The 71,548-nt window shown below is 42.5% G+C and overlaps 3 protein-coding genes across 3 annotated transcripts in view; 2 read left to right on the forward strand and 1 right to left on the reverse strand.

The window, feature by feature from the left end:
- The first annotated feature begins 3,729 nt into the window (after window positions 1-3,729).
- On the forward strand, window positions 3,730-46,611 carry LOC137915938 (dynein axonemal heavy chain 2-like). Its single transcript, XM_068759060.1, has 87 exons — window positions 3,730-3,768; window positions 3,887-4,069; window positions 4,210-4,429; window positions 4,611-4,721; window positions 5,452-5,690; window positions 5,944-6,138; window positions 6,473-6,630; window positions 7,116-7,203; window positions 7,584-7,789; window positions 8,526-8,655; window positions 9,711-9,890; window positions 9,994-10,208; window positions 10,659-10,805; window positions 11,070-11,226; window positions 11,478-11,587; window positions 12,325-12,454; window positions 12,890-13,078; window positions 13,767-13,911; window positions 14,043-14,238; window positions 14,679-14,879; window positions 15,364-15,520; window positions 15,732-15,906; window positions 16,117-16,280; window positions 16,590-16,742; window positions 17,215-17,318; window positions 17,769-17,925; window positions 18,289-18,371; window positions 18,549-18,729; window positions 19,214-19,352; window positions 19,755-19,973; window positions 20,259-20,350; window positions 20,441-20,563; window positions 20,850-20,960; window positions 21,516-21,704; window positions 22,641-22,744; window positions 22,991-23,180; window positions 23,275-23,455; window positions 23,569-23,696; window positions 24,350-24,502; window positions 24,801-24,926; window positions 25,159-25,377; window positions 25,562-25,679; window positions 26,121-26,257; window positions 26,876-27,013; window positions 27,160-27,318; window positions 27,468-27,617; window positions 28,357-28,448; window positions 28,593-28,788; window positions 30,094-30,318; window positions 30,470-30,574; window positions 30,830-31,018; window positions 31,232-31,317; window positions 31,512-31,642; window positions 31,799-31,948; window positions 32,059-32,226; window positions 32,429-32,589; window positions 32,942-33,081; window positions 33,387-33,519; window positions 34,009-34,148; window positions 35,473-35,683; window positions 36,216-36,332; window positions 36,459-36,600; window positions 36,911-37,080; window positions 37,280-37,396; window positions 37,487-37,651; window positions 37,742-37,864; window positions 37,972-38,120; window positions 38,242-38,308; window positions 39,015-39,165; window positions 39,247-39,395; window positions 39,524-39,657; window positions 40,139-40,283; window positions 40,396-40,595; window positions 40,682-40,808; window positions 41,293-41,479; window positions 42,177-42,322; window positions 42,474-42,657; window positions 42,842-43,032; window positions 43,185-43,376; window positions 43,498-43,682; window positions 43,771-44,002; window positions 44,668-44,819; window positions 44,940-45,054; window positions 45,193-45,369; window positions 45,489-45,563; window positions 46,180-46,330; window positions 46,457-46,611. Exons 1-87 carry the CDS (start codon window positions 3,730-3,732, stop codon window positions 46,609-46,611), a joined length of 13,314 nt encoding a protein of 4,437 aa, XP_068615161.1.
- A 2,678-nt stretch (window positions 46,612-49,289) lies between these two features.
- Window positions 49,290-59,127, reverse strand: LOC137915937 (vesicle-associated membrane protein 5-like). The gene is made up of 3 exons (XM_068759059.1): window positions 58,879-59,127; window positions 53,755-53,898; window positions 49,290-49,514 (listed from the first exon to the last, which is right to left on the reverse strand). The coding sequence occupies exons 1-3, from the start codon at window positions 58,879-58,881 to the stop codon at window positions 49,371-49,373; spliced, it is 291 nt and encodes a 96-aa protein (XP_068615160.1). The 5' UTR covers window positions 58,882-59,127; the 3' UTR covers window positions 49,290-49,370.
- The window catches only part of LOC137915940 (AT-rich interactive domain-containing protein 3A-like), a 20,188-nt gene continuing 7,720 nt past the window's right edge, over window positions 59,081-71,548 (forward strand). Inside the window, exons 1-4 of the mRNA XM_068759061.1 lie at window positions 59,081-59,254; window positions 62,947-63,576; window positions 64,361-64,433; window positions 71,501-71,548. The exon at window positions 71,501-71,548 is cut by the window's right edge and continues 136 nt beyond it. Of these exons, the coding sequence (XP_068615162.1) occupies window positions 59,081-59,254; window positions 62,947-63,576; window positions 64,361-64,433; window positions 71,501-71,548 (925 nt within the window). The remainder of the gene's footprint in view (window positions 59,255-62,946; window positions 63,577-64,360; window positions 64,434-71,500) is intronic.

Genomic DNA, 71,548 nt, shown 5'->3' on the forward strand with positions numbered 1-71,548 from the left:
CTGCCTGAGCCCCAAGCGCACGTTTATTCAACGCGATCACCAGACGCCAAAAGCATCTCACTCTGCATGGCGTTCTCTGGGCTGCGGAGCATCGTCTTTTGCAGCGTAGGGAGGAGCAGCTCCTTGAAATCTGAGTGGGAAACATGGCGCAGCAAGGAGCCACTTTTGTCCAGAATGTGTTGCTGTGGTTTCGTTTTGCTCATAAGGACTGATTTTATGTAGAGATCCAATAGAGCGATCTGAAAAGAAACAGCGGTTAGGGGGTTGCTCACAGCAGCCCCAGTGATTCTAAATACGCCTCAAAAAGCTGAAAGTTCGGTCGTAAATGTTCAGGCTCACCCGGTGCTTCTCTATTGTCGTTTTGTCCTTTTGAGCAGCGCAGAGGTCTAAACACATCCCCAGCATGACCAGAGTAGAAGGGGCCTGGTCCAGACTCAAAAGGGTGCTGATGTACTGATCCACTAGTCCAGGGCTCTGTTAGAGACAACACAGCGTCAGACCAATGCAGCGCGCCTGTATGGACGAGGACTCGAGTTTCTAGGTGTTGCTAACTGGTCAGGTTATTGGATTTCACAGCACTTCTGGTGTCTGATCCAAGCTGACCGTGCAGACTGGCGTCTACACGAGCAGACAGGTGTGTTTGTGAGACTGCTGGAGTGTTGACTGAATGTTATTCACCGTTTAGGGAGAGGAACTGCTGCGTTTTGTGAAATGTTGGGATAATACAGAAGGACAATTAATGATAATGAGGTAGAGTTCTGTACAGGCATTACAGCAGCTCCTCACTCAACGACGTACTCGGAGTTACAACGGGCTTTCCGAAATTTAAAAGCACAGTGGAAACTCGGTTCTCGAACATAATTCGTTCCGTTATATTGTTTGAAAATCGATTTGTTCGAAAACAGAAAATATATTTCCCATAAGAAATAATGGAATCCAGATGTTATTGCAACGTATTGCTGTCTGCACCGAGAGGCCCTTGTTGCTCAGACATTACCAGCAGACCCAGCTCCTGCACTGATAAACTTTGTGAAGGTGAGACCTGGAAACATCTGCAGCCTCTGGACGTTATTTCCCTTCACATTCCACTGATTGGCTTGACTGGGGTAGGAACCCAGACAGCTCAGTTGGAAAAGACATGACTTTGCAGGAGCAGGAGGAGACAACTGAACCGAGACAAAACCGTGGCTTCGAGCTGAGCTTTGCTGATCTACCGTTGGACAGTTCCCCATTCTGGCAAAGAGAGCTATTTCAGCTCTGCTCCCTTTCTCCACAACACACCTATGTGAGCTGGGCTTTTCAAGCATGACTGAAGTAAAGACTAAAAATAGAGAGAGACTCAGAGCAGTTGAAGGAGGTCCTCTAGCTCCATTTCATATCTCATGTCTGATTTGTTTTGTTTTTTGTTTATTCAGAAAATAAATGAATAAAGTGAAAGTGAATGGCATTTCAGTCTGATCAGGTTACAACCTGCAAACAAAACATCAGCCTGTGCCTTTCACTGCTAGCGCACTGCACTCACCTCGTTGCAGAGGCGACGGAGACCATTGAGGCTTGATTTCTGAGCCACAGTCTTCGCTCCACCAGCCACCTCAGCCACGAGGAGGCTCTGAACTGCCACCTACCAGAGAGGATGACAGACCGAATGAGACGCCAGCATCCAAAACAAAGCACTGACCTCGGTCGGGCGAGAGGTTCGTCAGCTCTATTCAGCCGGAGACGAAGAAGGAAACACCTGATGATCAGGTGAAATCAAGGTCAGATTCCTCATGAAAAACAACTCTTACTGACCAATTTCTTCCAGATGACTCCTCCTCTCTTCTCTGGGGCAGAAAACACACTGGAGACTAAAAGGCAGGTCCATGAGAAGCCAACAAAGGCTGCAGAGCCGGAGCTTTTACTGAACAATCAATGAAGAAAAAGAAATACAAGGTGATCATTTTCAACCCAAGAAGTTCCCTCACAGACCCCTTCTGACATTTATTGCATGACCCCATTTCTGATTTTTAAACCGGTGCAAACCTTGTTATGCTGTATTACTCTATTACAGCATGTTTCTGCTCTCGCATCATTATACTTCTATAAACTATATATTTCCAATATATGCTGCTAAATCTTTTATGATGCATGCACTCTCTTATAATAAAAGAGCAGGATTTTGCGACTGTAAATTGCAGGATTAAGTTCGTAGCAGTACCTGGGCAGTCCATTTCTGTTCAGGATTCCACCGTTCAGCAGGCAGAGAAGGAGGTTTGTCGCCAGGATGTCAGGGTGACTCTTAGCCAGCTGCGCTATGACAGACAGGACTTCTCTGCGTGATGCAGCATCCCTGAGAAGCAAACGCATCATGCAATCACACAGGATATCAGTGACGATGGGCTACGACACAGGAATACTGTCAGGGAAAACGTAAACAATGAGAATTTTCCACGTTGTAAAGTTTGCATGACTTGTGGCTGAGGGTTTACACCTACTGATATCTGTGCAGGGTGAGACAGAAGAGCTTGCATAGACCTTTGATGGCAGGCTCTGGTAACTCTGAAACACATTTTGAAAGAGAAGCATGAGGCTACTTTAATTATAATACAAATCAATACATGTAAAAGTCACCCACCTTTTTGCTTTAGACATTGTTTCAGCTCTCCAAATATCTCCTTGCGCTCTTTGACACTGGCCGTAGTCACATTTACAGAAAATCTCTTCAGTGTATCTGAAACCTGGTAGAATCATCACAATTAACAAAGAAAAGTAAATAACTCAAAAAATCCATTCAGAATTTTTAGCACATTATATATTACTGTTCCTTAGTGCCTTATTTTTTATATACTTACTACTTGTGCGTTTAAAAATATACTACTTTTAGAGGGTGTGGCTGAACTCATCACAAAAGATTATTGTCCAAGTTGGAAATCAGAACAAAGTTTGTAATAACAAGACATTTAAAACCCAGAATAGATAGTCTGCAAGATGGTGTTTTTAAAAGCTACAGGTTTCCCCTCAATGACGATGTGAGCCATTCCACCGTTAGCACATCGTTAGCTGCAGCGGCTCATTCTAGTGACGTCACACAGGCTACGTAGCACAGCGCTTACAGCCTGACAGGCGCTGCGTTCTCTGCCGCCTTATCTCGTTGAAGGCTGCTCAACACCGAAATGATTGATTAGAAATCAATTTTCCGTATGCCACAAATCGAGCTTTTATTAAACATGAATATTGCTCATTAAGCGAGGAAGCCACTAAGAAAACAGCCACACAAACCTGCGTGTCCGCCGCCATCTTGCCGGTCCATGCAGGAAAGACTTGTCGATATCACTTCCGGGTGAAAATTGCTACTGGTTACCAAGACAACCAAACGCAGGTAATTTCTTTCTTAATAGTCGTATTCTAAGTTAAATGTGTTACATACACACATGATTTAATGTACTAATCACGTAGAACATTTCGAACGAGTAACTTTTTTATGGTCTGTGTGAATACTTGAACTGTATTACTGTTTAGCGCATTTCACGTCACTAGCCGTCCCTACAGATGCTCAAAGGTTTAGCTAAATGTCATATCTCAAGAATGCCTTTTATTCGAATACAGATGTTGGAATGGTTTGAAGTAGACTTTAATGCATTATTATGATTATTATTATTATTAGTAGTAGTACTGTATGTATTTTTGTATACTGATGTGCATCATTAACCAAAGACCAATGAAACTTTTGAGGTGGGATCTCTGAAAGAAATGGAGGAAGACTCCAGGAACCTCAAGACTGTTTGTGAGGTAAAGCTGTTTATTAACTGTTACATTTTCTTTCAATGACACATCAATGACAAAAAATAATGTCTTTCTTCCCTAATTCCTTTTTTTCATTGGGCTTCCCTTCATCCACTGGAATTAGTTTATCCATCGTGTGTGCGCTCCTCGTGTAACTAAAGAGTCCTGGACAGAGGAGAATGAGACAACATTGGACAAGTTTATTGTGAACACCACTATCACAACCTTGGTGGTTTACCTGGATGCTGACGCCACCCTGCGGGTGGAAAATTCCTTTCCATCATCAGTACGGCACATCTTCCTCCTTGTACCCAATTGATTAATTTGATATGCAATTCTTTGAATCTCTTTTCCTTCTTTACAGTGTGTTTTTCAATGCCTCTTCCTCTCTGCATTTTTTTTTAATCTCTTCCCCACCACATCTATAACTGTCTTCAGGAAGTAGAGCACCTGTTCTATTTCTCTCGAAAGCCTGGAAGCATAATCACATCAGAGACATTTAATAGGTCGATGCAGTATGGCAGAATACGTGGCAACCCTTCTAAGAGCCTTCACCCTTACATGACTGATGCACATGGCCCTGCTGTTGCATTGAGCACCTTCAGGGGCACGAGCATGAAGGACAACTATAGCCTGGAAATGCACTCGTTCCTTGCCTTCCTCACAGGTGTGTGTACCTCAGAGGAAACAGCCGTTATCAGCAGCTCCACATGGTACTTCTTCTTGACGTCTGTAGCGGCATGGCTTTAACTTCCACATGATGAACTGATACTGAGAGTTCTGAGTCATGAGAGAGAAATCTTACAATACATAACTGTATGTAACTAATAAATGTAATTTTTATACAGATCACGTGTATAAAAAAGAAGAAAAAACAGTTCTCTATATCCCCACACAAGCCTTAAGTTTCAGCGCGGTGGAGTCCAGCAAGGACAAAAAGCTGGTACAAAGAATGGAAAGTAAGTGTGGATGTGTGGATGGATGGGTACACTGTGGGTTCTCTCACTCATACATGCACACGTTGCACAATCTATAATGATTGTGTGCCACATTAACTTGTCGCTTGCATCATTCCATTTTAATCGTGTTCTGTACTTTATTCTCTCCCATCATCATGGGGTGGACTTTGCACGTGCGGCGGGCTTCACCCTTGATAAGTCACCAGTTCATCATGGAATCACGCATAGAAAGACAAACAGCAATTCACACCGACATGTTTTTGGTAGCGGGAGGAAGCCAGACAACCTGGAGGGAACCCACAAGGGGAGAACATGGAAACTCCACACAGAAAAGTCCTCGGGGAATTTGGAACCAGGGTCTTTTTCAGTCTTTAACTTCTTCTTCCTCCTTCAACATTGTAACATTAATGTGTATGATAGTTATTTAATATAATATTATTATAGTGCAGAATGGAAATGTTGTTAATGCTGTTAAAATATGGCAAGAAGGCTGATTTTAAATCCTTCCGAGGACCTGGGGCCAAATGTATAGTTAAATGCATACGGTAAGTGAAAATATGTGTTTAGCTATTTTTTAAATGTATATTCATTGAGCTGACCAAATTCTTTAGTTTAATATTTTATAAGCCAAAAGTGATCTTCTTGGATCCCTGCAGTCTTGCTGTTCATTTTTTTTGACTGATTTCTTTTCCTGTTTGCCTTTTCTTACACTCATTCTTCCTGTGTTTAGCTGTCATGATCTGCTGGACCGATCAGCTCAAGGATCTACTGAATGACCAAGATGTCATGAAGATGAAGAACAAATGTGGCCCGCTGGAAGAGTTAGCTTTTTGGAAGAGCCGCTCCGAAAAGCTTTTGGACATCAGTCGACAGCTGCAAAATCGAGCCGTCAGCCACATCCGGAACATCTTGCAGCTCACCAAGTCTCTTTACGAACCCCGCTTCAGCAAATTCGCCAAGGAAACACAGGTACAGCAAGAAAAATCCTCTTTACAAAAGTAGAAAACCATTAATGCCACCCTTTTGAATAAAGAATACTACAGTGTTGCTGTAAAATGTTGTCATGCCTCCATCTCGGAAGAGCTGCTGGTACTGCTGATCATTGTAATCATACTGCGTCTGTGCTGCCCACTGGCTTACTGAACATTTAGAAAATGTTGATATCATATCTTTAGAAAAATTACTGTCATATTTCTCTTGTGCGTGTGTGTGTGTTTCCCAGGATTGCTCGCAGCAGGCCCAGTTAAACCTAAAGTTCCTGTCAATATTGGAGAAGCCGTGTGCAGAGCTTGCAAAGCTCAAGCCTTGCCAAGTTACCCCTGAAAAGCTGAAACACATTATTGGTCTCATTCGCATCATCTGGGACAACAATGTCCCCTACAGCACCACGGAGAAGATCACTGATCTATTCCGCATGGTACCTGTATTTTGTTTCATTCGTTACATGCTGACGTTCACCTCTCGTATTTCTGAATACCGGTAGTTTATTGACAGTTTGTAGATGCGCTGCTTCAAGTTCCTTCACACGAGTCATGTATCCCATAAATCACAGAATTGGGCAGAAAAGTATTCCTCCTCATTTTGTGTTCACATACATTGCTAGATACATCATCAGAATCCAAACTGTGGCGAGACTTGAAGAGTTTACACATAGTAGTGTCAATCTTGTGCAATTGTTGTGTGTCTAAATATACTTCATGATTTTAGTATGTCTTTGTTTATATCTGTATCTATTTTCCGTTGTGTCGCAGGTGACTAATGAGATCATCCGCCTGTGCTTAGAAAGCATCTCTCTGGATCGGGTTTTTGAGGGCTATGTGATATCCAGCAAGCAACAACTGAATGAATGTATCCAGTGCTGTGTGTCCTGGATGGAGACGTACACGCACGTCTCAAAGGTCCACCGCAAGTAGGAGAAGTCATACGCATGTATCGACTCAAAATGTATTCAGGGCACGCAAGGGAAAAAGTTAACTCTAAAATGATCAAAGCTGAACATGTTTGATGTCAAATCGTGTAACGAGATGTTTTAGTTTGTGTACTTTAGGGTAAATTAAGTTGTTATATAATTTTAGCAAAAAGTCATTGTGCAAAAATAAATAGACCCTGATGGAGCATTGACAAAAAGAACAGTCTTTGAGTCTTTAAGTAATTAAATTTGTTCCACCCTGGAATGGTAAGATGGCAGACTCAGAAAGCAGATCAGAGATGTTGTGTGTGATACGGGCTTAGCCTGACTGGATTACAAATCTGTTTTGCTTTTGAGCACTTTTTAATGGCTGTCACTGAGGTGTTCATGTGACAACATTCCTGTTTTTAAATTCCCACCCGCTCGCCTTTCTCTCTGTCTTTTCTCTTTTCTTGTGCTCTCACCCTCCTCTGTTTTTGCCTCAGGTGTTCTCCAAAAGGGTGGGTCTTGGATGAAAGAAATTTTTTCGTGTTGGTTGATGCTTCTATTCAGAGGTTCAGAGATCTGCTTGAGGTGAGGAGAGAGGTGGAGAGAGTGCAGTCAATTTAGAGTCACCAGTTCACCTCCAATGCATGTTTTTGGTGGTGGGAAGAAAGACACATGGAAAACATAAACAGACACACAGAAATGGCCACTTGCTCTTGTAACAGAAGCAAATATTGATCACCCATAATCAGGGGCAATAATACAGCTTTCATTTTCTCATTACCATCATTAAAACAACAGTGCTTTCAGGATACTGTATATGCGTCAAATACAATATAAAGATTAGTTTTTGGTGTTCTCTCCTGTGTATTTATATGTCTTAGTCCTCATACTGTGGACATTTCACTAGATATGTGTCTCATGTGTCTGTTTGATCTATAATGTTATTTGGGATGGTTTCTGCTCAGGTATGTGACTGCCAGTATCAGTTCGCTCGTTGGGAGAACGGTCAGCAGGGGAATCTGCCATGTTTCAGTGGAAGCCAGGGACCAGAGTTTATGTTCCGCCTCCTGGAGATCGAGCAATACTTCCAGCATGGCCTACAGAAACTGCACTCTGTTGACAAGGGCATCCTTGATGTAGAGAACGCCACATGGAGCAATGAATTCAACACGTAGGTCTATTTCCCCTTTGCACATTCAAACAACGAATAAAAAGTATTTGACTTGGTTTAAAAACGCAGGCACGATTAAATGAAATTATTATTATTGTCTTTACATTACTAAAGACATGATATAATGAAAGATTCCATCAATATTTGAAAATGAATCAAGTGCTGTGATTGTGTGAATCATGCAGGCCTTGTCTTCATTCACTTTATATATGATATACGAGATATTTTAGCGTTCAATAATGTTTCTCTTCTTCTATAGATATTATTATAGCGTATGCAGACTGGGAGTACATTCCCAATGTAAGGTTGAATATGATATTGAGAATAGGAACATAGAATGAGAAGGGGATCACCTCATCTAGCTGCATGCGCACAAACTGTAAATAAATGTAAGCACATCAACAACAACAACAATAAAATGTACTATATCATGCAGCTGACAGGGGATGGGGGACGGACACACACACACAATATTGGCATGACAGGAGAGGGGAGTCCAATACCGTAACTTTAATGTCCAAAAACAGAATTCACAAAACCAGGTCGTCAGTCCGAACACGTAGACAAATCCGTCTCGGGGCAGGCAAACAGGTAGGATCCAGAATATTCACTTTGGATATACCATGGACAAGTCTCCAGTTCAAATCGAAATAGAAATGAAAAGGAAAAGATTTGCATCAAATTAAAAGAGGTAAAAATGTGATAAATTCATTATTGCACTTGTGTGTGTGTACAGGTTCCGTGTATTGGTAAAGGATCTAGAAATGAGGATGAAGAACCTGATCAGTTTGGTGTTTCAGACGGTGCACAGCGTGCAGGAAGGAGTTCGAGTTCTGGACATTTTCAGGCCTGTGTCGACTCGAGAGGTGTTTCTGTGATAAGCGCTCACTCCCACACTCACACCCATTTACAGAAAAGTTTTTTCTTTTTCACCTACCAAATGTTCAACTAAACTATATATTGAACTATATTACACAGAGTTGGATAAATTCATAAAAGTGCTCCCATATTAGGTAGGTAGGTAGATAGATAGATAGATATTATTAATTAATTAAGATGCCATGGACTCACAACATTCATCACACAATACAAAAAGCATCATCATTCATAGTACGGACTCTCCTAGCCCACTGGAGCATCAGTGCAACAGCTCAATACCAATAAAAAAAATATTCATTATAAAAACTGAGCAGGAACAAATACAACAACTTTAAAAAAAATTGTCATTGTAAAACCGTACAACAGCATGAACAAAAGAGTTCCTGAGACGCTCAGTCGAACATCATCATTCGCACATTAAGGATGCTATGGAGTGGATGGCCCTTAAAAGACAGAACACTTGAACGTTTTTAGTCCTCATCCTTTTGTCCATAGTCATGTCCACTGAGTCCAGGCTCAGACTAACCACTGAGCCAGTCCTCCACAGTGACGCTCCTGCCCCAACATGACACAGCATAAAATAAAACACTGCTCATGTTAAAAGATCTGAGCTTTCTTAAGAAGAATAGTCTGGACTGAGCCTTTTTGAGGACTGCATCAGTGTTCCTTTTTCAGTTCAGTTTACTGCCCAGATGTACTCCGAGGTATTATATGTGTAATTTCAATGGGCTTACCCTTGATGACCACTGGCATGACTGTTTGTTTTTTCTTTCTAAAATCAATGATTAGCTCCTGTGTTTTGTCCACATTCACCTGTAAAAAAAAAAAAGAGAGACTCACACCAGTTTACAAAAGAGCCAGTCTCCTCTCTGTAAGCCCGATCATCACCCACCCAGGAGGGCAGTGTCATCCGAGAGCTTTTGTAGACGACAAGATGATGATAGACTTAGACTTGCTATTTTGTCCTTGTACTGTTGTGTCATACTACACCTGACCGCATACAGGTTACTCATTCTCCTTCATCCAATCCCTTCCATCCCAGGCCATTAAGCACACCACAGATAGCATGGCAGAAGAAGTGTACAACATCTTACACAAGGAGCTCAAACAGGCTACTAAGCAAATGGACCAGAACAGATCTCTTCCTGACCATATGCCCAGGCTGGCAGGCCGGGCTCACTGGGTTAGGGCCATCAAACATCGCTTAATGAGCCTCATGGAGGTGAGTTAATCAGATTTCACTAATTAGTACTCATCGTTATAAGTGAGTCCTCCATCTGAAGGTCATTTAATTCCATCTGTATCTCCTTTTCCTTCTCCTCCAGGTACTCCAAAAGGCCCACTTCATGCCTGAGTCAGCCACCAGCAAGCAAATAATCTCCAACTATGACCAGATCATCCAGCTATTAGATGAGACTGAGAGGAAGAACTTCAACCAATGGAGTCAGAGCCTGGATGTGCAATACCTCAGGAGGCTGGAGAAGCCTCTCATTGTGAGGTGCAAGGACCAGCCTGCCAAGCTGGACATCAATATTGACAAGTGGGTTTTACAAACTTGACTTACAGGAGACGCGTGGCGCTCAACTTTGTGAGCACACGCTGTCTTACTCTGTATATCGTATCTGTGTTTATAGTATAAAATACTCCTAAAGTACACCTATTCTTCCATGTATTTTAAATCTGTTTTGATACCTGCAAAATAGATGCACATTAACTCCAGTAGCTCTAAACACTAAACTTTTACACAGTATATTTATGTAGAAATGTAACAACTTGACTCAAACACAAACAATTATCTATCGATTCCATTATGCATTCTTAATATATTTTGTAAGCGACTGTACAGAAGAAAAAAGGTGCAGAATAATATTTTTTTCTTTAAATACCACCACAAGACCTGGAGCCCTTACAAATGCACTAATATATGCTTACAAAACAATAACTTATTCATATACATAATGTTGTGTTTTATATGCATTTTCCTTTCCAGCAAACTCTTCGACCTGTTCTTAGAGACAAAGTACTGGCATAAATTGAAGTATGAGATTCCCCAGCACGTGCACGACATTTACCAGCTCTCGGATGACCTCAGCGACCTGAGGGAGGGAACACTGCTGCTGATCAGGAACTATAACAGGTGTGACAATGACACACAGGGATCCATCCATCCATTCGTCCTGTCCGTCCATCCGTCCATCCATCCATCCATCCACCTTCTGCTTACTTGGGGCTTGGTCAATTAGGGAGTTCCAGAAATCCATCTCCCAAGCAATAGTTTCTAATTCTGGGCATTCCAAGGTGTTTGTAGGCTAGTATATATCAACTGGTAAATCAAGAGCTGTGTGTTTGTGTGTATGTGTGCGTGTGTGTGTGTGTGTGTGTGTGTGTGTGTGTGTTTTAGGGTCATTGGAATGCTGTCTCCTGAGGAGTTGAGTTTGTTTTGGGAGCGAATTTGTTTCATGGATAAGAAAATTCAGCCTGGGCTGACCAGAGTCCTGTGGTCATCTAAAGGTGCTTCCAATGTCTTCATCCAGGACTGTCTTCTGCATGTTGACAAGGTTGGGACACGCAATTCACCACTTAATGTTTTGGGTTCGCGCACAAACGTATGTTGACTGTATTGACTTTCGAGCTTGTGTGCATCAGCAATAAAAATTCACCAGGGAGAACAGTGACTAGAGATGTGGTTGCCAAGATTCATTTCATTGCACAATATGTTCTGTCATCAGTTTTCACTTTGGATTACAGTCATGTGTGTCATCCTTGGATTGTGCTCCTTTTCTCTTTGCTCTTTCTTCTTCTTCTCCAGGTCCAGCTCATAGTTGATGAATACAAAGCGTCCAATTTATCCATCTCTAAGCTCTGTGGTCACATGAGTGAAACATTGTTGATCAAACTGGATGGACAGGTTGTGTACAGGTAATTCTTTTGAAAATATCCATCCTTTTTCTGGGGGAAAAGACGACCTCAATCGTCTTGCCGCTTACAGCCGCTTTATCAGCCTTGTGGGTCACGGTGTTGCTGGAGTTTATTCCAGCTGACTATGAGTGAGAGGAGGGGTACACCCCGGACGTGTCGCCAGTGCATTGCGTTGTTTTTTTTAAAACACTCAAAAATTCTATATTATAAAGCAAATGTAAAGAAACATCAACGTGGACATTATGTCAAATATGCTTGTACATGATAGCTACCGTGGTTATTGTAAAGAAAATATTCTTAAACCTATAGCCTTACTAAACGGGAAAATGTAACTGTACTCTGAATGAATTCAAGTCACTGGCTTTACTGAACTAAGCCGAGCTCAGTTTTAGTTACTTTAATTCGTCATAGAACACATTCTACTCAATCAAGGAATTAACAAAATGCAAACATCTTTCCACATTCACCTCTGATAGTTGAAACAAATCCTCAATTCATTATTATTATTTCAGTATTTCAGACCTAGCCAACATCTTCATTTCTTCATTCATATATTCTTGTACAGTACTCAGTGGATACATGTCCAGTCATTCAAAGTTGCTTTCCTTCATTTAAGACATAGATGTAATCAACTACCCGACCAACATATATTTCAATGGTAAGCGGCTCTTTGTCATTGTCAGAGGCGATGAACCTTGACTGTAAATCTTGGGTGTTTGCTTCTTTAAAATTTTTAGGAACCTGGAGTTTCAGGATGCGCAAAAGGCTCACCAGCAGAAACAGCTCCGGATACTGCTCTCAGCACACCAGGATATCGTTCAACTCATGACCCGTACTTACAAAACCTTCTCTAATGATGGACCTCAGGTGAGCTCTGTTTTTTCCTCATCATTCATTCAGTATCGTTCAGAAGAAATGTGTCTGCACCTTTAGAAAGGTGTTTCTGGCATGGAGCTTAGAATTGAAACTTGGAAATGGTAAGGGATCATTTGTTCATTTGTTTCATTAGAAATTAAGTTTAAAGGAGCACAAATATTTGTGACCTAGACCAGTTAATTCACCAATGATTTAACTGATAAGATATAAAAATCTATAACAAATTCAGTAGAACTGAAAATGTCTGGTTTGAAACTTTCTCAGCTGCTGCTTGCGAAAACTTAACAGCAAGCATTTTTTACTGTATGTAATATCTAAGATCTCTTCCTTTTTTAATTGAGATTCAGTTTTACTCAGCTCAAAAGCTACAGTTCTAATTTGCAATGCTGCAATGTCTATATAATTTCTTTTATTTTGGTATTTCAGGTCCAGGATCACTGGGCGACTTACACCGAGAAGGTCGATGGCATGGTAGAAAAAGCTCTGAGGATCAACGTCCAGCACTGCATGAAGAAGCTAGCCAAAGACATCACTGAAGAAGATGAGACATTAGCCAATCCCTTGTTCAGAGTCCTCGTAACCCTGAATGAGGCGACTGCCAACACCAAACCAAAGGTACTGGCAATCCACTTACCGGTAGAACATGTTATAATTCGGTCACGTTAGAGCAGGGGTGGGAAATAATTTTTTCCATAGGGCCACATGAGAAACAGAAAATATTCCGGAGGGCCAGGCCAAAAGGCTGAACTCAATTCTGCATAATATTAATTGTATTTCTTTATAGAAAAGCAGTAAATAGCATTGTTTTGACAAGCTTGTAAGAATGTTATAATTAAGCAATGAAAAATTGAGGTTGCCTTACAACATTTTTTATTTATTCAATTAAATTTCTCAAACAATGGTAAAATAAATGTGAACGTTTTACTATTTGTGACTCATATTAGTGAACATTTTCACTCACATTCATTTTGAAACACATTTTGATTTCAATATGCTTTTGGAAAGTTGTGTGAAGGTTCTTAGCATCCTGAAGACATCACAGATACATCATATTGAACTATCACTGAATGCAGTTTTAGTCCATTCATGAGGTAAAATTAGAAAATGGGTTTATTTTGTAATTTCCTATTAACTTTACTCGGGCTGGTCAGAGTCATCGAAAGGGCCATATGCGGCCCCGGGGCCGCACAATTCCCAGGTCTGCGTCAGAGTGATTTGTTTCCTCTAATATATCCTCATGTGCAGGACATTTCACTCATCCTAGTCAAACCCAGTACCCGCATGTGTGTCTCTGTTTTGATAGGTTGACTTCTCCCCTACACTCAATAAGCTTGCTCAGATTGTGGACATTATGCCTCAACTCATCAACGCCCTGTCTGAGTTTAAGCGCCTCCCTGAAATTCTTTCTTGCAAGAAGTCGCAGAAGAACCCCATACACATCTGCATAGGTTAGCATCTATATAATCACAGACTCCTGGTACAGTTTCAATTACAGACAGTGTGCACTTATATGTTAACATGTGTAATTGTTCTTCTCGTCTAGCCTTTGTTGTCATTCTGGTCCTCTTTTGCCCTTCAGAACAAGATGAGGAGATAAGGAAGACTCAAGCTTCAGTTGGTGCCGGGATGAAAGCCCATAATATACGACTACAAGCCTATCTGAAGACCTGGGACAACAAATACAGGGATATCTGGGAGGTCAACAAGGATTCCTTCGTACAGCGCTATCAGAGACTGAATCCCTCAGTCACTTCTTTTGCTGCTGATATTGACAGGCATGATTCAATAAGACTTAAAGATTCAAGATTCAAGATTCAAGATACTTTATTATCATTATGTGAACATAATAAAATCATTCTAACTCAATTCTAACTCTTTAAATACTTGTTGCTCGGAATCGTTTGAACATTTTTGGTCTGGGAGTATTGAAGTGGCTTCGAAGTGGCAGAAAATAATGCTTATCTCAGCTGCAGTTACTATGAGGAGGAAAGTACAGTTTGTAATGGCCATCTTGACAGACAATTGTCCACATTTGAGACATTTTAATTAGGTTTTAATTATTTTTATTCCCCATGTAACCCTGACCCTAACCCTTTTTTAAGTCCCGTCTTAAGACATTTATCAAAATGCGTTGCTTTGCATAATGAAGCATGTGGCCACATTAATATCCCTATTCTGCATTCTGTCTTATTACTGTTCTTTGTTTACTCTTCAGGTATACAGAAAAAGCAAAAGATGTGGAACATGAAGAGGCGGTACTGAAGTTCTGGTTTGTCATGCTGGACTGTTCACCACTCAAGTCCTCCGTGGTGCAGCACTGCCGTGAGTGGCAGACCAAGCTCACTCAGCTGCTCAGCCATGTGGCCAGCACCCGCTTGAAAGACCTTTACTCTTCTCTGCATGACAATGCCAACAGGTGGGGGAGTCACATGAAAGGATATAATTGACATGCTTGTACCACCAACATCCCCAGCAAAATAAAATAGAAATGGTTCTAATTGTCTCCTGTCCTCAGCCATTGAGGTGTGATAAGAAAGGACATGCATATATAAGTGGGTTGCTGTTAAATGGCCCAAAGTCCAGGCTCAAAACTAGAGGGGATGGAGCTATCGCGGTGGCTGCCCCTAAACTCTGGAACAGCTTACCCTTAAATATTAGATCTTGCCAGACTCCTGGGGTGTTTAAATCATTGCTGAAAACTCATCTCTTCTCGCTGGCGTTTTAAACAAGTTGAGCAGTTTTGAGTTTGTGCTTATTGTACGTTTTATTTTGTTGTATCGTGTTAGAGGGTAATGTTTTATGTATTATGTGTTTTAATACATTACTATCTATTCTATAGTTACATTATACTGCTACAGGTGGTGTGGCTCATTTCTGTCTTTGTCTGTATGACTGTTTAGGTTGAAACAACACCCCCAGACACTTGTGGAGCTTAAGAAGAGTTTGGAACTTCTGCAGTCTCTGCAGGGTGAAATGGCGAAGACGGAGGCTCAGTTTCCTCTTATCCATGATCCTTTTGCTATCCTGGACAAATACGAGTTCCCCGTGGAACAGGCTGTAAGAACCTCAGAAATTAATAACGTAAAAACACATACAGGGATAAACGGTATGATAAATATTCTCTATGATTGTACTATACATATACATGCACTTGTGGATAAACAGCGTATTGTACTTAGTAATTACTAGTATCTGTTCTGAGTAAATATAATGTAAATCTTCTCATAAATAAACATTCCCTCCTCAGCATCGTTTGATTTATCCACAGGTGCAGGATATGCGAGACGGGCTGAATCGGGAGTGGGTGTGGTACCAGCAGGTGTTGATCGACTGCGACACAATGCTGCAGGAGAATAAGGAGAAATTTAAAAAGAGTCTCATTATCTCCTCTGAAGAGTTCAAGACAAAAATTCAGACCAGTTTGCAGGAGTTCAAAGAAAAAGGTGAAGCAAGCTGTCAAATGGCCTTTCATGGTTAAGATAAGGATTTTGAAATTCCTACTAACCTGCGTGCCTTCTTACCCACAGCAAAGCAATTAGTTACTATGTGTTCCCATTGTTATGATGATATGAATTGTATTCCTATGTTTGTGTTTTTGTTAGCTTTCACCTGTTTGTATGTCCCCTGTTATTTCTTTTCATGTGCATCTACAGGCCCATTTGACAGAACGTTGGACACTGAAACTGCATTGAGCCAAATAGCAGAGCAGCGCAGGCAAATGGAGGAGCTGAAACGGGAAGAAAACACCATCCTTCATGGGCTGGGCTTCTTCAAAATAGAACAACCCACTTCCAGACACATCCGGATGCTGGAGAAGGTCTGATCAAGTACTTGATAGTTTGCAAATACAGACGTAGCATCATGATAAATTAATCCACAGGAACTTATCATGGGAAGTTTGGTTGAGAAAAGGTCTCAGTCTCCAAACACTTCAAAAAATATTTAAAGCCTTTAAATATTTTTTGAAGTGTTCGGAGACTGATAGGTCATCACATGCTGAATTCAACATGTCACAATTGATTTTATAGTTGTTGCTGCAAATACCAGACTGATTTAAAGAGAGCTTTGAGCTCTTGTTTCTGCATATTTATTTGACCTGCATGTTTTTTTTTTGTTTTTTTTACAGGACATCAATAACCTGCAGCAGGTCTGGGAGCTCACTCAGGACTTGAATACCAACTGGAACATCTGGAAGGTTGGTCAGTTTGCTGAGCTGCAGACTGAGAGCATGGCGAGCACAGTGCGGAACATGTCCAAAAAACTCCACAATGAGCTCAAGGTCAGTTCTGCCTCACAGAATCATTAGTGGCAGATTTTGTTTTGCCCTTCTGTCCAACACAAAGAGATAACAATAACATATGTCCCGCGTCAGTTTAGGCCTGGTTTCTTAAATAACTTTCAATCTCAGAATCAGAATCAGTATCAGAATCAGAAGTAGTTTATTGCTAATGAGGGCTCACAGACTAGGATTTTTTCTCGGTGAATTCGTGCAACATATAACAGTAATGACTAAGTTACAAAAAACATGAGTACAGAGCACATCACAAAAACATCTGTACTCTATGATCCAGGGGCTGTACTAAAAGCACATTTTGGCAGTCTGTATTTATAATTAATATGCAATTTTCAAACATATGCATTTAAAACTCACTGATAGATCTATAGCATTCCACTTAGGATGCACCACAGCTTCTCTGAAATAAACTTCTCTGCAACTCTGGCATTAAGAGGTCATCTGTGTCTGACTGCAGGAAAAGCAGTGGGATATAGTTGAACTGTCCAAGAACAAGATTGAGCAGTTCAAGCGGATCCTTCCTCTCATTGCTGATCTGAGGAACCCAGCCATGAGAGACAGGTAGAGGCTGAAGCCAAATTATCTCACCTGTTACAGCATTACTCATAATACTGTCTAGCATTAGTCTCACTGGAAAAGACACGATTCAGTATTTTGATTAATATTTTCACACATCTGTAAACAAAACCTCTGTTATAAAGCCAGTATCTCTTCTTGTCTTGGTGTCTTGGATTATGGAAGCATAAAAATAACAACTAAAAAAGAGGAGCAGGAAAGTGTTGATTTGTATCTCAGTAATGGCCAATGACTTGAAGATAGAGGCTTCTGTATGTGTGTTTGTAAAGTAAAGTAAAGTGAATTTGTGAGTTCTGTTTTTGGGTTTAATAAATACAATTGAGAAGACCTTTTCATAATGACCTGAAATGTGTTAGCATTCACACTCCACTTATTGCTCCACCTAACTGACTGGGCAATTCCAGACAAACTAGGCTTCTATGCTCTGCTCTTCAGGCACTGGACACAGATCTGTGAAGAGGTTCAGAGCTCTTTTGATCACACCAGCACTGAATTCACCCTGGAGAAGATGATGGACCTGGGCCTTGACACATACGCTGACAAGGTCTGTGAGATCTCTGAAGCGGCGAGCAAGGAAGTCGCCATAGAGCAGGTACGGTTTCCTCCTCTGGTCTAGACTGATGCTCGGTGGGCATTTTTGTAGCTTCTTCTGCTTCTTCTCAACTGTTTAGTAACTGCCCCCGTCAGTCCCGCCCTTTGGTCCCATGTTTTTTTAGAACATGAGAAAAGATTTAGTTGCCGTGAAACGTGGATACCAGTCTGTATCAACTGATGAAAGGAAAAAAACCTAATGTAATTATTTTTAGCCATCCCTGATCTTTGCAAGTTTCTTATAATTAATGATCCAGTTATAACAATGTATGATTTCAAAATTTTGGAAAAGCAGAATTGTGGAAAAGTTTGTCCCTCTCAGATGTGTGTTGTTTGTTAACATTTCTGGTTCTTGATACTGAAGGGTCTTTCGGGAATAATAAAGACATGGAACGAAACAGTCCTGGACATAGCACCTTACAAAGATGAAGGCCACTACTCACTGAGGTGAGGCTGCGTTTTGGTGGAGGGTTATTATTATATAGTAGACAGGGAATAATATAAAATTGATCCCACCTACTTGAGAAAAATGGTAGTGAAATGTGTTTGTTGTTTGGACCTTCGGAATCCATTAAAGCAAATCATCAGCAGCTATACAGAATTCTCAACCCTGTTCTGTCTTAGGGGAACGGAAGAGGTTTTCCAGGCCCTGGAGGATAATCAGGTGATGCTTTCCACGATGAAGGCTTCTCGCTTTGTCAAAGCCTTCGAGCAGGAGGTGGACTGCTGGGAGCGCAAGCTGTCCCTGGTGTTGGAAGTTGTAGAGATGATCCTCACAGCGCAGCGTCAGTGGATTTATCTTGAGGTAACTATGGCAAGCAATCATTATGGTGCAGAGTACACTTCTATTCATTGCTTTATGCATGAGCTGTTAATAATCCTTATGATGGAGGACACATTTATTATCTGTATTGGTCTTTTTTCATAGAGAGTGACTTTATTTAATTGTTAAATTCTGGCATAGTACAAACATAGTATGATTAGGATAACCCAGGTATGGGCAAACCAAGGCCCGGGGGCCATATACATATATATATTTAATCCGGCCCGCCAAACTTGTCCAAATTATATAAGTAAATCACATTTGAGCAGAATTTGGACAAATATGGACAAAGGTGCAGATCCAATAACTGTTTCTCGCATTTTTTAAACTTCCTGGTGGTTTGTTGACATTTTTCCAAATTTTGCAAAAACAACTGAACAGATTTCTACAGAGTGAGATTATCATGGACCAGTCAAACTAGTCCGTTGTTCAGCCACTGTTAAATGTATGTTTGCTGTTGTTCCAGAACATTTTTCAAGGAAAGGACATCCGAGAGCAGCTGCCTCATGAGTGCAAAGAGTTTGAAGATGTTAGTAGTAGGTGGAAGACCAACATGGGCAGACTCCACAAGAATAATAACGCCTTGCAGGGAACACATCACCCTGGTAGGACATCACGCTTTGCTGCTTTAAAGAGCAGGCTCTTTTGAAAACCATACATGGACTCGTGCTATCAGCATTTCCTGTGTCCTCATGGCATACATATTAAAAAGGACATTGATCAAAAGCATTTACTGCATGTAAAAAAGAGTTGTCTCATGCTGAGATGATTAATGACTGTTTCGTGCTAGTATTTTTGATATGTTCCTGTTGAATCCATGTTAATGCAAATTTTTGCTGAAATTTGGAGAACAGAAAATCTATTTTTTTTATTTTAAACAAAGATTTGAATGATTTTATTGTTTTACAAAATGTGATTTAATTTGATGGTATATTTATGTACAAATAAAAATATCAAGAAGAATTTAGTGCGGTCTTCATAGGGTATTTCTCCTCTTGTTCTTTCAGGTTTGCTCGAGAAGCTGTCTGAGTTGAGCGCCAAGCTGGAGGACATCCAGAAGGCCCTGGATATGTACCTGGAGAAAAAGAGACAGATCTTCCCGAGATTCTACTTCCTGTCCAATGATGATGTGCTGGAGATCCTGGGGCAGTCACAGAAACCAGAAGCCATGCAAACTCACCTGAAGAAGTGCTTTGACAATATCAAGAGCTTGCGTATTGAACAGGAACGGAACTTGATGTCACAGGTAGACACTACAAACAGAAAGAGTCATTTAAGTCCATTTACTTTTTAAGTTTTTACTTTTTAAAAATTATAAATGTAGAATTTATCTGTAACAACTGAGCGATATGATACGATTGTGTATACATTTATTGCCCTGGTTTGATCATTTATTTTATAATGAGTCACTTTAAAATCCTTGAATGGAAGGCACCTTTTAAATTCTGCAAATTAGAACTGGGATGGGCCAGTACGTTCTGTACATAGACTGACTCTGTGTCTTCTCTAGATGGGCAGTAAGCCAGTTGCTGCTGGGATGATTTCTGCTGATGGGGAGTTTGTTGCATTCAGCAATCGAGTGGAACTAGACCGACCGGTGGAGGTAAAACAGTGATTTTCATAATAGTGCTATGCTCATCTTGGGATATATGGTGGAGAGTGTCAGAATCATTGTTGTTTTGTGTGTATGTAGGTTTGGCTGTGTGATGTTGAGACGACCATGAGAGTAACATTAAAGGATTGTCTGGTTGCTTGCCTTGGCGCTCTGAAAAAGACTGAGCAGAGAAACAAATGGGTCAAAGAATGGCCCGGCCAGGTACGTTTGGATAAAGTTCCATGTAACTGTCATCTTGATTTTTACTCTCAGTGGTTGTCATGAGAGGAATGCTGCAATGTAAGGCAAGGATTAGAGAAAGATTTGAAAATCAAATCAAATTGCTTTATTTACAAAGATTGCTGCTCAGTTCAGATTTATTTAGTGCACTTAATGTGGAGTTAAAGAATAAACTTGGAGACAGAAGATTAAAATGAAGTTTGCAGGTGCTTTAAGGTTAAGGTTTCAATTTTTCTTTTTCCAGTTTATGTTTTCTTTCTTGTTTTAGATGCTGATCACAGCTAGTCAGATCCAGTGGACCAATAACGTCACAAAAGCGCTTAATATTTGCAAGGAGAGAGGAAACATGTCTGCCCTGAAGTCCATGAAGAAGAAGCAGGTTTGTGACACGTGCACGGAAACAACTTATTACTTCCGCCAAGGAGGTTATGCTTTCGCCTGCGTTAGTTTGTCTGTTAGCAAAATAACTCAAAGATTTCTGGATGGATCTTAATTAAATGTTCAGGAAATGTTGGGAATCTTACGAGGACGGTGATGATCCAGAAGAGATCCTGGATTCTGGATCACTGGATTTTCCCATTTACTTTTAATGGAGGCTTTTAAAAAAAAGATCCTATCTTGTAAAACATAATGCAGCCTCATAAGTAGCACGGGTAGTGTCTCCGTTAAGCCATCCTGATAAACAGTGAATCCAATACAGGTGGATGAAGTTATACAGCGTTAAGGAGGAAGATAAAGTGTATCTCTCTTGTCTGCCATTCACACAGAGGAGACAGCAGCTCATGAAATGTCATTTATGGAGCCTGCAATAAGACTTTTATGTTCAAACAATTGAAACAGAAATTTCAGCAGCTCCATGGATACTCATCAAAATGATTTGAAGCGGCTTCCAATAAACTCATAAACTCTTGTAAAAAATGTGTTTGCTTCTCAGGTGTCCATCCTTCAGGGCTATTCGGAGATGATTCGTGGCAACCTGTCAAAAGTCCTCCGTCTGAAGCTCGTAGCACTGGCCACAGTGGAGGTCCACGCCCGGGACGTCATTGATAAACTGGTTAAAACAGGCTGCAGTGACATCAATGCCTTTGAGTGGCTTTGCCAGCTGCGGTTGTACTGGGACAAGGTATGTCTCAGGGCGTTTTGTCTTTCGGGTGGACCAGCATCTGTCTCAGGGAGTTTTGTCTTTCAGGTGGACCAGCATCTGTCTCAGGGTGTTTTGTCTTTCGGGTGGACCAGCATCTGTCTCAGGGTGTTTTGTCTTTCAGGTGGACCAGCATCTGTCTCAGGGAGTTTTGTCTTTCGGGTGGACCAGCATCTGTCTCAGCGAGTTTTGTCTTTCAGGTGGACCAGCATCTGTCTCAGGGTGTTTTGTCTTTCGGGTGGACCAGCATCTGTCTCAGGGCGTTTTGTCTTTCAGGTGGACCAGCATCTGTCTTTGGGAGTTGCCAGATTTGAAGTGTATGGGAATCTTGTGTTTACTGAAGACTCTCTTGAATTTCTCAGAAACCCCGGTCATGTAGGGGACAACAACGGATTCCCTTTTGTCTTCCCTCTCCTGTTTCTGGCTGTATTTGTTCATAGATTTTCTGGTTTTGACAAATGCCCAGTTCTGATCGCCACTTCTTCAGAACGTTCCGGATGTGTTTCTGCTCTTTGGCCTTTCCTTCCACTCTGGTGGGGATGTGTTGGGCCTGGTGGTTCAGGGTTCTGATGACCTCTAACTTTGTGTTGTGGGTTGTGGGAATCAAAAAGAAGATACTGGTCAGTGTGTGTGTGTGTGTGTGTGGGGGGGGGGGGGGGGGGGGGTTCTCTACAATTCAATGTTGAGGTTTCCATCCATTTCAATGTGTAGCACAGTCCAAGGAAGGCTGGTGGGGGGAACGATGCAAAGGACGGGGTGAAGTGGAGAAGGTTGATTTGCTGTGGCGACCCCTGACGGGACAAGCTGAAAGTTCTGCACTATTGTCACTCTGTGGCACTTTTGTTCCTTAGTTGTGCTGAGATGGAATCAGATCTGCACCAAACATGTTTATTTGCTTGTTTATTTGTTTACAAATAGGATGAACGCGATTGCATAATCCGACAGACCAACACCCGATTCAAGTACGGCTATGAGTACCTGGGAAACTCTGGGCGGCTTGTCATCACTCCACTTACTGACAGGTCAGGGTTAGAAATCAAGCGCACCTATCAACACATTTATCAGTGGCATGTCATTTAGTTCATTAATTAGTGTTTTTAATGACTGAATTACAACTTTTAGAAATATTTAAAATGTTATTCTCTATTTAATATTGATGCTGTTTTCTAAATAATCAATATAACTTCATATTGGTTCATTAAGGTTAGCTTCATATGAACGGAGTCATCATTTTTTCCCACTAATTTTGTGTGGTGGACTTTACTCAGGTGTTACATGACCCTGACCACAGCACTCCATCTCCATCGGGGGGGCTCCCCGAAAGGCCCAGCTGGTACTGGGAAGACTGAGACAGTGAAGGACTTAGGCAAATCTCTAGGCATGTATGTCATCGTAATCAACTGCTCTGAAGGACTAGACTACAAATCCATGGGACGCATGTTCTCTGGCCTGGCACAGGTAGGAGGGCTGATGATGATGATAATTATTTGCATATTTCATTGCGTTTCTCCGTGTGTCTATGTATCGCATTGTGTGTGTGTGTGCTGAACAGACAGGTGCGTGGGGTTGCTTTGATGAGTTCAACCGCATAAACATTGAAGTGTTATCAGTCGTGGCCCAGCAGATCCTCTCCATCCTGTCAGCTCTGTCAGAAGGACAATCCAGGTTCAATTTTGACGGACAGAACATACGTCTGGTCAATTCGTGTGGCATCTTCATCACTATGAATCCGGGTGAGAGGATACACATCCCGCTGGACATTTTCAGTGCATATCGGATAGTTTAAAATGTTCCCTTTCAGCATTTTTAATTGTCATTCTTTCTCTCCATTTGTCTTTTTTGCTAGGATACGCTGGTCGCAGTGAGCTTCCAGACAACCTGAAGTCCATGTTCAGACCTATCTCCATGGTGGTGCCAGACTCTACTCAAATTGCTGAGATCATACTGTTTGCAGAGGGCTTCAGCAACTGCAAGGTACTAGAAAGAAAAAAAAGAAAGAACTCTTTATTTGTCATGTGAAAGCACGTCAGTACACACAAGAAATGACATTTACACCCAACTATGGGCCCAACTATCAGGGGTAGGGGCTCCGCGACATGAGTGGAGAGGTCATAGGGTGAGGGTGTCGGCATGGCCAGCGTATCCAGAGTGGTTGGGGGAGGGGGCCGGTGCCTTGCTCAATTTTCTTTTCATAAAGTCACTTTAGGACATAAAGGACACTCATGACACGGGGTATTTGAAATGTTTTTATAACTTCCTTGTGTTAACAAAACTTAGATGATTTGTTACTGATATTACAATATCTTTCAAACACTGGAAAGCTTTTCACCACCTTTCTAGAAAGTGTATCTTTTATTATTATTTTACTATTTTATTACCTCTAAAATGCACCAAATGGAGCAGCGCTCCCAATCTCACTGTTTAGTTGTTGTACAATAACAATAAATGCTTTATATTTTAGTCACAAGCATCCCTTCCCCTTATGCAGTGCTTGTACAGTATGTAAATTATTTAATAAAAAGATTCACCTTGAATTTGTATCCATTCATAAAGTTAGTATTTCCTGGTTCTCTAGGTGTGAGTGAAAATCTCTGATAAGTTTTATAAATTCCGACTTGTCATCCTAGGTCCTGGCTAAGAAGGTGTTCACCTTGTACTCGCTGGCAGTGCAGCAGCTGTCTAAGCAGGACCACTATGACTTTGGCTTACGTGCTCTCACATCCTTGCTCCGCTATGCCGGAAAGAAGCGCCGCTCTTGCCCCAATAGTCGCGATGAAGAAGTAGGTATTTCCATTTAATTCATGAAGACAGCACTTATTAGACTGTTGGGAGAATAAAAGCTCTTATTTTGTGAAAAAATATAATGAAGATCCATAATTCCACACTGAAAAACAGTTTTGGTGATAACTGTACCTGAATGATATAGCATGTTAGCCCGAGCCGTGCTGTCCAGCTGCAATATTAAATGAAAGAGAGAACCATCATGCATTTGATTGAACTACTATCTGTCCATCCATTCAAGGGAGCCAAAGCTCTCACGTATTGTGAATGGCCCTGTGTTTGCATCTTTACCCTCAGGTCCTGCTCATGGCCATGAAAGACATGAACATTGCGAAGCTAACCACTACTGACCTACCACTGTTCACTGGAATCATCCACGACTTGTTCCCTTCTGTGCAAACACCTGTCATAGACTACGGCAAAGTAAGTCAGCTTCTTTGTTTCCTGCTCCAACAAGAGTATAAGTATCTAAACTCTCTACCAGTCTCTCAGAACTGAAGAAGCCTCTTGGATGAGCGGTGAAACGTCTTTGATCAAACTTGAACAATAACCATTTACTTACCATGACCTGGATGACTGAGAACCTACACAGACATGTTATGTCGATAGTTTCCCCCTTAATTTACTCTGACTATTTGAGGGTGTTTTGCCGCAGTTGAAGGAGGCCATCGAGGTGGAGGTTCGTAAAAGCGGTTTGCAGGTGACTCCTTTCACCGTGACCAAAGTCATCCAACTTTATGAGACTAAAAATTCTCGACACTCATCCATGCTGGTGGGCAAGACAGGCAGTGGCAAGAGCGTTACCTGGAAAACGCTTCAGAAGGCCCTCACTGCCATGCACCACAGGAAGGAGCCTGGCTTTGAGCAAGTCCAGGTGGGTGTGGATGGAATACAATACACTGTATATGTTTGATCTTCCCCTTTTTTCTCACTTGAGCCAAATTTCACCACAGTGCTCAGACACTCTCTAAAGACATAGACAACAGTCTTCAGTAATCAGGACCTCATTATAATGTGTTTTTGTTATCTTTCATTTCTTGTTCCCTCTGGAACTTCAGGTTTATCCTCTGAACCCCAAGGCATTGAGTCTGGGAGAGCTGTATGGAGAAAATGACCTCTCCACCAATGAATGGAGCGATGGAGTGCTGTCTTCTATCATGAGATCAGCTTGTGCAGGTGACGACAACATAAACACTGTGTGGCTGAAGTCCATTTCTAAAACAATGCTTTTAAAGTAGTGAATTAACAGATAATGACATAACGTGAATTGAGAACAACTTTGGCAACCTCATATGGAACAAAGCTTGTTTGGCTATTTACACACAAGGACATCCACAGAAACCCACATATTACGTCTAGCATCATAGAATGTTCATAGCACCAAATCTGTGTACATAACAACTGTAAATATTTTTAACCTGTATATTTCTGTCTCGTAATTGCACTTCTGGTTAGATGCTAAACTGCATTTCGCTACCTTGTACTTGTACGTGTAATGACAATAAACCTACCCTACCCTAACCTAACCTAACCTAACCTACCCCAACCTAACCTAACCTAACCTAACCTAACCTAATCTAACCTAATCTAACCTAACCGTCTGCCCTCTGTTCTTAGACGAGAAACCAGATGAGAAGTGGATTGTGTTTGATGGGCCTGTTGACACGCTGTGGATAGAGAGCATGAACTCTGTCATGGATGACAACAAGGTGCTCACGCTCATCAATGGAGAGAGAATATCCATGCCTGAACAGGTGAGAACTAAAAGCAGACATTGTGACCAAATTGGAGTGACTGTCACTGAGTCCACGCTGACTGCTAGAGAACTGTTGCCTCATTATACTGTAATGTGTGCTCCTGTAAGCAAGAGTGTGGCAGCCAGTGTTACGTAAATCCCTTGAAGCAAAAGCATAAAGACTGCTAAGATTACTGAATTAAACCCGTGAAGAACGCAGCATTTAAGGGATATGATCCATAAGAAATGGATTTGTGAACTATGGCAAATCAAATTTAGTCCACAAATACACGATGAAAATCACTGTGCTCTCCAGAAACACTGAAAATAGTCATCAATTTGTACATTTAAAAGTTTCCTTTTTCTCAGTGCATTAATTTTTCTAATTCTTTGAAACTGATGCCAACATTCTGCTTCTTCAGGAGGAAATACATTGTGATTGAGATGTTATTCTGTTATTTATATTAAAGGATTAAAGGAAGTCTGCGGAATAGACTGTCTCCTATAACCTGTATAAGGTTCTCTATCTGAGCTTGTTACAATAATAACATACTTGGATATTTATTGTTATTCTTACGGAAATGTGGAAAATCCATTCAACATATTACTAAAACAAACTCAATTTCTTTTGCTGTAGGTGTCTCTCCTTTTTGAAGTGGAGAACCTGGCTATGGCCTCTCCTGCTACAGTGTCCCGCTGTGGGATGGTCTACAATGATTACTCAGATCTGGGATGGAAGCCTTTTGTTCAGTCCTGGCTGGACAAGCGACCTAAGGTACAGTTACTCGCTCATAATACTGCATTAATGTTAGCCTTTGTTTTAAAGATGACATTTGTCAGAGGAACATAAGAAAACCATTCGGATTAACTGTGTAACTCGTCGGGACCCTCTCATTTATTGATCCCTCCATTTGTTCACAGGCTGAAGCAGACAATCTAAAGTGTCTGTTTGAGAAATACGTAGAGATAACACTGAACTTTAAGAAGAGCAACTGTAAGGAGCTGATTCCTATCACTGAGCTGAACGGAGTCGCCTCTCTCTGCCGCCTCTATGAATCCCTGGACACATCCAGCAGTGAGGTATGAGAAATAGGCAACACTCTGTGACCTCCATTGACTTACTGGAAACTGGTGACTGTAAAACTACAATATAAACGATTCACCTCTGTTCGTTAGCTGGTAAATCACACGTCTCCCATTCAGCAGTGCAATCTTCTCTCTTTCTCCAGGAGAGTTCTTCAGACGCAAAAAGTAAGAGTAGGATGATCGAGCTCCGGTTCATCTTCAGTCTCATCTGGTCCATCTGTGCTTCAGTTGATGAGAACGGACGCAAGAAGGTCGACCACTTCCTACGGAAGATGGAGCCCTTCCCCATCAAGGTCATCTGACTGTTATACACTTATACAATAGGAACTCTCTCTTCACCAGGCTGCTTGGTGGACGTGGGTTGCAGCTGCTGTAACTACCTGAAATATATAATAAATAACCAGACAGTAAAGACTAATAGAGCTATTTATATGTACATCTATCATCTTATTATTAGTGTGATATGATAATAGAAGCATCCACAGTTCCTTTGCTGATAAAAATTAAACTACAAGAACCTGCGGTTTAAAATTAGCTTGATACCATCAGAGTTTACGATGTGAGTAAGTTATGATTCATTTCTCTGTTACCATTACGGTAACAGAGCAGGAATAATCAACATCATGCTAAAACGTTTTACTGGAGAGGCTTTGTCTGTTGTCTTGAGTGTGACTGATTGTTTATTTACTTTTTTTTTTTTTTTTTTGCTGCCATGAACTGGCGACCAGAATGCAACTGGCCTCTTACCAGTGTCAGTGAATTAGCAGTAACAGTAAGAATACGTCATTAAGCATCCCAGTGAAGGTGACAGTGAACCAGCATGCACAATATAGCAATATAGTTCTTCAGGAGAAAACCACAGCATTCACTATACGCCTGTGAGTTTCCTGTGAGGGCACGCCAAAGTGTCTGTTCTGTAACCAGTCTATTGCAAGCCCTGGTTGGTCAATGTAAACATCTTAAAAGCTTCATGCTGTTAAAAGACACCATGAACAGATTTAATCTGTGCTATCAATCGTTTTACTCTTTCAGGACACAGTTTATGAGTACTATGTGGACATGAAGAGCAGAAACTGGGCTTCTATTGAAGACAAGCTGCCAAAGGACTGGAAATATAATGCCACGTAAGCATCAAAGTGATTTAGTGTCATGATATTGTGTGTTTGATAGTGTCTCATCTGTTTCTCTATCTGCCAGTTCAGTTACGTAATAGCTGATGATATAAAGGTCTGTATTTCATTAATGTCTTCCTCTGGTCTCTCCTGCAGGGCACCATTCTATAAAATAATGGTTCCCACAGTGGACACTGTTCGTTACAACATCCTGGTTAATGCACTGATGTTGGGGAAGCATCCAGTGCTGCTCACTGGCCCAGTGGGCACCGGTAAAACCTCTGTGGCCCAGAGCGTCCTGCAGGGACTGGAAGAGAAGTGGACTGGTCTCACCATCAACATGTCTGCGCAGGTTGGTGCTTTTGCATTTTCTACGTGTGTCTGTGTTTGTCAGATCTGTTCATGCTCTTTTATCCTGACAAAACAAGAATGTAATTAATAATGATGATAAATGGTTTCATTTGGTCATTGATATTTGATTTATCTCTCTCTCTATATATATATACCGGTATATATATATGGACTCTATGGTGTCTCCTTCAAGCTTGGGTCATCTACCAGAGGCGTGGGAGCTTGAGGGTTCTGCGCAGGATATTAGCTGTCTGAATGGAGATGTCAGACATTATTCCTGGAATCTGCACCCAGTTTGGGGGGGGTTACTGCCCCTCATGCCCCGATCACTACTGACATCACTGTTGCCTTCACTCCCCACATCTCCAGCTCTTTCTTCAGTATTTCCTGAGCTTTTTTGTTCTTTCTTCCTGATGTTATCGCTCGGGGTCGCGACATCTATCACTGCTGATGTTTATTCACCACCACTATGTTGTTTTTTTGGACCGTCTTGACTTCCAGTCCGGACTCGGTACAGATGTTCCCGTGCACTATGCCCGCTACCTGGTTATGTTGTTCCATGCCTGCCACCATCTTAGACCCTGCTGTGATGCGCTGCACCGTCTCAGCATCTTCTTTGCATAGCTTGCCCCTGGGGTCCTGCCTGGTGTTGGAGACCCCAGCCTCTATTGCTACAAGCGGCCCCTTGAAATGATTACACACCTTTATAGTATAGGGGCCCCATAACATGCGGAACATATGGAAGGCGCTTCCATAATTGCCACACCTGGAGCAGTTTGGGGTGCGGGGGGTGGGGGGGGGGAAGATTGGCCCCTCTCCAGCCACCAGTGCATATTTTGTCTGGGTCGGGACTTGAACCGGTGGACTCTCCCCTTCCCAAGCCAAGGCCCGAGCCACTGCCGCCCCTACATTGGCTACCCCTTCAATTTCTCGGTAGTACATGCCATGCAGTGTATACCAATCAAAGGTAAGATTCAGAAGCTGAAATTAAAAGTGTCCAGCCTGCTATGTCTGTGTAGATTATCAACTACCTGTTAAACTGATTAAACAGTGCACTGCACAAAGGAAACCCCTATTTTTAAAGCAAATTGTCATTTCTAATTGACACCAACAGATGCTATGACTTAAAAATAATGTCAAACTCTTGACCATCTTAACCTCTGTGTCAGAAATAGTGGTGGGAAGATGGGATAACAGTAACCTTAGTTTTCAAGGTGCTTAATGAGAATGAGCTTGTTGATGTCACTCCATGAGACCGTGACTCTTGTTTGTTTGTCTTTCTGTCTGTGTCTCTCGTCCTCTCCAGACCACCTCGGATAACATCCAGGCCACCGTGGAGAGCCGCTTAGAGAAGAGAACCAAGGGCGAGTTTGTACCCACGGGTGGGAAGCGCCTGCTGCTCTTCCTGGATGACCTCAGCATGCCAGCCTGTGACCTCTTTGGTTCCCAGGCACCGCTTGAACTGCTGCGCCACTGGATTGACTATGGTTTCTGGTATGACCGCCAGAAACAGACCACTAAGTGTGTCAAGGTGAGAGAAGGTTGTTGATGAGGTCAGTGAGGTCTGTGTATGGGTGTGTTTGACAAGCAGGCCATAATAACCACTAAACTACCATTCTTTCCCTAATAACACAATGTGTGATGAAATATGTTCCTTAGATTCCTTTTATATGCTTTTTTAGGACCTGTTCCTGCTGGCGTCCATGGGGCCCCCTGGTGGAGGGAGGACTCACATTTCGGAGCGGTTACAGAGTCGATTCAACCTAATCAATATGACCTTCCCTCATGTATGTCCTGCTGACTCATTTCTCTATATGTTTTGGGAAACTGTGTCAAAATAATAGCTTGTCTTTCTCCACTTTGGTCTGTTGTTCTATTCCTTTTCAACGCTTCTACTCCTTTTTTGTTCACTTGTTTGTTGCCTTTTTCTTGAGTCCCCTCTTCTCCTTCTATACAACAAAATACATTTGTTTTAAAAATGCTTGAGGTCTTATTGAATTCATTTTCTCCATGTAACAAAACTCAAATGTATTTGCATTCAGGACTCGCAGATCAGACGAATCTACAGTACCATGATCAACCAAAAACTTGAGAGTTTTAAGGAGGACTTGAAGCCCATCGGAGAAATTCTAACGAAAGCTACTTTAGAACTTTATGAAGCTGTTTCAGCTCATTTTCTTCCCACTCCAGCAAAGATTCACTACCTCTTCAACCTCAGGGATATGTCCAAGGTACACAATAAAAAACAAAGATACAAATTGTATCTGAAATATGTCTTCAAAAGGATAAAGCTAGTATTTCCTTAAAGGGAGTTCTGTCTAGAATAGATAAAGACGCTCCACTCTCCCATTCAGTTGCTATAGCCAGTCGAACTGGCCCTTGTTTAGCATTAGCATTAGCAAAGGTTTTAGCATTTATGTTTTTTCTTGTGTCCTTCCTGCTAGGTGTTTCAAGGTCTGCTGAGAGCTCACCCAGACTTCCACGACACCAAAACCAACATCACAAGATTATGGATCCATGAGTGCTTCAGGTGACCTTTGACCTCAGAACATTTAAATGCTTAGTTCCATGCTCATTATGACAGTTATTGTGCATCATCAATGCTTAGCTGGTACAGATGATGTACCGGTATTCTGATGTGATTATATTTGAGCTTTTTTTAAAGAGATCATGTACTATTTGTGTACTATTGTTGTGTGTTTATTTTGTATGTGTTGTTTTCAGGGTTTTCTCAGACCGGCTTGTGGATCACGGTGACAGGGAGGTCTTTATTGGCATGCTGGAGAAGACACTGGCCTCACTCTTCGACCTCACATTCCACAACATCTGTCCAAATAAACAGCCACCAGTATTTGGTAATTTCACATTTGTGCACACACAAAATACATACATGCACAGTGTCACACCACTGAATGAACAAACACTGTCTCTGATACGCAAATGGAACTGATGATGTGTATGTGTGTTTATATGTGGTTTATTTCTGATGAGTTGTTTGTTGTGTGTGTCAGGTGATTTCCTGAGTCAGTCTCATGTGTATGAGGACCTACAGGACATGAAGGCTCTGAAGGTCTTCATGGAAACCCAGCTGGAGGACTACAATCAGACACCTGGTGTAGTATCCATGAACCTGGTGCTCTTCCGAGACGCCATCGAGCACAGTGCGTCTGAGAACACAACACACATGCATACATATTTTTTGTCAGCTCCAGTTTCCCAGTATTTCTGTCCAGTCAGGATTTGGGCAACATTTTTTTCATTTCCACCACAGTCATCCGTGCAGTGCGTGTGATCAGTCAGCTTAGGGGCAACATGCTGCTCGTTGGCATTGGCGGCTCTGGCAGACAGAGCCTATCAAAAATGGCAGCATACATCTGTGAGTACCAGGTGTTCCAGGTGGAGGCCACCAAGCAGTACCGCAAACAGGAGTTCAGAGAAGGCGAGTTCAGACTTACTGTTATCTCCACAGATTCTTGAGACATGAAGTGCATGACTGTTCAACGTTCTTTTATTCTGGACTTAAACACGATCTGTAATTTTAAAAGGCAAATGTAAAGATCGAAGTTTTTGATTGATTCACTTTTAGAACAGTTAGTTCCTCTCATGTTTGTAATTATTGTTTTTTCTGACCTGTCTTTCAGACATCAAGATGCTGTACCGTTTGACTGGCGTGGACAATAAGCCGACAGTCTTCTTGTTCAGTGACACGCAGATTGTTGAAGAGTCCTTCCTAGAGGACATCAATAACATCCTGAGCTCTGGAGAGGTGTCTAACCTCTATAAACAAGATGAGTTTGTGGAGGTGTGCATTATCTTCAAATAATCTATTCCTGCTTGAGATGAAAATAATATTGCATTTTGTTTAAGCAGCAATATTACCATATTTCTGACTGTCTCAGTTTCAGTCTAGCATATCAATATTTAAACCCTAAGTTAAATGTTAAGTTCAATTTGATTGGATGATAGTGATTCAGCTGGTAAATATCCATATATAAAATATTTACAAGAATCTTGATGCGGTTATTTCTCTTCACAAAATATCATAGTGATTAAAAGTAACAGATGTTTTCAGATTGTCTCTTCCTGATCTTCAGGATCCTTTAGGATCAGTTAATTCTAAATGTTAATACGTGTTTCTGTTGTTTTATCTTGAGGTATGCAATGCTCTATCAGAGTCTGCCAAGAAGGATGGTGTGAGTCAGAACCCTGATTCCCTGTTCGGCTACTTGATAGAGCGAGTCAGAAACAACCTGCACATAGCTCTGTGTCTGAGCCCAGTTGGAGAGCCATTCAGGTAGGCTCTGATAGTCTTTCTAGATTAGAAGCAAACTGAATATTATAATAAATCCTATCCTGTTCTTCCCTACACTTATTTTTTCTATTTCACCTTTCTCTTTTTTGTAATGTCCTAATAATTACCAACTAATATTGCAAACAGGAACCCTTGGCTTGTCCTACACAATGCCTTTATTATTATTATTTTAGGTTGTTTTTACCACCCCAAATACCAAGTTTCCCACACTAGTTTACAGTGTGTGTGTATACGCTGCTATATGTTATAGCAAAATATACAAATTCATAAATGTTTGTCACAAACAGGAAACACATCTTGCAGTACCCAGCACTGGTCAACTGCACCTCCATTGACTGGTTCTGTGAGTGGCCCAATGATGCTCTGCTGGAGGTAGCTGAGCGATACCTGGAGGGACTGGAGCTCGGATCCTTAGAAGGGGTGACGAACGCAAGCTCACACACACAATTGCATATTTTGCATATGGTTGTACTTGAATTTACACTGTTAAACATGTTGATGCATCCTCACACCTGAAAGATTTAAACTTATGTGACCAAGTAAAAATAGAAAAAACTGAAAGGAGGGGATGTTTGCTTGAATGCAGGCAGAGCAGAGACACATGAAGAACTGTTGTTTTTTGTCTTCTTCATGCTGTACCCGCTGAACACATTTTGAAACCAAACTTACAATGCGAGTTTTAAAACACCTACTTTAAAACTGTTACAGAGCAAAACGTTTAATTATACCATACAGAATATAGAAAAAACAAAAATACCAAACTTCAGTTGTATTTTACACTGAACCCTGGTATGACATGTCAGTCCCCGCATAAATGAACAAAGAGTTGACAATCAAACTCCTGAAGTTGTATTCCCATTGTTTGAATGTCAGATCAAGATTTTTTACATATGTTGCATCATGTTTCAGATTCATACAAAGGTTGCCAGAATCTTTGTGACCACACATCAGTCTGTAGCTCAGATGTCCCAAAGGATGGAATTGGAGCTCCAGAGACACAACTATGTGACACCCACCAACTACCTGGAACTGGTATCTGGCTACAAGAAGTAGGGAACCTAAGGATTCCTGTGTTTTTGATTCCTTTTCACGTGGATGCTTAACACAAACCTTGTCAAGGCCTAGTATTAAAATCCATCCTAACTGATCACATCTAATATTTGGGTCACGTATGACCTCATCCTTTCAGCAGTGTGGACACAAGCAAGACTCGACTTTGCTCCTCTGTGTAATTCTAATAAGAAGCCGTATGTGTAATCCAGAAAAGGATTAATCCTACGATCGCCTACAAAGTTTAGCAGCAAGTTGACCAATACTGGCAGTATTCTCAAAACGTCCCCCCCAAAAAGAAACATTTGCCATTGGTATAGTCTTGAGAAACATAGTCTACTACTACTGTAATTTTGGCTTGTCCCGTGAGAGGTCACCACAGCAAATCAACCTTCACCCTGTCCTTTGCATCGTCCTCCCCAACACCAGCCACTCTCATGTCCTCCCTCACTACGTCCATGTATCTTCTCCTGGGTCGACCTCTAGCCCTGTTCCCTGGCAGGTCCATCCTCAGCATCCTTCTACCGATATAGTCCCTGTCTCTCCTCTGGACATGTCCAAACCATCAAAGTCTGGTCTCTCTGACCTTGTCTCCAAAATGTCTAACCTTCACTGTCCCTCTCATCTCCTCATTTCTAATCCTATCCAACCTGGCCACTCCCAAGGAGAACCTCAGAGAAACATAAAATTAATTAAGACAGCTGCAGAAATGTCTTCTTTTAAACTGTTGATTAAATATATTACCGGGTAAGTCATTTTTATGCATGAATAAGTCTCCGCCATACACAGCTGTTTGAACTGTTTCAGCATCACTATATGAAAAGACAAATTTTATTACGGTAACAATAAATGTTTATATTTATAAAGTGAACAATCAATGCGGCTGCCTAGTAAGACGAAAGCAGTGTAAACCTTTTTAAACACTGTCTGTGACAAACTCTTAATTTGGCAAATGGTCTACTTTAAGTTGTTTATTCCTCATGTTATCATTGTGTCTGATTGCTATGCACATGCTTATATGCATATTTAGCAGGAAAGTGGAATCAACACACAATTAAAATGTACGTGTGTAGCATTAGGCATGTGTGCCTCAGCTACTTTTGGAGTTTTTATTTGTCAGGATAGAGTAAAATAAAAAAGCAGAGACCGAGCACTAACCGGGGTATTTTTTTCATTGGTGTCATCCATCTTCTTCCATTATAAGTTGCACTGATCCTCCTTTGTAGATAATTGTCTCCGTCTGTCTAATCATATCACTCAATGCCTGTCAATCACAATTGTGCCATTGATCATTGGATTATTTTTACCTGTGTGTCCATCCAGGCTGTTAGCAGTGGAACGCACTGAATTGGTTGAACAGGTAAATAAGCTTGGTAACGGCCTTTGCAAGTTCAAGGACGCGCGTGAGAGAGTGGAGGTCATGTCGGTGGACCTGGAGGAGTCCAAGATAGAGGTGGCCGAGTCCCAGCGGCAGTGTGAGAAGTGCCTGCCTGTCATCGCACAGCAGAAGACAGAGGCTGATAAACAGCAGAGAGTAAGCGCTATAAAATATTCATTCATTCATTCATTTTCCAACCGCTTCATCCGGTGCCACGTAGTGGGTCGTGCTGGATGCTGGAACCTATCCCAGAATCTATCTACAGGTGGGAGGTGGGGTACACCGTGGACGAGCCCCAGTTCATCGGCCATATTTAGACAGACAATCATTCACGCACATACGCACACCTACGGACAATTCCGTGCAAACAATTCACCTAAATTACATGGTTTTGGAGGTGAGAGGAAGCTGCAGAACCTGGAGAGAGCCCACGGAGGGCGAACATGCAAACCATTCACAGAAAGGTCCCAGAGTTGGATTTGACCCCGTGACCTGCTTGCTGTGAGGCAACAGTGCAACCCACTGTGCCACCGTGCTGCTGCCACACAAATGGCTCTACACTATAGATTTAATCCATAATCTGAAGAGTTGTAAACTAGTGGTTTATGTTTGAATGGTTGTGTGGCAGTTGGCTTATAGGAAAGAGGTATTTTAGGTAAGTGTGCTCTTATCTTTTTTTTTTGTGAAGTTGGTGACTGAAAATAGTGAAAAGATTGGAGCAGAGGAGGTCGAGTGTAAAGCCATGGCTGACAACGCAAGGAAAGACCTGGATGAGGCCATGCCTGCCTTAGAGAAAGCAATGGAGGTATATCTCTATCCTAGCTGTTGATTGCTTTAATCCTGCCTCTGTGTGTTTCCACCTTTCTACATTTCCATGAATCTTCTCGCATCCACACATTCTCTTCCCCTCCCTTGCTGTTGTTGCACATAGGCGCTACAGACTTTGGATAAGAAGGACATGAGAGAGATCAAATCATACGCTCATCCCCCAGCATTGGTAGAGACGGTGTTGCAGGCTGTCATGACATTACTGGGCAAAGAGCCTACCTGGGCCGAGGCCAAGAAACAGCTGGGTAAGGCACATCAGCGACGCAGAGATCAGAGATAGAAGGAGAGAGTGATTACGGTAGTAAAGAAACAAGAGGAATGGGAACATGGAAAGAAAGGGTGTCAACAAAATGACAACCAAATAGGAGGGAAAAAACATTGTAATAACATGTAATAAGTAAAATGTACTATAACATTTTAGCATGTGGTATCAATGTAACAGGACATCCTTTATTTCCCTTTGAATCAGTGGGTTACCAGAAAACTGTGAAAAAAACCTATTTGATTTTAATTATTTTGAAAAAAATGTGGTAACTTTTAAATATTTTCATGAAGGGGAGTCCACCTTCATAAAAACATTGATCAACTTTGACAAGGACAACATCTCAGACCGTGTGTTGAAGAATATCAGCCAGTACTGCAAGAATGAAAACTTCATGCCAAATATCATAGGCAATGTTTCACTGGCTGCCAAGTCGCTCTGCATGTGGGTCAGAGCCATCGAGGTAAGAAGGAGTCCGTTGGATACCAGCCTGTGGACACAAATGCACATGATAGCAGATATTTCCCAGATCATATGTAGTGCATGCAGCAGTGAGTTCTATAGCCAGGGAGGAATCATAAAACATTGAGACACCGCTTAGTCAAATTAATATATGAAGAGCAAAATAAGAAGCAAAAATAACTGGATGCATCTATCTTCAGGTTTATGGACGCTACTACAGGGTGGTGCAGCCCAAGCGGCTCCAACTGGACACTGCGATGGCCCAGCTTGCAGAGAAACAGGCAGCACTGGCTGAGGCCCAGAACAAGCTGCAAGAGGTACGGAATTTAGCCGCAGGCCCCAGTTAAGGAAAAATGATGTGAACAGCATTGTAGGGAGCCTGTTCATGTTGACGTGTTTGTGAGCAGGTGGGGGAGAAAGTAGACGAGCTGGAGAAGCAGTACAGCGAGAAGCTGGCCAAGAAGGAGAGTAATAGGCAGAAAGCCCAAGACATGGAGGTTAAACTGGACCGAGCTGACAAGCTGATGACTGCACTTGGCGGGGAGAGGGTCACCTGGGAGGAGAAATTAGCTGTAATTCATCATAACCACACACACACACACACAAAAGAATGACCTTCTTTGTGTCATGCGCTCATCATAATTTGGGTGCTTATGCTTCAGAATCTTCAGGAAAACATGGGATTCCTTGTAGGAGACTGTTTGCTCGCAGCGTCTTTCCTCTCCTACATGGGGCCCTTCCCTTCCAGCTATAGAGATGAGCTACTTGCCATCTGGATGAAGGAGGTGACACACACAACTCATACACCATACACATATCCTGCAGTTTAATGAAAAGCTTTCCGCATTCTTATGCCAACATGTCTTCTGCTGTCTGTTTTCTCTGTCCTCAGGTGCAGGACTCAGGGATCCCATGCACACCTGGATTCAGTTTTGCAGCTTTTCTGTCCAAGTCCACTACAGTGAGGGACTGGCAGATTCAGGGCCTCCCCTCTGATGTATTCTCTACTGAGAATGGCGTCATCGTCACCCGAGGAAACCGGTCAGTATCGTAGATGCCATCTTCAGATTAGCTGCAGTTTACAATTTTAAAAGAAGTTTGTTTTATTTATATTGAGATTTGGTTATGTTGGCTTGTTTTGTTGAGTATTTGTTCTTGTCAGATGGCCGCTGATGGTGGATCCTCAAGGTCAAGCTCTGAAGTGGATCAGGAATATGGAGACGAAAAGAGTAAGTCTCATCTCAGCCAGTCTTGCGTGGATTCGTTTGTCAATAGTTATTTCTTTTGGACATTTACATTTCTGGAACAGTCATGGATATTTATGTATTTTCATGGACCAGAGAAACCTTCTTGGGTCGAAGAACCTTCCATTTTAAACGGGACATATTATGAAAAACTCATTTTTCCCATACTTCTACACTACTATCAACCCCAAAACAGCAAAATAAACCATCCAGTCAATCCTTCGTAGTTTTCAAAGGTCTGTAATCACCTCCTGAAACACGTCTGGAAGAAATCACGCCTGCTGTGACGTCACAAGATGTGCACAAGATGTGCACAAGATGTGCACGCGTCCCTGTGTCTGCACTCTCTTCACCATCATGGTGACGAGGAAGCTGAGCCGAAAGGCAAAGCGCTCCATTTACCGGTCGATCTTCGTGGTAGTCCACCAAGTACAGAGTTACTATAAATATAAGAAATAGTTAGAAAATTCTAATAAAATTGACTTTAAAAAAACATTGAATATGCCCATTGGCTGAATTTAACATGATATGTCAACATTTATAGCGATGCCGCATTGTTTGTGATTGTCGAACGTGTGTGTGTTTTAGTGTGTTTTACCTTTGAGCTCATAGTAAGGCTATGTGATGAACAAAAGCTCAATGTGCTGGCTGTCTTTTTCTGGCCTGTGTGATTGTGTGTCTACATCTGCAGGGTCTGAAAGTCATAGATTTTCAAATGCCAGACTACCTTCAGATTCTGGAGCAAGCCATCCAGTTTGGGAATCCTGTTCTGCTGCAGAATGTCCAGGGGCAGTTGGACCCCTCTCTAAATCCAATTCTCAACAAGTCCGTGACAAAGATAGGTTAGACACACACGCAGGAGTTAACAAAAAGATAGTATTGAGTTAAATATGAGAGACTCCTGAATCTGTTTTGTACCCCAGGTGGCAGGCTGCTGCTGAAGCTGGGTGATAAGGAGGTGGAGTTCAATCCAGAGTTCCGTTTCTACATCACCACCAAGCTTTCTAACCCCCACTACACGCCAGAGATTTGTACAAAGACCACCATAGTCAACTTCGCTGTCAAGGAGCAGGTGTGTGTGTGTGTGTGTGTGTGTCAGAATGACTCGGCTAAACATCCCCGATAAATGCATAAGAAATGGAATGTCTGAAATAATCCTATAAAGTGTGTGTGTGTGTGTGTGTGTGTGTTTGTGTGTAGGGTTTGGAAGCCCAGCTACTGGGAATTGTGGTGCGAAAGGAGCGTCCAGAGCTGGAAGAACAGAAGGATGCTTTGGTGATCAGCATCGCCTCTGGGAAGAAAAGCGTGCAGGAGCTGCAGGATGAGATCCTCAGGTTGTTCATCTGGAGCCGTGACCTTTCACCTTATCCATAACAATATCATTATTACATTGTTATTAACGAAAGCTATCAACTTTGATACAGATAAAATGTGTTTGAAGTTATTTAAGTCACTTCTCTTTTCGGGATAGTGTATACTTCTCATGGTTCCGTTTTTTTGGGTGCATAGACTCTGGGTATTTCTCATGTTGGTATCTTTACTGGAACTTCCACGGTACAAGATAACAATAGCAGTTACACCTATTGTCATTTTGGTAGTAGTAAACACATCCTGAGTAGCAGTACTGAACCCCTTTCCCTAAGAAACTTGTCCAAGAGTTATGAGTTATTCTTAAAATACGTACCGTAATTTTGGCCATTAAGATTGTGATGTGTGCTTGTGTTAACAATTGTGTTTGTTGGTCTGTCAGGGTGTCAGGGTGTCACTGGGTTTCATTCTACAGTTGTTGTGTATGATTTGTATCTGCTCGGCCAGGCTGCTGAATGAGTTGACGGGATCTCTGCTGGATGATGAACAGCTGGTGACCACCCTGCAGACCAGCCAAGCGACATCCATTAAGGTTAAAGAGCAGCTGAAGAGCAGCGAGCAGACTGAGATCGAGATCGACTCCGCCAGAGAGGTCAGGTGTATGGATGACAACGAGATGGGACTTTTATTCTACACCTCTAGGAGGATGGGAGTTCCTGATAACTTTGTCTCCTTGCTAATTTAAACTATATATCTCTTACCAGGCTTACCGCCCATGCGCCCAGCGAGCCGCTATTCTCTTCTCGATCCTCAGCCACATGGGCAACATCGACCCCATGTACCAGTTTTCACTTGATGCCTACATTAACCTGTTCAACCTCAGTATAGATAAGAGTAAGCACGGCCACAAGCTGGAGGAAAGGATCATCAACCTAAATGACTACCACACGTACGCAGTATACAGGTGAGTCAAGACGGAAAGAAAGGCCCAGGGCCTTAAAATGTTATTGTTACCGCCGGTAATAATTACATTCAAATTGTCCTCTGCAGATACACCTGCCGTGGTCTATTTGAGGTCCACAAGCTGCTCTTCAGCTTTCAGATGTGTGTCAAAATCTTGGAGGCATCCGGAAATCTCAACATGGAGGAGTATAGCTTTTTCCTCCGAGGAGGACTCGTAAGAAATCACAAATATATTTTTGAAAATAAATGTAATTTAAGAAACTGTAATTGAGCAAAAATTACAGTTGTTGTACAAGCCACAAAACCGACCCCTCAAGCCGATCGAGGCGGTGGCGTCACCCTATGCCTTCTCCGCATGCTATGGGGCTCCTATACATATATGTGTGTGGGCCCCTTGTACTAGTTGTGTTTGTAGTGCTCAAAATTCATTCATTAACAATGAAAATAATAAAGTTTGCTCGCTTTTTTATTTTATTATAAATACTTTAATTTCCAAAGGCTTTGAAGAATCTGATGTGAGTTTGCTCAAATACGTTTAACAACATTTAAATACAAACTTATGGTTCCATTTCAATGTGATTTCCTTGAATGGTATTCAGTAGCCATCAGCAGATTTGTCTACATTTCTTTCCATGATTGATGTGATGGCTGGTGATTGATTGAAGGATGGTTTATTAAATTGATGGCTGTCTTTCTAGGTAATTGATAAGGAGGAACAGATGGATAACCCCTGTACCAGCTGGCTGGCAGACTCCAGTTGGGACAACATCACAGAGCTGGATAAGTTACCCAATTTCCACGGCATCATGGCGTCCTTTGAGCAGAACCCTCGAGACTGGAACCTTTGGTTCACTAGCGCTGAGCCAGAGAATGCCTCACTACCAGGTGTGTGTGTGTGTTTCTTCTGTTTGGAGCTGCTTCAGCAGATTAGTCACACTTGGAACGATGCTGAAGTATGCTGCACTGACAGAGAGGCTTGTTGGTGTGTGCGAATGTGACAGCAGAAGGTGTCGTAACTTTAAAGCAGGGGTCAGCAACCTTTTTCATGACGCGTGCCACTTTACAATATACTCAAACCCAAAGTGCCAACAATTACTTCTTTAATAAAATCATTTGTAAATGATCTGTTTTTACAGTTTTTTGCAGTATTTAAATATGTTCTCTTAACTACCTTAAAGTGCTCATGACACAAATTTCACATTTTTAAACATTATAGATAATCGAGAAGTTACAAACACGCATCGCATAATCCTACTGAGAACAACGAACCGTTCTTGTGACTTCACCATTTTGCCGGACTAGAATTTATCGCACTGAAAGACGATGAACCAGGGAAATGAACGAAGCCGGGATTGTTGACATTCCTGACATAACCCCCTGCATTTTATCGGCCTTGGGAACGGCTCAAGGGAGAAACTGGCAATGCTACGTTAGCTCCTGCTAACCGCACTACCCTTGCTACCCATGAGGCTGCATGTTCACACCCTCAATTTCTTATTTCTTAGTTTTGTTGAGTGGAGCACTGTTGCTAATAGAATTTCCCTCTGGGATCAATAACGTATTCTGATTCTGATTCTTGCAGCTGAGTGGAATGACTGTAATGACCTCCAGAGGATGGTGATAGTGCGCTCCCTACGCCAGGACCGCGTCTCTCTCTGCGTCTCCTCCTTTATCGTTGACAAGATGGGCCCACGCTACGTGGAGCCACCTGTCCTGGACATGAAGTCTGTGAGTGTCAGCTGTTATCCTGTTAAACTGTGTTGTCTCGTCTGTCTTGAGCATTACTTTTGAAGCTTTTGATATGAATGAAGGAAATGTTCACACGTGTGTCACAGCGTTTGTTACACGTCAGTTGTATTTGCTCACCCTTTCTGCCCAGGTTGTGGAGGAGTCCACATGCAGCACTCCCCTCATCTTTGTCCTGTCTCCTGGGGTGGACCCCACAGGAGCCCTGCTGCAGCTGGCCGACACCTCTGGCGTGAGCAAGCAGTTCCATGCCCTATCTCTGGGCCAGGGACAGGCCCCCGTCGCCAGGAGCATGATAGAGCAGGGCGCGAAGAACGGTACGACTACATCTGTGCTCTTCTGTCTCAGGCCTAGTATTAACATTCATCCTCACTGAACTCCGGTAATCACAAGGGTGCAGCTTTAAATATATGTGTGATTTCATCCACATTGAAGTCATAGTTAAGATGTAAACATTCAGAGTTTCTTTGGAAACCGTCAAGCCCCCTTCTTCTTTCCCAGGTCACTGGGTGTTCCTCGCCAACTGCCACCTCTCCCTCTCATGGATGCCTGAACTGGACAAGCTTGTGGAGCAGCTGCAGGTGGACAAACCCCACCCGAACTTCAGACTGTGGCTTAGCTCTTCGCCACACCCTGATTTTCCCATCACAATCCTGCAGGCTGGCATCAAGATGACTACTGAACCACCAAAGGTGCATTTGACTGCAGATATCTACATGCAAGCACACTTAAATAATGAGGGCAACACATGTACAGAAGTTGTTTGCATGTTGACCAACAATATGCATATATCCTTTATGTAACACCCTCCATATGGTTTAACTCTATTTCCTGCCTTCCTCAGGGTGTGAAAGCCAACATGAAGCGTTTGTACCAGCTGGTGACGGAGGATCAGCTCAATTGCTGCTCAAAGCCCATTCTCTACAAGAAGCTGCTCTTCTCCCTCAGCTTCTTTCACAGCATCCTGCTGGAAAGGAAGAAGTTTCTGCAGCTGGGCTGGAACATTGTCTATGGCTTCAATGATTCAGACTTTGAGGTCAGAGTTCAAACAAACGTTTCAAAGACCACTCTCTTGTCCAGTCCACCGAGGATGCTGTCCAGTGAAGAACGTCAGGATGGAAAGGGTTGAATAAGGTTGTTGTCTTGATGCTTTCCAGGTGAGTGAGAGTCTGTTGAGGCTGTACCTGGACGAGTATGAGGAGATTCCCTGGGATGCACTGAAGTATCTCATCGCTGGGGTCAACTACGGAGGCCATGTGACGGACGACTGGGACAGACGTCTTCTAACCACATACATAAATGACTACTTCTGTGATGCTCTAATCAGCCAGCCTTTCTTCAAGTGAGACCCTGTAACACACTCACGTGCATGCTGCACGCATGTACCTCTGGCTTCATATCAGTATTCTGTCACCGTCTTTTTCTGTCAGGTTGTCCTCCCTGACCCCCTATTACGTCCCTCGTGATGGCCCCCTGTCTTCATACAAGGAACAAATCAACATGCTGCCGCCCACAGAGCACCCCGAGGTGTTTGGCCAGCACCCTAATGCCGACATCTCGAGCCAGATCGGAGAGACCAGGTTGCTGTTTGAGACCCTGCTCTCCCTGCAGCCTCAGGTCGCCAGTACCACAGCTGCAGGAGTGACCAGCCGAGAGGATAAGGTGAGGGCGGAGGGGAGATTAGAAATCTTCTTAATTACTTAATTTACTCAGACTTTGGTACATAACATGAGTAATGATGAAACAAGTTGTAAGGGTGCAGAGACTGATACTCACCATTTAGAGATTAAAACAGCAACAAAGACCGATAGTGATGAGTGGGAAAATAGGAGAAAACACAAGCAAGAAAATAGAAATCAATGGAAGGTAGATCAGAAAGGAGATCTTTACAGCAGTCTAGCCTGTGAGATACCGCCGCCAAGGAGGTTACGCAATAGATTCTGAATGTTTGCATATCCTAGAGGTGATGCTGCGGGTCAGGATCTGCATTTTTTAACACTGTTTTCATTCTTTTGGTTTATATCTTTAGAACTATGCAAAACACACACCTACCAGTCACTAGGATGAGCCTCTTCCACAAACCCTGCCTAATGTTGGGGTCTGGAGGTTTAAGCTCTCTGTGAAGTCTTGTTATGACAGTGTCTATTTTTTTGCCCAGGGATAGAATTGACCTCACTTTGGTAACCCCCTTCACATGATAAACTGTTGTTTTGACAACAGGAGGATCAGTTGCAGCTTGTTGGAGTAAGTGTCTGGTTTAGACCTCTTTCAGAAGTCATCGTTTCACGTAGTCGTGGTTTTTTGTACTGTTCCTCTGGTGCTTCCAGGTGTTAGAGTTGCTGCCAGAGGTTTGGGGAATGATCCCGGAAGTGATCGACTATGAAGCCACCAAGTTGCTGCTCCAGGACAGCCCCTCACCACTGAATGTGGTTCTGCTGCAGGAGATCCAGAGATACAACTCTCTGTTGGACACCATCAAGTATGAACTCTGTGTGTGTGTGTGTGTGTGTGTGTGTGTGTGTGAAATCCTTCTAACGTGACTTCTAGGAAACTTCTAAACCGCTGCAGTCGCAATGACAGATCTGCTGCTGTGTTTTAGTTCCTCCCTGGCGGAGCTGGAGAAGGGAATCACAGGTTTAGTGGTGATGTCATCCAGCCTGGAGGATACGTTCCAGTGCCTCCATGACGGCCGTGTGCCTCTACTGTGGGGGAAGGTCCGAAAACACAAATATATTGAACTATGGAATAAATACTTGATTCCAGAGTTACACCCGACAAACAAGCATATTTTTCTCTAAAGTGCAGTTGGATAATTAGACTTAGTCGTCTGTGTCCTCTGCTCTGCCCACCAGGCATACCCCTCGCTTAAGCCTCTGGCGGCGTGGACCAGGGATCTTCGCCAGAGGGTCAGTCAGTTTGCCCAATGGGCGGAGACGCTCCAGCAGCCCCAACTGTTCTGGCTTTCCGGCTTCACCTTTCCCAACGGGTTCCTAACTGCTGTGCTGCAGTCCTATGCTCGACAGCACAATGTGAGAGTCTTTGCACCCACAGGCATCCTCTGTGCTGCCTTGGAAAACCCAAACAGCTCATCAGAGTTAATGCATCGGTGTCCCCCTGCCAATCACCACACTGCAAACTGTTGTTTCAGGTCTCGGTGGACACGCTGTCTTGGAAGTTTCAAGTGTCCACTGTGGATGACAGCAATCTCCCTTACCCTGCACAGGTGACTGCTTGTACACACATTTCTATTTCCACTAAAATTTCATAAATCCCATCATCCCGGCCTTAAATCTGATTTCATCTTCTCTTTTCATATTTTAAAAAAGTTTAAAAAAATGTTCAGATTGTTTGCACTTCAGAATTTTGTTGATTTGTATTATTTCTTGCTCACTGCATCTTATTTTCAATTCAATTCACTTTTATTTCAATAGCGTCAGATCACAACAGAACGTTATCTCAAGGCACTTTACAGGAGTAGCAGGGAAAGACAGAACCCAACTTGACCAACAAGAGCAAGCACTTTGGAGAAGGAGGCGAGGAAAAACTTTCCTTTAACAGGCCGAAACCTTGGACAGAACCTAAGACTCATAGTGGACGACCATCTGTCTGGAGCGGCTGGGTTGAGAAGGAGGGAGGGAGAGAGAGCAGGTGGAGAGTCAAAGACAGGGAGATGGATAATGAAGTGATAGAGAGACAGAGACAGAGAGCAGGCAAAAACAAAATGTCGCATATAGACTGCTGAACAAGATACTGACTAAAGAGCTGCTAACCCGGGGCCTCTCCCTCTGCCTGCTCACCTGCTCTTTATTCCCTCTCCTCCCTTCCTGCCCCCTTATAAGGATGGGGTGTATGTCCGAGGTTTGTTTCTGGAGGGAGCCGGTTGGGACAAGAAGAACTCCAGTCTGGTGGAGGCAGAACCGATGCAGATGGTCTCTCCTATGCCCACCATCCATTTCATACCAGCAGAAAACCGGAAGAAGACAGCCAAGGGTGAGCCCATTTGTTGGACTTCTTTATTCCAACTGTCTATTTGATTAGATTTGTTGATGTTCAGTTTATGGTCTACATGTAGTTTGTGACGTCATGTCCTCGATACTCCTTGTTATATGCTTACAGGTACATACCTGTGTCCCTGTTACTACTACCCGGTACGCTCAGGCGGGGCAGGCCGAGCGTCTTTTGTGATCAGTGTAGAACTCAGATCAAGAGATGTGAGTCCGGATCACTGGGTCAAGAGAGGGACTGCACTTCTCATGAGCCTGGACCACTGAAGGCCTGCACTGAGTGACTGTTCCAGATGTTGCGCTTAAATGTTGACTGAATGTGTTTTCAGAGGTGTGATATATTCATAAAATGACGCTACACTTAACACGCCATGTCACGCAACCATCACTTCCTGTTCCGTGTTGTGAGGCATACCTTCACGAACCTAATAACTGTGACAAGATGTGGTTGTCATAGCTGTGAAGACCATTTATTTTACCCCTCACCTTTATTAAACATCTTTTAAGTTCGTGGATGCTGCTCGTGGTTTTTCCAGGTTGAGGTTTTTCTGTTTTCTTGTCAATTAAAACATCCTTGTAGTGAACCATTCATAAAGGCACGGACAAAGGTGTTTAAAACGGCAACAATTTTCTAATTTATTGAAGCAAAAAAAAAAAAAAAATTTTGGCGACAACCTGCATTAACGTTTAATGATTGTCTTACTCAGAATAAAGTAGACATTCCTAAAACAGTGATAAGATAAGAGTCACTGGAGCATTTTACTCCCTTGTCTCCTTTCACACGGAGCTGCCTCCTATCCCATAAGAATTCAAGACTTTAATAAAGCAGTAAGAGTCGATGGCTGATGATCAAGACACTGAGGTCAGAAGGTAGCACTCGTTTAATTGTTGTTAAACCTCCAGCCAGCAGAGGCCACTGTTTCACCTGATAGTAAAACTGTAGGACTCAATCTTTTACAAGGCAAAATGTAGAGATTATGAACCATCATCGTACTGAATTCTACTTTCAGTGGTAATTAAATGTTATTTTCCTTCCTCTGCCCAACATTTACAAGGAAATAGAGAAGTAGCAGTCTTACAAAGAGCTTTTTATTTATATACAGAAGATTTATGTCCTTTAAAAAGAGAGGCCTGACCTTTGTAACATTACACCTGCAGCAGAGCATCCATCCATCCATTTTGTTCCGCTTTGCGGATCACGGGAGTTGCTGGTGCCGATCCCAGCTTGCTATGGGCGAGAGGCAGGGGACACCCCGAATGCGTCGCCAGCGCATCGGAGACAGACGACCATTCACGCACACACTTACGGACACTACGCACAATTTTGGGTAGCCTTTCCGTGACACGCCCCCTCCCGCCCCCCCATGAGGCGACATCGAGGTCATCAGACAGTATTTGACCAGAATGGATGAATATTGTGGTTAATGGCAAAGCAGACAGAACTTCTCGGTGATTTCTCTGTCAGGTATTTCGTGGATATGGATATTTCTCTGAGGAGCACACAGAGGGGCTTTAAATATTTAAGTGGTGGATTTTTTTCACTCGGTTTTGATGTATTTTAGTCAAAGAACGGTGGAATAAAGCATCGACGTGGTACAGGAGTAAAAAAATAACAGCGTTACTGCATTAACTTCAACTAAATATCAACACCACTAAAGAGTTACGGACTCTGTTCTCACCAACCAGGGTAAGAATACATTTTTATTATTTCAAAGACTAGGTTTTTGGTGGCATTATGGGTAAATTACTCCGTTTGTTCCGGATCAAACGCACAGTTCCATAATTTCATTACATGAACACATTTCTAAATGACTCTTATTGAGGTCTGTGTTTTACGTTTAACACTTGACTGCATTATCTTTTTGTATTTTCACAATTTCCTTTACACCGCTTTTATTTTGAAGTGCTTCCTGCTTGAAGTTTGACGAATGCATGAAAACGAGACGCTACGATGGTTTCTCTCCTTTTTTCTACTTGTTCCAGCAGCTGGCTAGAATTGAGAACAAGCTCTGACGGTATTTCTGCAGATTCACAAGGAAGGAAATGTTCTCTATCGTTCTCAAGGCTTGAGCTTCATCAAAGGCTTCAGAAGACCAGTCATCTTCATCGACGTCTGGCCGAGAACGCGAATTGTCTGTACATCGGGGTGTCTGAGCAATGTCGTTATCCCAACGTAAAGCTTTAATCGACAAAGTTGTCACCACGGAGGTTTGAGTTGGCGTTAAAAGTGGTGTAATTCAGCCTTTAGCTGTAAACACTGATTGATCGGTGACCTCGTTACCCGTCATTGTAGCGTTATCAACATTAAAACCGACACAGTGAATTAAACCCAACACTAATACTGAATACTAAAACACAGAATAATAACTGTACTTTAAACTACCTCTTTATGGGGCACTCCTTACGTAACCCTAAACCTACGGCGGTGACAATCAGGCTCTATTGAACACTATGATCCGCTAGGCTTGTTTGAGGAAGCATCGCCCAGAGATGACATCGAGCGTCATGATTGGTCTACTAAGTCTTCTGTTCAAGACCTTTCCGTAAAACACGCCGTTAAACACAAAGGGTTTCATCCATTCTGGTTAAATACTTTCTGATGGTCTCTCCGTGACCTTAGGGGGGGGGGGGGGGGCGTCACAGAAAGGTCAATTGACCTACATTGCATATATTTTTGGAGGTGGGAGGAAACCGGAGAACCTGGAGAACCATCGCGGGCACGGGGAGAAAATACAAATGGCGCGCACAGGATCTGAACTCGGTACCTTCTTGCTGTGAGGCGACAGCGCTAACCACCGTGCCACCCGCAGAGCAATCAGTGGTACCATATCAACTGAAGACTTTTACTAATTAGCATCGGGACCAATAGTTCCATAAATATCTCTAGAAACACAGGAAAGTCAGTCTGAGCTTTTCAGGCAGGTCCCACCGTTCCCACTGTTCCCACACCTCTCCTCAGGGACCATCGAGCTTTGCCCATGTCACCATCTTCGTTTAGTCAGCTATGGAGCTGCCATCCTGCTGTACTACCCGACAATGGCATAGATGATGAGTCCAACGATGATGAGTCCAGCTACCACTCCGACACCGATGAACAGAAACAACATCTTCTTGTTCTCCCATCTTTTCTTCTGCTTCACCTGGTTGGCGGTCTTTTCAAACGTTTTACTCTGCAGGACAAAAAGACACAAATAGAAGAAGATGCTCCTTCAAACATCTTGAAGACATGGATAAAAAATAACCTTTATACATACTAATCTTTACATATGGACTTACACGTGTATTTTCAATCTACAGACTAAACGTCACAGGTATATTTCTACTTCCTGTGTGTAGAAGCCAAATGCAACTGATGGAGTGCGGTTCCTATTTTGTGCACTGTGTGGCGCTGTGGCCATGTGGGGTATATAAGGCAGGGCCAATCAGGGGGTGAACAGGTGTTGACCCGGAAGGGCACATAGGTTTTGACCGCTCTGGCGGGATCGCTGTACCCAGATGTTCGGGATTATTGAATATTATAAGTTGTTGTATTTTGTAATAAATTAGTGACATTTTATTCTCTTAAACCCGCTTCTGGACTCTCCTTTTCTTTGGATACGGCGAAACCAAGACGTAGCCACAGAGCGCGTCGAACCGAGAACGACCGGCAACACTCCAATAGCCCAGCATTGGGCTGGCTATTATACTGTCAAAACCTGCCCGATTGGAGTAAACGCGGAACCTCAGGAGACCTGTCTTTGGGAGACAGCCAGTGATGATCGTGTGAGCTGCGGCGTGGAGAAGTGGCCCACGAAGATAGATTTGACAGCAGTCAGCTGTTCCGCGGAGCGCTGTGGACCGGAGCTGGATTACGGAGCTGGACTGGAGCGCTGAACACCATCGCGTGGATTTACAATAAAGGCGCCCGACGAGAGGTACGTGTAGCGCTCCACCACCAAAGGCCTATTGTGCGCGCACATTAAATCCAACGCATTGATGAACATTGAGCGCGTTTTACGCATTGAAGCGTTGCGCTTTCGCAGATTGCGCTGGATCACGTGACTCGTTGACCTACTTTCCTTTGCGCTCACTTGAGCTGAATCTCGCGATACGAACTATGGAGGCGTGCGCTTTGGACGTGGACTCAAATGCTGGAAATGAACAACTTGCTAATGGTGTAACTCAGAAACGTGTTGTGAAATTAACAGGAGAGGCTTTAGCTGAGAAGTTTGAGAAGTTACAACATATTAGAAAGTCCAAGTTAAATAAGGCATCTAACATTAGAAGGGAGTTGGATGATTTAATGTCTGATGGTGATAAAACAAAGGTGATAAATGCTTTTGATGAATTGAAATTGATTTGTGATGATGCTAAAGGTGTACATGAGTCATTTATGGGTTTACTGCCGGCTGAAGAGGCTGAAAAGCATGAAATATGGTTTAAGGCAAAAATGATCCCAAACAATGAGTGTTTTGCCAATGTCAGTTTATGGCTTTCTCAAACTGTAACCCAACCTCAGCCAAATATGAATGAAAAGGGTGACAACGATGAACTCTCTCCTGAAGACAGCATCTCAAATATAAGTCGCAGAAGCAGTCAAAGGAGCTACACGTCTAGTGCTTCATCTGCTAGATTACAGGCAGCAGCAGATAGAGCTGCAGTTTTGGCTCGAGTTAAAATATTGAAGGAGCGACATGTTATTGAAGAAGAGGAAGCAAAATTGAGAAGAAGAAAGGAGATGCTTGATTTGGAGGCTGAACTGGCGGCATCGGAAGCAAGGTTGGAAATTTATGATGCCGAAGAAAAGTGTCAGTCACAAGCGTACTCAAATACGAAGGGTATATGCAATAGAAACAGGATGGCAACAAATGATCGATTTACACAAAATGAAACACAACGTCAGTCGCTCACCGCTATGCAGACACCTGGAGACCTTCTAACGATCATGAGCAGACAAACTGAGATTATAGCAGCTTTAATGAACCAGCAGCGGTCAATGACGCTCCCACCAAGAGACATTCCAATCTTTGACGGCGATCCCTTGCATTACAGGACCTTTATAAAAACATTTGAGCAAGGAGTGGAAAGTAAAGCAACCGCAGCAGACTGTTTGTACTATTTGGAGCAATTCACCAGAGGCCCGCCTCTCGAACTGGTGCGGAGTTGTCAACATATGGACCCAGATCGTGGCTACGTGGTGGCCAAGGCTCTACTGCAAGATCGATTTGGAAATCCTTACAAAACAGCTACTGCATACATCAGCAAGGCTTTGTCATGGCAGACTATAAGAGCAGACGACACCAGGGCACTTCAGAGCTATGCACTATTTCTGCGTGGCTGCTGCAACATCATGGAGGAGCTGGAATATGTGCAGGAACTGGACATGCCTGTGAATATGAGGGCAATCCTTGCAAAGCTCCCGTATAGGATGAAAGAACGCTGGCAGAGCAGGGCTCATGACATCATGGAGTCTACTGGCCACAGAGCTAGATTTAATGATCTGGTGGGATTCATGGAGCGTCATGTGAGGATCCGTTCAGATCCCTTTTTTGGAGATCTGCAAGAATACAGTTCTAATACAACATTAAACCAGCCAAAGTCACAACCCAGCCATAGAGAGAAGGGGCATGTGGTCGCCAGCACAGTGACCGCTATGGGCTCTCACAACGAAGTTAAGCCGTCACGCCCAATCAAGGAGAACGAACGCTGTGTTTGCTGCTCTGTGGAACACGCACTGGAAAACTGTCAGCAGTTTAAGGAGAAGAGACACGCAGACAAAGTGTTCATATTGAGGAAAGGGGGAGTGTGTTTTGGATGCCTTCATCGAGGCCATGTCAGCCGTAATTGTGAAGCAAGATTGCAATGTGAGATCTGTAATCAATATCATCCGACTGTGTTGCACATAGATCGACAGATCACTGTTTTAGAAGATGGACTGGAATCACCAGAACCCACCTCAGTCTTTCATACGACTTATGGACATACAGGGGCCGGCAGAGGTCGCACCACGCTGTCAGTGCTTCCTGTTAGGGATGGGAATGATGAGCTGGACACTGGGACGATGTCAGCCAGAGGAGAGACCAATTTCCAAGCTGTGTCTGGTGTATGAGGTCTAGTTATTGTTGTGATGATTCAATATTTGTTGTATTTTATGAAATGTTGAGAATTGCCATGTGTGGTACCACGCCAATTAGGGGCCGGTGTGTAGAAGCCAAATGCAACTGATGGAGTGCGGTTCCTATTTTGTGCACTGTGTGGCGCTGTGGCCATGTGGGGTATATAAGGCAGGGCCAATCAGGGGGTGAACAGGTGTTGACCCGGAAGGGCACATAGGTTTTGACCGCTCTGGCGGGATCGCTGTACCCAGATGTTCGGGATTATTGAATATTATAAGTTGTTGTATTTTGTAATAAATTAGTGACATTTTATTCTCTTAAACCCGCTTCTGGACTCTCCTTTTCTTTGGATACGGCGAAACCAAGACGTAGCCACAGAGCGCGTCGAACCGAGAACGACCGGCAACACTCCAATAGCCCAGCATTGGGCTGGCTATTATACTGTGTGTGGACTAAAGATTCCTGCTGGTTCCACACTTTTTCGTTCTAGAGCTTATATTCAATCTGTGAATGTAAACAACGGATCCATGAAGGTGTCGACTAGCAGTCGCTTTGTTCCCTGTTATATCACAAAGTGATTGTCATGAAGTCGACAGACAGAAACACATCTTGAGTTCAGGTTCAAGCAAGACAGACAGAGCAGCACTCAAAGAGGCCCTGGGTCCCACAATGAAACACAGCTGCACAAACAAACCCAAACCCTAACCGGGTTTCCATAAACAGCAGTCGTGTTCTTAGAGATGTCTGTTGTCATATTTGGAGCTTCATAATGAGCAACTTTATCATTATCAGGTATGGACTGGACTGGAGACGGACCAGTCCAGAACTCAGACTCTTTTATTCTGTTGAAAGGTGACAGGATGTGTCTTCAACGTCTGCAGGAATAATCCGGTATGTCCCTGAAAAAGCATCACAGATCGTTTTAAAGGGGACATATTATGAAAAACTCACTTTTCCCATGTTTCTGCACTATTATGGTGATTTGGGGTCCTTATCAACCCCCTGCTGGTTGACCCCCTGATGGACATTTGCCTTGTGGCATGTCCTGGTCTCGCTCGTCTTAACCTTTGAGACCAGCTTGTTTCATTCATCTTAGTAAACAATAGGAAATACCTTTCTATAAATAGAACCATAAAACACAATCAGGATGTAAATGCACATTTGCTTTCCTCTCTAGTTCCACCTAAGGTGTGTTTATAGACTTCCATATGGCATTTCCTCGTTTTAATCCTGAGAGGCCTGTTGAATGGGAGTCTTTCACCTTATCAGTGCCACCAGACGCTTCCACTGAGAGCTCTAAAATAAACCGGGTTACCTTTGCCAGCAGCTCCTCGGCTCTATCCTCCAGGTCATCCAGTTTTCCAGACCGCTCATCAGCCTTGTTCAGGTTTTCCATCATGATGACCGTTACCTCCTCCACGCCATCCTGGGCCTGCTGCAGGCGGCTCTTCCCATTCTCCTGTCCAATTAAAACACAGAATGGCTTAGGGGTCAGGCAGACTCAGTCGTTTTGGACTTTTTGGAGGATGTTTGCATGCTCACATTGTTTGAACTTTCCTGTCATGAAAGAAAAATTGTTCCTTTCTTGGGTAAAATCTCTCGGCGGTGGAAGGCAGTTAGCACGATGGGTCCGTGAAGTCATATTCTAAAAGTACCCAGGAGCCTATCCCAGATGCCCAACGTGATCTGGGTTAGGCTTGTCCAGGGTGGACAAGTCACCAGTTCATCACAGAGCAAAGCAAACAACAAACCACGCTCACATCTACGGGTAGTTTAAAGACACCAATTCACCTCTACCTCTTTTGTGTGTAGACCTGAAGGGAACCCTCAAAGAGCTCATGACACGAAATTGACATTTTAAAACATAATATATAATCAAGAAATCTGAACACAATGGAATATTTAAAAGTTACAAAACACGCATTGCATGATCCTACTGAGAGCAAAAAACCTTTCTGGTGATTAGCATTTTAGCACACTGGACGAGGATGGACCCGGAAATGACGAGAACCTAATCTAATTTGTTGACAGGATGGACAGCAGCTTTTAACCAGTGACTTTATGGACGTTTTTATATTTTAGACGGAGGAAAGTGCTTGCGATGCCTTCGCATTGTGTTGTGGGATTTTGCTCAAATGCCCACAAGGACGGTGTCACATTATTTACGTTTCCTAAAGATCCGGAGTCGCATTCATAGCGGGTGAATCCGGTCAGACGCACAGGTGAGCCGTGGCTCCCTCCTCCACCTCTCTTCTCTGTTCGGAACATTTTGAGCTGGATTGTTTTGATTCCGTTCCCACGATAAAGGAATCGCTGTTCAGTTCAACATAAACGCGTGTCGTTGCCTGCAGCTGTGCGTGTCGGTTCCCACGGCGTCCGTGGACCGAGCAGCACGAAACCCGCGTCGTCCGTGGACCGAGCAGCACGCAGCAGGCGTCGAGTGTTCGTGAATGTATTCCTACTTCTACAAGCTCAACTTCCATCCCAGTTACATCTTGTGTCCAGAAGATGCTGGTACATATTCAAAGCAATGTTTCTAAAATTATCAATTTATCGGATTTAGTGTCAGATTCCCTAAACGGGTTACACCTGAAACTAATAATTTTTTTTTTTACTAATTTACCTTATTTACATTATAGAATGTTTATTTTTCAGGTTCTTCCATGCGCTATAGCTGAATATGACGACCTTGTTGCTGCTCAGGCTGCAGGGGAACCGACCCAGCCAGGCTGTGAAGGGTCCCATATCACGTTTCACCACAAGCAGATGTTAACATTTATAATACAAAGATGTTTACACACTGCATTGAAGTAGCTACAGACTTGAAACAAGCTTCGCCTGTTGATCATCACCAGGATCAAACCCGATCCAGTTCCTGATCCCTTTCTTTGGACGGAGTTCTCTTCTATTCGCAGCAATGCTGTTACTTCCTGTATCGCTCGCTACGGAAGCTCGCGAGGAGGAATATTGGAACAAAACGCGGATACACTGTGGCCGAGGAAAACTCGAGTTTGCAAAATTAACATTGATTTTAGCAGAAAAAAAACGATCAATTTCATTCCCAGCCCTAATTTGTATATATATATTTATTACAAAACCTGTTGTCGTGCACCGTTCTCATGCCCTGTATTCTGCACTTGTTTTATATGTCCTTTGAATGTGTCCGTCCACAGTATGTATGTCGACTGCTGCAAACCAAATTGCCCTCCGCGGGACAAACGAATAAAGTGAAGTGAGTTAACCGTTTCTTCAATGAGAGATATTCCTACTTCCGTAAACGGAGGCTTTCTGGATCTCGATCCATGCAGCTTGTTGTCCAACAGGTTTCTAGGATGACTAAAAAGACGAATACTTCTGATAGAGACCAGTTAGGCTTGTTGTTGTCTAAACACAGCGACAGTCCTGCTATCAGAACAGAAACCAGGGTACTTTCACTGCTCTTTAGTAATGCAACGAGCTGATGGGGTTGGACGATAGTTTTCATATACCAGTATAAATTCTTCCAATAATAAAGAAAATGACTTGTACTGGTATAAATGATAACTTAAAATGGCAAAAAGCGGAGTTTATGACGTGCTTTTCCTGCAACTGTCGCACTGTATTGACGGATTGTCGCCTCCTGTGTACCGCAGCATGGTCCAGCGGTGGCGACGACAACAAGCATGACAAAGAAATTGTTGCTAATCGGGGAAGTACCTCTATAATACGGAAGTGCTTTGGTTTCATTAAAGCAGATGTAGAGCAAGAGACCACAATATGCTAAATTTGTAAAGCAACGGTGACGGCAAAAGGCGGGAACACGACAAATGTGTTCTACCATCTCAAGGGCAAACACAGTCGAGTATGAAGAGAGTGTCATGAAGCGTGACACTAATGGCTGTAATGTCAGTATCCCTGTCAACATGGGGCGTGAAGCCAACGTGGCTCACGCAGTTCACACCATTCTCCCTCCGAGCTGTCAATCAGAACACCATAGCTCTGAAGACAGGGCGACACGGAACACGCGGGATTTGATTGGGGTTTTAATATATCAATATGTGCAGATGAAAAATGAATACTCTCTGGGGAAACAAAATATCGATATATATTATAATAATAATAATGCATTGGTTTTATAAAGCGCTTTTCTGGACACTCAAAGATGCTTTGCATTGTGCATTATTCATTCACTCCATACTTGGTGGTGGTGAAGCTACTGTTGTAGCCACAGTTACCCTGGGGTAGATACAGCTGCCCTGGGGCGGACTGACAGGAGCGGCTACATTCACACAAGCAATGTGGGTGAAGTGTCTTGCCCAAGGGCACAACGACAGTGTACACATGTGCCGGAGCCGTGATCGCCAACCTCTCGGCCATAGGACGACCCGCTCAACCACCGGCGCCACCGTCGCCCCAGGCAAATCGATTTTTTTCTACACGCCGAGTCACCGAGTACGTCGACACTTAACCAGTCAAAAATACAAACATATATTTGAAAGTTGAGTTGAAGTTTACAGTGTTAGTTCAGACAATATTTAGCTGTATTTCTGTTTCGTAATTTGCATTTGCTACTAAACTGTATACTTAAATTCTGAATACTTTGCACTGATCTAGTTTGGTAAACACTAAATGCACTTTTATTGCACAGTTTGTTACCAATAAATCAATAAATGTGATTTACAATTTGAGACAAATGCATTTAATTGTACGGGTTAAGGTATGTATGCTTTTTATACAAGACTCCGCCCAAATTAATTATATCGTCATATCGCGATGCAGCCCAAAAATATAGCGATACATGCCGAGGTCCATATCGCTCAATCCTATCGATGAGTAATGGAAGGAATTAAACCAAGTAGAAGAAGTGTAGTCAGATCATGACACTCTTGTATGTCCTCTACACATACAAGAGTAGCTGGAGATGGACAGGAAGCCTGCAGCAGGATATTCAAAGCAGTTTCACCTCAAAGCTATCGGTGTTCTCCTTCACCTTTGCACTCTGAGCCACGACAGGAAACCAACAGACAGAACAAATAATCTCGTCTGAGCATGTTGCTTTCAATCACAACCTGCTTTCTGCAGGCCCGCGGTGTGGCCAGCTGGCGTGCGTGGTTCACCGATTCCTAGTTGAACAATATTGTGTTTAAAATTCATCTGGCAGCATCTCGACACAGGAACTGCTGCCCAGTCCAGTTCCCTTGCTTGCTTCCTTCCTTCCTTCCCTCTCTCCTGCCTACATTAATGTACCTGGAATATCTACGGGCCCCCCAAACCCACATCATGTAACAGCATTCTGTGCAGTGTAGCAATCATCCGATTTGATGAATCAATAGATAATTATATTCATCATGTAATGGGACGTCCTTCATATTTAAGGAGAACATTCATGAAGGTTAGTGGGACATAAGTCAAAAGATTATTCCTAATTACAGGTTATGATTTCACCCGTTTTTCTGTTTGCCAGCAGGATTATGCAGAATCTACTGAATGTGGTTCTTTTTCTTGTATTTCTGAGGGAATAAAGCATGAAACTAGATGGACAGATGGACATGGTGTCAAAGAGTGAGGACCATTTGTTGGTATCCAACCAGAGAGAATATCCTTGAATGACAGTTAACAGGTGGAACAGGTTGATGTACGTCAACATGACTTCATTTATAGTAAAAGGATCTGTAATGGAAGACAGATATCTCTTCCATTTTTACATCTCGTTTTATTACCCCTCATCTTTTTGATTCTATGCCGGTAAAACTAGAACTAGATCAGTACATAGTATGTGTCTTTTTAATTTATTGTTATTTTGCATCAATTCAGTAATTTAATATTGGTTTTATTTTTATTTTTATTGGTACTGTTAAATGTCGATGATTTATGTACCAAGGACTTTCAACGGAAACAAGACCGCAAGGATGCAGGACGCAACACAGGATGTTTGACTGTACTTGTACTGTAATACATTCTACTGTGTGACTGTACTTGTACTGTAATACATTCTATTGTTTGACTGTACTTGTACTCTAACATTCTATCTATTAAATATTCATATTCATATTCATCCACGCTTTGCAGTTGTGGTTTTTAAATGTTTGTATATCCTCCTGAGACGCAGCCCGTTGACATGCGTCCCTCCAGAGGACATGTCAAGGGGCTGAGACGCAGCCCGTCGACATGCGTCCCTCCAGAGGACATGTCAAGGGTCTGGCTCTCAGGAGGATGTTTGAATTTATTCTACAATTCAAGAATATTCTCAAAGTATTACACGTTCCTAACTCTGTAAATATATGCTGTTATAACTGGAGCAATAACAAAGATGACTCTCACACTCGTTGAGCTTGAATTTAAAATAGAAGCCTGCTGTTCCCGTGCCCAGCTCGCCTCCCTCCGGGGGGGGGCATTAAGCTCCTCTCCGGGTCTTCTATATCAGCTATCATGATAAGGGGGGGCTTTAATGTTCTCTTACCATGCGTGTCGCGTGTCTCGTCCTGTTTACGTCGAGACTCGAACCAACTCTGCGGGTTGGAACTTGCCTCCGTGTTCCGGTTCGGCTGTTTTCTCTCGTCTGAGGATCCCTTTAGAGAGTTCGGGCTCGCCTCCGGTACTTTCGGTTCTCCGATCGGCGGTCGGCCCTCAAACTAAACGAACGGACTCCGGACAGTGTCGTTATGGTGCGTTCAGGGGCAGTTCGGCCCTCAAACTACTGGACTCCGGACGGTGTTGTTATGGTGCGTTCAGGGGCAGTTCGGCCCTCAAACTACTGGACTCCGGACGGTGTCGTTATGGTGCGTTCAGGGGCAGTTCGGCCCTCAAACTACCGGACTCCGGACGGTGTCGTTATGGTGCGTTCAGGGGCAGTTCCGGAATGCCAAGTATTGCAAAATTGCAGCCACGTGACATCAACGAGTTCGGGCTTGTTGAGTTTCAGCAACTTGGGAGCATATTTCTCTGTTTGCTGTAAAGTGTGAGATAATCGGCAGACCTACTTTAAAAGTGTCCCACCGCTATAAATTAAACCCAGCCTACTGATTAAGAACCTTGTTTTATACCATGATATTTAGGTATCGTTCTAAATATATGCTCAGGCACCCTTGAAGGAGACATATTCTACTCTTTCTCCACAAGTTAACACAGTTCTCGGGCACTTATGTGAAATATCTGTGCCAGTCTTTGGTCAAAATAGCAAGCAGACACACCTGCCGACGCACCTGTTCCTAATTAACAATGTTGTTTAAATAGAGTGCAGCGCCACCTCGAGGTCCCACCCATTACATTTAGCTGACCCAAAATCTCTCAGCCCTGGAATCATGTGGGAGACAAAAGTCATTTTGCTACAGCTAACTGGATGCAGCGGCATAAAATGCATGCATTGACTTGAATTAGTGTGTATTTTCTAGTTTTTAATACATATGATCCAGTGACGTGCGGTGAGGCACAGTCAGATTTACTAATAAATGAACCTACAGCTTGTTCATCATTTGATTGGCAACATTTAACGTGTTTTGTTTAAAAATTCGTACCAGCATTTTTTTACATATTGTCACAAACCTGGCTCATCAGTTTATGACAAAAAGGGGAGACCACACTATACCTGTCGGATTCCGCACACACACCTCCGGTGTGTCTCCGGTCTACCGTGGAGGAGAATGGGGGGGTAACGGCGCAGGTTGATGCTGCTGTCTGAGGGTGGGGCAGAGAGAAAGAGAGAGAGAGAGAGAGAGAGCGCGCAGACCGACAGATATACGAGCAATATCGGAGGAAAAGCTGGGCTTCATTTGACAGCTTATGTTCTCCAGAACATTACAGAACACTCGTTCACATGATGTGATTATCATGTAATTATCATTACCATTAGCATTGATAAAGGGAATGCCAATGCTCCTGCGGAGTCGGATTGCCTTGGTGGTTTCGGTTACTTCATTGTTTCTTTGTTTTCTGCTCCAGCAGTCTCTCAGAACTGAAGAAGTCTCTTGGATGAGAGGTGAAACGTCTGCGATCAAACTTGAACAAGTCCAGTCGATTATTCTTTTCTGCTCTTCGTGATATACCCTGACCTGGATGACTGAGAACCCACACAGACTTTACGCATCTTATTATTCATCGTCATTAATTTATACATAATTTCACATTCATACACGGAGGATGGAATATTTTAGCATTTTTCTGATGGATGCAGCACATTAGTTAGGCCTGAACACAACAAAAGGCTTCTTCTGGGAATTGTTGCACAAAAACAAAGGGAATATTCAGCATGTTGATACCCTCCCATCACATCATTGTCTAACAATGGGTGTGAGACTCACATGATGCAGCAGTCCGAGGTCGGGTCCATTTCCCATCAGTGGCAAACTATCAGCCAGTTTTTGTTTGTGTCTCTCTAAGAGGCTGTTGTTCCAGAAACCCACAGGCCTGAATATTTGAGTCACATAAACAGCACACCCACTCTGGTTGCAGAGTTTCATTGTTGTTGAGTCAACAGGCAGGGACAATCTGTTACGACCTTTTCTGCAGTTGGCATCCATTAAATTCCTCTTGAACTATAATTATTCTGCATATCACAGTCTGCCACGAAAGCGCCATGGAACTTTGTGTGTGTTTGTTGGGTGTATTTGCTTTTACTGTCGGCCTGAAAAAAGAAAAAGATAATTCTCCATCATTTCAACTCATCTGACAGGAGAGAGCAGTTTTAAAAGTAAAAAATATATATAATCAACTGATAAAAGCCCAAGAAGAGCCCAAGAAGAGATACTGAAGTTTTTAAATAGAAGAGATAAGAGTTAATTGCTGGACATTAAAGTTTCATCTATTTCTAACACACGTGTGCACAGAGAAGGCATTCCTGGGACAGGTCTTACCAGCTGGGCCTGATTTATGGTACACCCTATTTATCTGTTGCTACATTCTTCACAGCACTCAAACTAACTTTTGAGTTCAAGCTTGCACAGTTAAAAGTTCTCTTCATTAAGGACTTTCAGTTTCGGACACAGAACAATGGGTTCATATTTTCATGAATGAGTAATCAGTCTGGTTACCACATTCTGAAGGAGCTGCTATTCACTGTTTAGACTTTAGATAATACCGCATGAATGTTTCAGAATCAGAATCAGACAAAACTTTATTATCCCCGTGAGGGGCAATTTGTTGCACAGCCAGCAGAGACACACAGCAATTCAGTCAACACACAATTAAAACATAACAAGTGCACAAGTGGCATAGAAGCTGTTTATAACAGGTTGTTGATAAAACCAATCGATGCAGGAAGAAATGCATTTTGGAATCTATTTGTCCTGCACTTTGGTACCATTTACCGACGACCGGAAGGCAGCAGCCTGTATTCAGAGGACAGCCGGTGAGTCGGGTCAGCCAGGACAGCTTGTGCTTTTTTTTTTTTTTACTTTGACTATCTACAGGACAGAGAGCTCCTTAAAGCAAATTTAAACTGATAAATCTCTGTCCTGGTGATATTATTGATGTAATTATGTAATTATCAAAGAGAGATCTGTATCCAACATCATTTGAAGACTTGCTGACTTGAACATTGTATTTTTTGCCATCATATTTATTATTATGTGAGTGTGTGATTGAGCATAAACTAAAAGTGTGAGAAACGGCATCTTAGTGACCCAAGAAAACGCAGTACGTTATTCATTCCTCTTGTCTCAGGTCAGTTTAACTCTCTGTCGCCATCTGCTGGATGTAAAACAAACAGCATAAATGAAGAAAGTAAATAATGCACCACAATTGCGAGATGCGAGTTACCATTAAAAAAAACATGAATTCTACGAATCAGTCAAAGAAAAGAGAAAAGCATTTAATACAGTGAGAAAGAGTTAAAAGTCTCTCCGTGGAGCAGAAATTAAATTCTGAGAAGACAGACCAGATGAAAATATAGCAGATTTCTTTCTGTGTAAATTGTAATATTAATTTTTCCACTAAACCTCATCTGCTCTTTTGTCAATGGACTTATGCATGAAAATAGAGATGATGCAGATTTCTCCCCTGTGTGTGTGTGTGGGGGGGGGGGGGGGGATACAGTACAAAACTCCAAAAGAGTTGGAAATGATTGAATTTAAAAAAAAAGTTTATTTTATTCATAACAGCAAACTAACTAATTATACGGATTAGAATTACATACCCCCCCCCCCCCCCCCCCCCCCGTGTTTTTTTTTTTTTTTTTTACCGCGCTCTGCCTCCAGGGGTCATTCATTCATTATCAGTACGTTTTCCACTTGTTGCCAAAAGCAGTTCTGGATTCCGCACCTGAAGAATGAACACCTGGAGCATCTTGAGAGCACAAATATAACAACGATGGTAAGAACAAAGACTTTGGAGTTCCTTTATCTGAGAAACGAAGCTTTTTAGATAGTTTAACAAAACTGTTCGAAGTTGTCGGAAGCTGTTCGTGTTCTCTGTTCCGGCAACAATAAATATTATTTGTAGTCTAAAAAAATATAAAAATGAAATAACGTGTACGAAGATGATTTTAATGTGCCGGTGCTAATCGAGACCCGACCATCCTCCCGTCTCGTTGCAGCAGGGCTCCTTCTCCTCCGGCGGCATCCACCCGCACCAGACCCCCTCGGTGGGGGCCCTCACCGTGTTCCCCGTCCCGGGCCCCCACCCGGGCCCCCACCCGCTGATCGGCCGCATGAAGCTCGAGGCTGTGATGGAGAACCTGCAGCGGCAGCAGGCAGCGCGGCTGGCGGTGGAAGAGAAAGTCCGGCAATCGGAGACAGCGAAAGACCTCCGCTCCACGGCGGAGCCCCACGTCCCTCCCCACGCCCCGGCTTTCCGCCACTACCGGGCGGGGGTGCGAGGAGGAGCAGGAGCGGCCGTCCCGTCCGGCAGAGTGACTCTCCCACGCGTAAATGTCCCCAGAGCCGACGGCGACTCATCCAGAGCGGAAAGCGATGATCAGGAAAGAGAAGAAGAGGAAGATGACATTATGAATGAAGAAGAGGAGGGCAAAGAGCGCGTCGCGCCGAAGCGCTCCCAGCACCGGCAGTCTTTGCTTCACAGAAGCTCTCTGGGTCCTCAGAGCGCACCGATGTACCTCATGGCCAGAGTGCCGTCGGCCTGCGCCCCGGCGCGGCGCGCAGAGTCTCCATCCACGCACAGTCAGGCCCTTCATCACGAGTGGACCTACGAGGAGCAATTCAAACAGGTAAGACAGCGCAGATGTTGCACCGCTGGGTTTCTGGTTTGTTTGCGCGCTCCCCACGGTCACTGGAAGTTCCATATTTCACCGAGCGTTTTGGTTTGAGCGCGTTCTTGCGCGGTGGCCCATAAAGTTCTGCTCCAGCATCAACCTGAGCGACTGATCTGTGCCCCAAACCTGCTCTTCTTTTGTGTTACTGATCACACGACTAACACAACTAACACCTTCACAGTCGGGTCGAGATCTCACTCAGACGATTGACCGGATTCTCTTCAATAATAGTTATAATTGTCTTCCTGATAACTATTTTACAACTCAAGATTGATAAGAAAGATTTTTGTGAACACGTCCTGTTTTTTCTGTCGCTCCTGTAGCGCTGCTGCTGATCATAAGGAAAATACTCAGACCTCCAAGCCGATGTTAAATATATAAATTATTATTTATTATTATTATATTAAAAATATTATTAATGTTTTTAATGTTTTCTTTCACACATCTAATTTTGTCATTGCTAATATTATTATATATTCATTTTCAACAAATTGGTGTCTTTTAATGTCACTAATGTTTTTCTTTTTTTGCCTTAATATTGACAGAATGCAATATTATTAGACAGTACGTTTCTAGAATGGGGAGTCAAAAGGGGATTTGTTTTTAACCAGGCGGTCAAATATTTTCCTTTTAATGTATTACAAATAAAAGTTTAAAAGTAATAATTTTGTCACACTAAAAGTTTTGTTGATACTCTTTGACAAAAAATGTAATATTTTTAATGTATTTACTTTTTCAGTTGTATGAATTGGATAACGATGAAAAACGCAAAGACTTCCTTGATGACCTGTTCACTTTCATGCAGAAAAGGGGTAAGTGATTTCCATTCGCTCAAGAGAATGTTTCTGTCTTCATAAATCTTCTTGACCTCTTGATTTTTCCACGATCCTTTAAAATGTCCATCACGCCAGTTCATGTCAAACCAGAATAAAGTTGTGAATGTGTACAGTTTGACTCGGTCCATGTCCTTCACATGTTCTTCTCTTCTTCATTTCTAACTGACTGGTGGAGCATACAGATGTTTAAACGCTTCGGAGGTTGTTGACACACTGACAGATGAAAAGGTCACACCTTAAGAGTTGAGTCAACTATTATGGGATGTTAAATTCACTGAATCAACAAGTGGTTTGTCTAATTGGGCATCATAGGAACCATTAGCATTATGATGAATGAATCTTGGCTTGGTTAGCTGGACATACTGATGACTAAATCTGATTTCTATATAATAGAAATGAGATATAACAGGAATACGACACAACTGAATCAGAATCCCCAGATGTCTCTCACCTTTAGCATAATAGATAGAAAAATGATGATGATTATTATTTTCCAATTTCCATTTCTTGATTATTCAAAGCATATAATATTAAAACGTTTTAGAAATTTTTTTTAGTAGGATTTTGATTTGAATTAATTTTGGGTACCAAGATTATATTTTTCTTTAGCCACAAGTAAATGTAAAATAAAACGTTTCCCAACTGCTTCTACGCCGTGTCAAACCAATTTCATCAGCACATGCGGTCTGCAGGAAAGTGTTTGCTGATGAACTAATTAGGTTGCTGGGTGGTCACTTGAATTTAAAGACATGGATTGTTGTTGGAAAATTCAATTAAAGATTGATTTTAGACTTAGAGTTGGTGGACATTGTCAGTGCAAAGCCGATCAGCAGCATCCTATCTTCAATACTCACCTTTGACAACTGAGATCAGAATGGGCTACTCCAAATATCCCAATCAATGTTTTGTGAAAGCATCGCTGTCATTCTGCAGCCAGGCTGTCATGCTACCCAGACATCCCACTGAAACATGTCAAACAGTGCTACCTTCCACTCTGGAACTCGCAGGAATGAGGACCCCAGAATGCGGAGACAGAGACCTTTCCTGTTCTATGTTCAGTGTCATTCACACTCATTTGCACTTTAATGCTGTTCTTACCTGACAATGTCTGTCTTTTTTTATAGTCGCTGCATCGGAATTTCGTTCATAATGTGCACTGCAAGGTAAATGTTTTAAATGACAAAAGTCTAAACAGTTCAAAGTCTTTTATAATGCAACACTCAAAACACTCGGAAAATGTACTGGGGGGGGGGGGGGGGCTGGATGTCCAGTAACCAAACAAAAAGAATCACAGTCAACAGAAAGCCAAGGTACCCTGGAAATGCAAAAAGCAAAATAAAAACTCAGTCACGATAATAATAAAAAAATACAAACTTAACCTTGGCAGAGAACTGGCAAATTGAAATGTTCATGAAACAGAGATTTGTGATGATCCGACCATCCATGGTTCAATGGTCACAAACTTCATATGATGAATTCCAGTTGATTGTGGATCAAATGTGATGGTCCCTGCATGCCAACAGCATGCTACCAGCAGTGCTGCGAAAAAGCTAAGATACCTCAAGTAACTCAGCCGCTCAGGACGACTATTCACAGTAAATAATCATTAACCTTCATGTCTTAATGACATTTTATCACGTAGGTTATATGAGAACGTCAACCAGTCGTTTGTACCCATTTTTACAGCAGAGCTGCACGGAACTCATCGTTATGAAAGTTTTACTCCACTGTTTATGTATGTTAGAATAGAAGCACAAGCACTTTGTCATTACACATAAACATGGAATGAAATGAAATCAATTAAAACATGTAACAACAGTTACATGTGTTTACTGTTGTTAATTCTCTTTCCACATTATCCTAAGATAAGAGGAGATGAAATGTATTTGCCAGCTCTTGGATTTGTCCCTCTTTAACAGTCAATAGACTGCCTCCAGGCAGCACAATAGCATGGCCTCTTTCAGAAGCTAAAGTATGGCTAAATTATGTTACTTAATACATTCATTCATGTGCATGCAGGTTCCTTGATGAGAAAACCATTTTCATGGTGCAGATGTCATCAGACGAAAGACTGGACACTCAATAAATCCATAATATATTGGTGGTGTCTAAACCTGGAGGATTACAGGAAAAGCAGGCAATGCATTCTGACCATGATGAAAGTGAGGTGTCAGACCATCATACAGATGGAGGATGAGAGAAATGCTTGAGCGCAGGGACAAGCAGTGATAATACAGGGGCTGAAGAGTTCTCCCCGTGGAGATGAAGGTGTCATCAACTTCAGAAGAAAGGATATACAGCCGCTGTGCATTAACGGAAAGTGGTCAAGAAGGCTGGCTTTGTAATTAGCTGCAAGTAGGACACACATGAAGCTACAGCGTGGAAGACAGTGAAGAAACATTTAAATAATCCTGACCACCCACTTCAGAAGCTGCTCGTCAGCGCAGGACTTCCTCAGACCGACTCATTCAGCTCCACTCTCACAAGAACCGATACGGGAAGTCTGTCCGACCCAAAGCAATAGCCACATACCATACATAATCTATATAACTCTAACTATATATATCTCAAGCACCTCGCACTTCCGTATATCTGTGTGTGGATACAGATAATTGATTGAGTTAAACACATATTGTGTTCACATTCCAGATAATTATCTTCTTAATTTTCTGGACGACTATAAATCATGAGAACTGTGGTATTTCATGCTGTTAGAAGAGCCTTGGCATGTAAAGCCGTATTAAATTTGTGTTTGAGTATGTCATCTTATCTGAATGTGTTATGAGCCTCGAATAGCACAGCATATGTTCTAAACACCTTTTGTTGGAGTGTTTTAAGCCTTGTCATTAGAAACAGTGAATCCTCCCTGAGAGATCCTATCAGAAGAGAGCAGACAATGGCCATGGCTTCCATGGAGTATTGATGAATACACAGCGTGATTTATTGTCTCCCAGGGACTATGGGTATTAATTGTCTGTTATCTCTGTTAACTACCATCAGCATCTTGTCCCCCACCTAAATGCTTAAGGATTTTGTGGATGAAGAAAAGCCCACAGATTCAACATTTTGTTTTTTGATTGCAAATGAATCTTTCAGTTCCCTCGCCTTGCTTAAAAGTTTTTTTGTTTGTTTGTTTGCTGTGGAAGATCACATAGACAAAAATAAAGGGTTTGGGTATGTTCTACAGCAGGGGTCACCAACAGGCGGACCGCGGTCCGGGTCCGGACCCAGAAGCCGTTTCATACGAAACCCGGACCGACAGCCAGAAACTAAGGTTATGACTTAAAACCTGACGGCGCACTTCTGTTTTAACCGGCGCCGCTTTTGTAGTCTTTACAGCAGTGGTTTAGCGGATGTGGAAAGGCACAGACTAATTGCATGCGTGTTAAGCTATACCACGCGATACTACTCAGCCAATCAAGTCTCTGCATCAGTGCAGGCAGACGCAAGAGTTAGAGGAAAGATACACATGAAAAGACGCTAGAAAGAAAAGGATAGATAGTGATGCAGGTAGAGAGAAAGAGATGATCGAGACGGAGAAAGAGAAAAGAATAAGGAACAAATCGCGCTCTCCAAAAAAAGAAAAGTGGAAAATAGAGTATTTAATCAGGAATGGACGGACTCATATCTGTTCATGCTTCCCACTGGGAGCACTAAACCAGTGGGTCTCATACGTTCTCAAACAGTGGCAACAGTGGCAAAAGTGCCAATGAAACGCCATCACGAGACAAAACATAAAGGGTTTGAACAATGAACTTAATCAAAACGAAATATGGTTCCAGGCTCACCAATGAGCACCTTTTATTTTTTCAGCTGTAAAATTGGATGAGACTATTGAGTCAAGATGTGAAACAGTAAAAGGGAAATAAAAGATTTGCTCATCCGATATTAAGCATTTTATTAGAACATGCACAATTTATACATGTTATAAATGTTCTCTTATTTTGAAATGCAGCCCTACTTTAGTTTTGTTAATGAGAGAACATTTTACGGATTTCTGAATATGCCTGTGGGGCGTTACCAGTTCAGTGCTCAATCAAACAGATCAAATGTAATCAAATTATACCAAGTTCATGTTTATTGACTTTGTGCACGACTGAATGCACTGTGAGAATTATTTGACTTTTAACAGCAGCTCAGTGCTACTTGCAGAGAAAATAATGATCTTGCAGATGGACTGGTCACTGGTTACCTCAGTGGTCAACCACACTCTTGGGGATGCAGAGCAATGTGCCATATCGGGTTCGAATCTTATCTGTGCGGGGTTAGTATGTTCTCTGCGGGGGGTTTCAGTAGGTTAGATTATTGTAATCCACCCTACATGACTGTGTCAAACTCCATAAACATTGGTCAATAATCAACCGAGATATGTTTTAGCTCCACTGACTGTATTGTTAACGAAAATGTCAAAGTGAGCCAAAAATCAAGGATCTTTTCTGGATCATCACCAAATGTTCCTGTTCCAAATATAATCAAGATCCATCCATAACTTGTTGAGATATCTTCCTATACAAACAGACAGACAAACAAACCAACAGAATTCAGAGGCTTGAACAGAAACAGATGAACAAATGGTTTCTCCTTGGTCATCGGATAAAAGATTGAAGTCAGTGTGGATGAGACATTCTCCGCACCTTTTCAGTTTGGAGGTGAAAAGTGATCTCGTTATTACTGAGATCAAGCATGAGGATGACTGGAGACCTCCAGAGACCTCAGCAAGCCAGAGTGTTCCAATTACAACCTCCTCTTAGCGGGTGAGGGATTAACTGAACTGTTGGACTCGGTGCCAAGTGGATTTCTTCGTCCTTGTCCAACATTTTTCATTGTCACTGTGATACATGACCTGATGAGATAGTTTGTGCTGACAAAAGGCCATTCTCGCTCTTTTATGCCTTATATCTCTTTCAAAGAATCAGAGAGACAAATACATCACCCTTTGTATTGGAAGAACATAAATCTTGTTTTAAGAAGCTTGTCTCTTTTCAGATTATTTCAGACAAAGCTGCTGGGTTTTAATTTATTACCTCAATCCTTGTTTGCTGGCAATTGTGTCCTCTCAAAAATGATAGTTTTATAGATCAGCACTGGCACACCTTAGACTTCGAGGCAAAATATGAGCCTCCAGGGTGAGGAGGGGATCGACAGACTCTCAAAGACCAGTGAAGCTAAAGTTAAAGACACACCAATGCAATGTCTTTGTCGTTAAATGATTTGTATTCTCTATAAACACAACACAAGATCTCAGGTAAAATGTAAAGGGACATAATGTAACGTATTTATAAAGACAACAGGAATGGAATGGGCAATATTTTCTCTTCACGAAAACATAATATGAACCTCAGTCTTACTTCTTTGTTCATCCTTTCAGTTGAAGTATCCAGACATTTCCGTGATTTCTATCAGCCAATCATGTTGCTGCTGTTCTCCCCTCCAGTTTGGACAGTTAGCATTCAGTATCATTCACTTTCTTTCCTTTTTATTTCCAAGCAGACAAAAAAAAACATTTGTAATTTCAGCGCTTTCAGGTAAATTCATTTCAGCTCTGACACTAAGTTGAGTAACATATTTCAACACTTCTTCAAAGGATTTTTGGTTTTGTCCAATTTTATATATTTTACATAGTTAGTTTTCATGAAATTAATATCTGCCCTTCCAGCAAACATTTAAATTTCAGTTCCGTGGACAGCTTTCAAGCTGAATGCTTGTAGGAAATGTTTGTCTGTCTATATGTGGCCCTGCGATGCACTGGAGGCTTGTCCGGTGTGTACCCCGCCTCTCACCCTGAGACTGCCGGGACAGAGTCCAGCAATAACCGCAACTGAGATTTTGAATAAAGCGTTCAGGAAAATGAATGAATGATTATTTTTGCTGTGCTGAGGATGCCCCCGGGGCGTCAGCTGTCTGGTAGCGGTTTTGCAGCCCCAGCAGGTAATGAAGTGTTCAGGTTTGGACTAAAACACAGTGTGAAGTTAAATCATGCTGGATAGCTGACCTTGGTGGCGCTAAAGGCCATGCATGCATCTCACAACATCCCCTCGTGTGGTTACAAAAATATTCAAGCTCTTTTCATCCAAGTTAGATCAGATGATTATTATTTATCATGTTTGTCATTGTGTGAGTTCTCCTCAGTATCCTCAATGAACCCTAACCTTAAATCAAGCCTCTGCTGCACTTTCTCCTCCAGCGTCGATGTACTGCAGCCTCAGACTTCAACTGCCTCCTAAACATCGACCTTTTATCTAAATGCATCTCATTAGTCTGCATGCCAGCACTGCAGAATGAAGCCATAATTACTGTCCTTAATTGATGAGGTTTTACCACCTGAAACGATACGTCAGGGCTCTCCTGTCCCCGGACTGTATAGGGCCCACTGCTGTTGTTTGCACTATATTTCTACAACTATCGATGGCTATTATTGTAAATCCAATGGGCACAATGGAACGCTTTCAGCAAAATGCAGGTTAATTATCTCGGGGTCAATGACTTTGGAATCTTCACAAAGAGCTGACTCTTCTCTTAGTATTGCAGGACATTAAACTGTGACTGCAAATGATTAGCTGAGCCTGATTATTGTGCTAATAAGAGGGCTGGTAGGCAGACGTTCATAAATAGTGGCCTCACATTTCCACAAACAAGTTATTGTATGATTTATATTGGATGTCTTTAACCAAGCGTATTGGTTGGCACCAATGTGTTACTTAGCATATTCTGCTAATGTATCTTCTTCCTTTTATTTCTGGTCATAATCATCGATCACTCACACAGTAATTGGTTCTGCCCACCCAATGGCGTGCCAGTTGAGAAACCAGCTCAGTTTTCTGGTTTCTATATTTGGAGAGAATCTGAATTAGGTTAAATATATTAGCTGGCATGCAAAAATGATACATTATGAACTTTCTCAGTTATATCTCCGGTTCTTAACAGAGCTGTCAGACATTTGACCGACTTGAGATAAATTGACCTTATAAGAAGGAGCAGAGGCCTATTGACGTGACGAAGCAAAGTTATTAGCATTGATTGTGGATACGGTTTGCTTTCTGCAGGGACTCCAGTGAATCGGATTCCTATCATGGCGAAGCAGGTGTTGGATC

This window comes from Brachionichthys hirsutus, unplaced genomic scaffold (assembly GCF_040956055.1).
Source record: "Brachionichthys hirsutus isolate HB-005 unplaced genomic scaffold, CSIRO-AGI_Bhir_v1 contig_727, whole genome shotgun sequence".
Classification (NCBI taxonomy): Eukaryota; Metazoa; Chordata; class Actinopteri; order Lophiiformes; family Brachionichthyidae; genus Brachionichthys; species Brachionichthys hirsutus.

Coding starts and splice junctions, on each gene's coding strand:
- LOC137915938 (XM_068759060.1), top strand. CDS start 3,730: ATGGAGGAAGACTCCAGGAACCTCAAGACTGTTTGTGAG. Junction 6,631..7,115: donor GTCTCAAAGGTCCACCGCAA/GTAGGAGAAGTC, acceptor TTTTTGCCTCAG/GTGTTCTCCAAAAGGGTGGG. Junction 31,949..32,058: donor CCGAGACGCCATCGAGCACA/GTGCGTCTGAGA, acceptor TTTCCACCACAG/TCATCCGTGCAGTGCGTGTG.
- LOC137915937 (XM_068759059.1), bottom strand. Junction 49,515..53,754: donor CCGAGGAGCTGCTGGCAAAG/GTAACCCGGTTT, acceptor TTTGTCCTGCAG/AGTAAAACGTTTGAAAAGAC.